The sequence below is a fragment of the Rhinatrema bivittatum genome, chromosome 2 (genome assembly GCF_901001135.1).
Source record: "Rhinatrema bivittatum chromosome 2, aRhiBiv1.1, whole genome shotgun sequence".
Lineage (NCBI taxonomy): Eukaryota > Metazoa > Chordata > Amphibia > Gymnophiona > Rhinatrematidae > Rhinatrema > Rhinatrema bivittatum.
Genome location: NC_042616.1, coordinates 273659487 through 273731575, shown reverse-complemented (window position 1 = coordinate 273731575; position 72089 = coordinate 273659487). Strand labels below are relative to the sequence as shown.

Below are 72089 nucleotides of genomic sequence, written 5' to 3'. Positions count from 1 at the left end.
GGAAAGGGAAGCCCCAGGGCAATTAGAACATTCTTTCTGGACAAGACAACAGTGAGTGAAAACTTCACTCAGGGTGTTGGAGAAGAAGATGCACAGGTCTCAGGATCCCGCTCTGGAGCTGATGGCACTGGCATCTCCTGTGATGCCCTCTGCTCCAAAGTGATCTCCAGGACCTGCGTCCTCCTTTCCAACACCCTCACATCTGCCTTTGTTGCCCATACATCCTGCAGGATCTCCTGCAGGAGAGAAATATACATGCTGCAAATACAGGCAAGAGATCCTGCAGGAAGTACAGGGGGGCTGTAAGTCCAGGGTGAATGTTCTCATTGCCCTGGGGGGTGGAGGGAGGAACAAGGGCATGAAGGGAAGTAGAAGTAGGGTCAACTTCTTGAAGTTCTCGTTGCTCTGTTAGGAAAACAAAATTAAAACACCAGACATAAAATACAAAGAAAAGCACTAAATCAAACTAAGTAAGCATAAGTACTAGAAGCAATGCCATGGCAAGTATCAGAAAGACCCTGCATCAACCTGCCACATTTACTTCAGATGGAATGGATATTGGATTCCTGAATTTAATTTGAATTTTTCATTAAGCTCAGCAACAAATAATTTGGTATTGATTTATTCCATTACCTCTATATAGTTTACTAAGCATCTATAACTTACATATGATAGTAATACTATAGTTAGGAGTCACAACTATAGTACTGCTACTACTGTATGCAAGCTATAGGTTTCATCCACTGCTCATGCTCACACATCCTTCCAGCCGCTAAAAATAACTGAATGACCTCAAAAAACGATAAATGTTTTTGTCTTGCAGTCTCAGATATTATACCTGCCCCACTGGCTGAGACTGTAGCTCCCCAAATGCCAAATGTTGATGGACATTGGATTGGCTGCTGCTAGCAACTAGGTCGAGGAAGCCCTGCCGCATTCCTGCTGCTGGTGTGGGGTTCTATAAAAGTCCAAAATTGAAAATCACAGATGACTGTAACTATTTAAAAAAATATATTGTGTGTATGATGAGCGACACAAATTTCATTTGAACTAAATTACACCACAACTATTGCATTTTTAATTTGTGTCACAAATATCAATAATATTCTAAAAACAACCTACCCGGCAAAGGACGATGAAGGGTTTTGCAGATCTCCTTGAGCCACTTACCCTCATGTAATTTCAAAAACAACCTTAGAATTAAAATAAAATAATAATAATAAAAAACAGAACAAAGAATATAAGATTAGCATTTTGATAGGGGGTCAAAGCAAAGGTCCATCAAGGCTAGCCAAGTTTCCTGATTCGAATGCTACAATGAAAAAACAATAACAAATGATACCGCAAGACAACTATTTCTTTTTTTAAGTATTTAAATTTCCTTTTAAAGAAAGATCTATAATATTTTGATGACCAATGCATCATCATCAATGCAAGTAAATAATAAAAAGCCCTATCAGCTAGCTAATCCTCTTTCCTGTTTTTTTTTAATATGATGTTACTTTAAAGTTACATTTCTAAATCCAAAATATGAATATGCACATACACATTACACAAATATTTTTTCCTCTCATTTTTTTTTAGATCTTCAATCTCACGAGGGTACGAGACCTTACGTCTGATGGGCAATCCAGGCTACAGTGTCCTGTGGGAGATTTGGCTTGCAGCCTGGGGGGTGTACAGGTTGTTTTTCTTTAGGAGGATCAGCCTTGCGAGGAGGTCCATGTCAGTTTCAGTGAAGCGGGGCTTCCTGGACTGTGGTGTCTCACTCTCACTCAATTTCTTGGAAGAAGATTCTCTAATTCCCTGATAAAATGAATTTATTAAAAAAAACAACCCAAAAAAAACCCCAGCAACTGGCGAGGAATCTAATTCAAATGGAGACTGAGGTGTGTGTGTGTGTGGGGGGATTATTGGTGACAGAGTGAGAGACTGGGGTGACAGGTAAGAGAAAGACTTCTCAGGGTGACTGCATGGAGTGTCAGGTGGAAGAGAGACTGGTTGGGGTGGGGATTGACTAGTGAGGCACAGCCTGGTGTGTGGAGGGGTGACTGGTGAGAGGGTGAGAGTCTGGGGTGACTGCATGCTGGAATATGAGATGAAAGAGAAGCTGTGGGGGTGGTGATGGACCAGTGAGTCTGAGAGAAAGCCTGGTGTATGGAGGGGTGACTGGTGAGAGGGTGAGTGGCAAGGGTGAATGAATGGAGTGTCAAGTGGAAGAGAGATTGGTTGGGGTGATAAATGAGTGGTGGTTGGTGGTGGTGTCAGTGGCTGCTGGTGTGGGTGTGGGGAGGGCTGTTGAGGCAACTCCCTGTGTGGGGAACTGACTGGTGACAACCTCTTACCATTTAACACGCCAGTTAATGACTGACTGGTGAGGCAGCCCCCTATGAGGGGGGGGGGGGCTGACTGTTAACACCCTCTTACCAGTCAGCTCCCGACACAGGGGGTTGCCTCACCAGTCACCCCTCCACACACACAAACACACCCCAGTCACTGACAGGTATGTGTGTGGGGAGGTGACTGGTGAGAGGGTGACTGGGGGGAATAACACAGTATACATAACTCTGCAGTGACCCCAGCTTGCCATTCTCTTCAAAAGCAACTGTGGACAGACTTAGCAAAAAACTTGATTAGAAATAGGTAACCAGAACTGTACTCAACCAACCATAAACACTGAACTCACATAAGATTCTGGATACCCCAAGCTAGGAACTGGATGAACACTTACCAGTAAGCCTTTTCACCCAGAGCCCCACAGGAGAACTATTGACACACTCATGCGGCAGCCGAGGGTGGGAAGCTGAGTCCATCTCTCTACACTAAGGAAAACAAAATTATCAAGTAAGTAATTTCTCCATTTCCTAGTGTGTAGACAGATGGACTCAGGACAAGTGGGATGTATCAATGCTACTCCCCAACAGGGTGGGAGGCTGCTGGTGGTCCAGTCAGCACCGCAAGTGCAAAGGCTGCATCCTCCTGGGTCTGCACATCCAGATGACAAAACCTGGAAAAAGTGTGTTGTGTAAGGAGGACCACATCACAGCTTGGCAGATATCGACAGGAGACAACAGACTAACCTCTGTCCATGACACTGCCTTAGCCCTAGTGAAATGAACCCTAACCTAAATAGGCAACGGCTTTCCAGCATCCACATACATGGCCGTGACAACCTCCTTAATCCAATGAGTTATAGTAGCCTGTGAAGCCGTAGCGCCCTGCATACTCATGCCATGGAGAACAAACAGGAGATCCATCTTTTGAAAAGACTCAGAGACCTCCAGATACCACACAAGACACTTAACATCCAAGAAGCGCAAAAGGCGAAACTCCTCCACATCCCTGATGTTATCCAGAGATGGCAAGGAGATGGACGGATTCAAATTAAAGTCCGAGACTACCTTGGGCAGCTGTAACGCCCTCGGAGTCACCCGAAGGAACAGCTCCTGCCAAGACAATAACTGAAGCTCAGAAATCCAACGCGCAGAACATATAGCCACCACGAACACAGTCTTCAAAATTAACAACCATAAGGAAAGGCTATGCAGTGGTCAGAATGTAGGGCTCGCCAAAAAGTCCAGCACCAAATTAATACTCCACATTGGAAATGGAAACCTCAAGGGAGGCCTAAAGTGTTTCACTCCCTTCAAAAAAACAGGTCACATCAGGATGAAACGACAAGGAAACACCATTCTGAAACAAGCAAGAGCCACAAGCTCCACCTTAAAGGAATTAAGGGCCAAGCCTTTATTCAATCCATCCTGCAAAAAATCCAGAATGAGGGATCTTAACTGAATGAGGAAGAACAGCCCGCTCCTCACACCAGGCCTCAAAACCTCTCCAAACACGCACATAAGCCAAGGAAGTGGAGAACTTGTGAGTAAAATGGCAATCAAGGCAGAGGAATAACCACACTAACAGGCAAGCCCTCTCAGGGGCCAAACCGTAGGACAGAATCGAGTCGGATCCTTGTGAAGAACTGGACCCTGCTGAAGCAGATCCATGTGCGGCAGAAGACGAAAGGGGGGTCTAGACCAGGAGACGTTGCAAATCCACATACCACGGAAGCTTGAGCCAGTCCAACGCCACTAGTAGTACTAGCCCCCTGTGGCCTTTGATTTTGCAAATTATCCTGCCCAGCAAGGGCAACAGAGGAAAGGCATAAATCAATCTGTCTTATGGCCAGACCTGTACAAAAGCGTCTATTCCCAGGAACCGCGGATCACTCTTGTGACTGTAGTAGCGAGTAGAGATGTGAATCGTGTGCTCGATCGTCTTAACGATCGATTTCGGCTGGGAGGGGGAGGGAATCGGATCGTCGCAGTTTGGGTTTTTTAAATATCGTGTAAATCGAAAACCGGCACACTAAAACATCCCTAAAACCCACCCCGACCCTTTAAAATAAATCCCCCACCCTCCCGAACCCCCCCAAAATGCCTTAAATTACCTGGGGTCCAGAGGAAGGGTCCCAGTGTGATCTTTTACTCTCGGACCTCCTGTGCGTTGTAGAAATGGCACCGGCGCTACATTTGACCTGTCATATGACAGGGCAAAGGTAGCGCCGGCGCCATTTTGTTTTTTTGTCCCCCGACGGCAGGAGCGTAGGAGATCGCTCCCGGACCCCCCCTGGACCCCCAGGGACTTTTGGCCAGCTTGGGGGGGGCCTCCTGACCCCCACAAGACTTGCCAAAAGTCCAGCGGGGGTCCGGAACGACCTCCTGCAGTCGAATCGTGTTGCCGTACGGCCGGCGCCATTTTGCGCAAAATGGCGCCGGCCGTACGGCAACACGATTCGACTGCAGGAGGTCGTTCCGGACCCCCGCTGGACTTTTGGCAAGTCTTGTGGGGGTCAGGAGGCCCCCCCAAGCTGGCCAAAAGTCCCTGGGGGTCCAGCGGGGGTCCGGGAGCGATCTCCTGCCGCGAATCGTTTTTCCATACGGAAAAATGATTCGCATGCAGGAAGTCGTTCCCGGACCCCCGCTGGACTTTTGGCAAGTCTTGTGGGGGTCAGGAGGCCCCCCCAAGCTGGCCAAAAGTCCCTGGGGTCCAGCGGGGGTCCGGGAGCGATCTCCTACGCTCCTGCCGTCGGGGGACAAAAAAAAAAAATGGCGCCGGCGCTACCTTTGCCCTGTCATATGACAGGGCAAAGGTAGCGCCGGCGCCATTTCTACAACGCACAGGAGGTCCGAGAGTAAAAGATCACACCGGGACCCTTCCTCTGGACCCCAGGTAATTTAAGGCATTTTGGGGGGTTCGGGAGGGTGGGGGATTTATTTTAAAGGGTCGGGGTGGGTTTTAGGGTTGTTTTAGTGTGCCGGTTTTCCCGCCCTCCCCCTTCCCCTCCCCCCAATTTACGATTTTTTGACGATAAATCGGGGGAATTGTTATTGTATCGCGGCTCTAACGATTTTTGACGATTTAAAATATATCGGACGATATTTTAAATCGTCAAAAAACGATTCACATCCCTAGTAGCGAGGAACCTTTGCATTTCAAGAAGTTGCCAGCAGGTCTAGGAACGGAATGCCCCAGCAATCCACAATCAGCTGAAATGCCTCAGCTGACAACACCCACTCTCCTGGGTCCAGACTCTCTCTGCTGAGAAAGTCCGCTCTTACATTGTCTTTTCCTGCAATGTGAGAGGCCAAGATCATCTGCAGATGACCTTCCACCCATTCCATCAGCTGGTCTATTTCCTACGATACTTGCTGGTTCTTGGTTCCTTCCTGGTGACTGATATAGGCCACCGTCGACGCGTTGTCAGATATCACATAAACAGCTTGATTCCACAACCTGTGGCTGAACTTCCAGGCGACTAATGTTCCAGCGGGACTCTTTGGCATTCCAGCGCCCCTGGGCCGTCAACTCCAGACAATGAGCCCCCAACTGTGGAAACTCACATCTGTCCTGAGTACCAACCAGGCCGGAGAAGACAAGGGAACTCCCTTTCTGAGACAGTCCTCCTGCAACCACCACTGGAGGCGGGAGCAGATTTCCATCGGCAAGTGGAGCCGAACCATAATCCTAAGACTGCGGGTTCCAAAGAGATAGTAGAGCGTGCTGCAGAGGATGCATATGCACCCTTGCCCACGGCACCACTTCCAGAGTATCTGCCATCAAACCGAATACCTGTAGTAAGGACCACACCATTGGGCGAATGGTGTTCATCAACTGACACACTTGAGACATCAATTTCTACATCCAAACTTCCGGTAGGAAAACTCTGTCCTGACCCATTTTGAACTGGACCCCCAGATACTCCAATGACTGGGATGGTGGAAGATTGCTCGTCGATAGGGTCACCACCCAACCGAGCTCTTGCAATAAGATTACCTTGTGTGTCACCAGGCAGCTTTCTTCCTGAGATTTGGCTCGAATCAGCTAGTCATCCAAATATGGGTACACCAGGATTCCTTCTTTTCGCAAGGCTGCCTCTACCACCACCATAATCTTGGAAAATATTCTGGGAGCGGTGGTGAGACCAAAAGGCAGCGCCTGAAACTGATAATGGCAACCCAACACCGCAAAGCATAGAAAGCATTGGTGTTCCAATCAGATGGAAACATGAAGGTAAGCCTCTAAAAGATCCAAGGAGGTCAGAAATTCCCACAACTGCACCACCATTATTACAGAGCGTAAGGATTTCATTCAAAAATGAGTCACTTTCAATTGACGGTTGACCTTCTTGAAATACAAGATGACACAAAAGGAGCTCTCCTTCTTGGGCACATCAAAATAAATGGAATATCATCCCATACTTTCTTGAGACGTGGGCACCGGAACCACAGCCCTCAGTCTGAGGAGCCTTTGAAGCATGAACTCCACTGCCTGCTTCTTCTGCGGGGAGTGGCAAGGGGACACCGTGAACATGTCCTGAGGAATACTGTGAAATTCCAGTGCAGACCCTACGCGTATCACCTCCAGGATCCACTGGTCTGACGTGATCTCGATTCACCTCTGATAAAAGAGAGAGAGACATCCCCCTATTTCTTGTTCCGGAAGGTGGGTTGGCAAAGTTTCATTGAGAAGCTCAGGAAGTTCCACCACCCGAGCCTACTCCTCTCTTGGGCTGCTAGGGACAAAAGGACGGAGACCTATCGAAAGGCCGGGTCCACTGAAAGTTCGTCCCTATGTAGGAATGAAAACGCCTAGAACCTCGGAAACAACCCCCCATACTAAATGGGTTGTTTCTGAGATCGTTTCCTGTAACTGTTTCTTATCCTCCGGCAACGAGGCACTGGAGTCTCACCCCACTTATTGACCAGTTTCTCCAACTTGCTCCCAAACAAGAGCGAGCCTTTAAAGGGCATCTTGGTAAGATTGGCTTTGGAAGCTGTATTAGCTGACCAATTTCACAGCCAGAGTTGACGCCTGGCTGCTCTCACAGAAGCCACTCTGGCCGAGGTCCAGACCAAATCACAGCCTGTGTCTGCTAAAAAGGTGGCAGCAGGCTCCTTAATCATTCCGGACTTCCCTCCAGACTCATCAACCTCCCGAGAGAGAAGCAGACAAGATCTCGTCACTAGTGTGCAACAGGAGGCATTCTGTAAATTCATCGCCACTGCCTCAAAGGCTTGCTTAGGAATAGCCTCAATCCTTCTATCATATACATCCTTCAAGGCCGCTCCTCCATGTATGGGGATAGTTATCCACTTAGTCATGGCACATACCAGAGCATCCACTTTGGAAAAACGCAAGCGCTCTCTCAGAACCAGATCCAGGAGATACAGGCCTTCCAATGTCCGACCCCCTATAAAATTTACCTCTGGGGCATCCCATTCCAAATCAATCAATTCCTGGATGGCATCCATCATCGGGAAAAAACAAGAAGCTTTATGTAAGGAAATCAAAATGGGATTCTTCCTCAGCTCTAACAAAGCATATGAACCAGGAACACCCAGCTGTTTCAAGGTCTGGGAAATCAGGGCTGGCAGCTCATCTCTATGAAAGAACTGCAACATGGTTCGATACAGTTCCAGCCCTGGAGGTATTTCCCCATCTTCCAGGGAATCCGGATCAACCTCATCAGTACCATCTGGATGCCTGTCGGGAACACCCAGAGGGAGCTGGCGCAACCCTAGCACTTACACATAGGACCGAAAGAGGGAGGAGCCACCAGCTGAGGGTCCGAAAGAAAAGCTTGTAAGTCTTAAAAAAATTCCACCCAAGAAAAAGCAGCTGGGTCCAGACCAAGCCCAGAAGGAACTGGAGATGGTCCCACAGAACTGCCCTCGCCAGCGAAGGAGCCAGCGAAGGAACCAAAGCGCGGCAAGGCGCACACACGACCTGTGCGCTAAATTAAGCGCATAAAAAAGTTTGTGTGCGTAAAAAGTGCACCCAAAAACCCAGTACACAATGCATGTGCAAAGCCGACACACTGCACACACTGATGGCCTATAGAGGGCCGCAGAACAAGCACAACAGCACGCAAAAACGGCCGCCACAGCCTACTACATAGCGTGCAAGAAAACAGCCTAAGTGTGGGGCCTAGCCCACCTGGGGGCTGCTAAACATGCTAGGCTGCCCAGTTTGCCAAGCCCGCCAGGAACGGGCATGAATTTTGGCACAGCTCGTCGAGAAGAGACCGGAGGAAGTCCTGAAAGCTCTCTGTCTCTGTTCTGGTAAAACTTTTTTTTTTTTTTTTAAACCTTACCTGAGCTCAGCGCTTACCGGCTGAGTACAGAGATGGTCTCCAGCTGTGGAGGGAGGGTATCTACCGTCACCGGTGCAGTTGGCCTCCTGCACCCGCTGCCTTTCATCTGAACTAGCAGCTAAGTCCACGCCGGGAAACCCAGCTACCGGACCAAGGCACACCTCTGAGGGTCCATGGAAATCGCCTCAGGAATTCTCAAATGGGGGAGGGACTATTAGGTATCACCACAGGAGAGCTGGGTTTTCTTTTCTTGAATTTAGAATTTCAAATTTCTCCTTTCAAAAAGCTCAAAGAAATCCCCATAGGGAGATGCTGGAGACGGAGAATACTGGCAGGCTGGGGTCACTGCAAGGTTATGTATTCTGTGACGTCAGCTTGTTTGACCTACATCTGCTGGCAGGGGAGCATAAACCCACTGGTCCTGAGTCCATCTGTCTACACGCTAGGAAATAGCAGTTTATAGACTTACATAAGAACATGCCATACTGGGTCAGGTCAAGGTTCCATCAAGCTCAGAATCCTGTTTCCAACAATGGCCAATCCAAGACATAAGTACCTGTCAAGAACCCAAACATTAAATAAATCTCAAGCTACTATGGCTTATTAATTAATAGCAGTTTATGGATTTTTCCTCTACGAACCAATACAAACCTTTTTTAAACCTAGTTACACTAACTGCTGTAACCACATTCTCTGGCAATAAATTCTAGAGCTTAACTATGCATTGAGTATAAAAGAATTTTCTTCAGTTTGTTTTGCATGAGCTCCTTGCTAACTTCATGGAGTTCCCCCTAGTCCTTCTATTATCTGAGAGAGTACATAACTGGTTTACATTAATTTGTTTGAGTCCTTTCATGATTTTGTAGACTTCTGTCATATCCTCCCTCAGTCATCTCTTCTCCAAACTGAACAACCCTAACTTCCTTAGCCTTTCTTCATAGGGCAGCCGTTCCATGCCCCTTATCATTTTGGTCGCCCTTCGCTGAACTTTCTCCAGTGCAACTATATGTTTTTTGAGATTCGGCAACAAGAACTGCTCTAGGAACTTATCCAAACCTTTCTTAAACTCAGTTACAGTAACAGCCCGATTTTAAATGGCCGGCGCACGTAAAAAACGAGGGTTGTGCGTGCGGCCGGGCCCTTTTAAAATGTGTGTGGTGTGCGCAAGGCCCGGCAACATGCGTAACCCTCATTACACGCACAAGAACCAGGCCAAAGAAAAGGGGCGGTCCATGGGGCGGGATGGGGCGAAACTGCAGGCGGCCAGTACAGAAACAAACAAAAAAAAAAAGGTAGAGCCTTTCAAGGGATCGGGGAGGAGAGGGGAAGAGGGAGGGAAGGTAGGTAGGGGGAGTAAGAAAGTTCCCTCCCAGTCCACTCCTTAATTGGAGCGGACTGGGAGGAAACTGGGGGTGGCCCGATTTGTCGCCACGCGTAAGTTGCCTTTTTCAACCCCCCCTTGCGCGCACATGTTATAAAATAGCGCATCCATATGTGCGCATAGGATAGTGCGTGCGTATGTTTTTAAAATCTACCCCAACTGCGGTCACCACATCCTCTAGCAATTAATTCCAGAGCTTGATTAATTATTTATTTTATTTAAGTGTTTTTATATACCGATAACCGTTTGCACATCGTATCGGTTTACAAAGAACATATAATAATGATGGAGAAAATACATTGAACAATTTGCTTACATGGCAAGGACAGAAAAAGGTACATAACATTATCTGTAGGCGAACATAACTGTTGATATAAGAACATAACTGTTGATATAAGCATATATATTTTGGATACTATACACAATGGTTAAAATTTGTTAATAAGGCATGCTCAGAGAGCAGTATATAACATTAAAAGTAGTGAAAAAGAATTTTCTCTGATTTGTTTTAAATGTGCAACTTGCTAACTTCATGGAGTGCCCTCTAGTCCTTCTATTGTAAATAACCGATTCACATTTAGCCATTAAGAGTCCTTTCATGATTTTGTTGACCTCTATCATATCCCCCCTCTCAGCCGTCTCTTCTCCAAGCTGAATAGCCCTAACCTCTTTAGCCTTTCCTTATAGGGAATCCTAAGACACAGTTGTACTCAGATTCAGTGAGCGTCACACTTAGCAGCTGGCACATGCTACTGGCAGTTCTGCTGCTCAACTCAGTGCATGCAAATTCACACAGCTGTGACGTCTAACATTCCTAAATTGGCATCAAGAATATTTCCCCGCATGTTCGGAATTACTGCACAGTATCATCCCTGGAGTGCGCACTAAATCCCGATACCATACACCCATTTTTAACCTGAAATCTGCCTGCAAATGAAACCAGACGAAAACAAAAAATCGTTAAGCACACCCCTATGACAGACACCTCGCTTATTTTATGTGCCCTAACAAGGAGTTGCACCAATAATCTTCCACTGGGAGCAGTAGTTCCACGCATTTCCTCTAGTTAGAGAAAGGACTATGGATTTAGCATAAATGAAAAACCCTTGTTGTTCCAAAATATATGATTTGCTAAAGTTAATTTTAAGAAATGGTAAAGTTAGTGGGGTTTAAAAAGATTTTAAAATTCATAAAATTCCTTTTATTATAATGGTGCAAAACACCCCTGGAGCTGTAAATTATAACAGCTACTAAAACCTATATACCACAAACTATCCGTATGAAAATACCTAACGTGCAAACGAGAAGTGAAATCAATCTCGAAGCTTTGAAGAATTTCATGGCCATTTTACTCCAAAAAATAAAAATGGCGGCCAAAAAAAAAACCCCTCAAACACCCCAATCTGCACAACACCTGAAGATAGTATAGACACCGTTTTTTGGGTTGGGGTTTTTTTTTTTTTTTTTTCCCCTAGAGTCGGTTTCTTTTTCAATACGCAACGCGCTTCCGGATGTGACGACACGGCGTACGTGACTTCTCGCGGCTCTTGCGTTCAGTGAGGCGTTTTTCAGTTCTTCCCTGTGCCATTTTACCTCCTCCCTTTTCATTTAATAGGTGTTTGGAGCGCGCACGCGCGCGCCACCGCCGCCGCCGCTCTCTCCAGCTTGGCACGCAGGCTCAACGTACAGTTTTTAACATTCTTCTCCCCCCCCTCTTCCTTCAACGGACTCTCCCTGTTTGTAGGCGGCTGCAGGAAATGTACAGGCCAAACTACCGCTCCCCCAATCCCCCTTACCTCGGCAGCGGTGTGGTCGGGGGCCCGGGCGGCTTTCGAAGCCCTCCGTCCCCTTTTGCGGGCGGGGGGCCGCCGGGCTCTATGCCGCCGCCGCCGGGCTGGGGCCTTGGGAGCCCTTCCACGCCGCCGTACGGGCAGAGGCCCCGGTCTTATGGCGGCGGCCAGTCCCCCTGCTCCCAGGCTTTCTACGGTAGCGGCGGCGGCGGCGGCAGCAGCAGCAGGTTCGGGCACCCATCCCCGGGCCAGACGCCTCCGCGCAGGCCCAGCCCGAGGTACAGCACTTCCCCCTACTCCAAGTCCCCCGGAGTCCAGCAGCAGCAGCAACACCACCGCGGGGGCGGCAGCTACTCCCCTGGGCAGCGGCAGCGAAATTACCAGGTATGGGGAAGCCGAGGCCTGAAGCAGCACCGCTACACAAAGGAGCGTGGAGCCGGCCCAGTCCCAACCCATCGTTGTACGCTTATTAGCAACAAGCCATCGTTATCTACCACTGTTGTACATTATTTAACTCTGTTTTGTTAAACGTGTCTTTAGACGGTTTTGGATAACCTTAATTTGGAATCTTATTTAAAAATACGTGGGAAAAATTCCCTATCAATCATAGTAAAAATAATTTTGACTTTCAAAATCACTTAAATAGGGGTGCATGGTATAGGAGTTCTTAAAGTTTTTTTTTTTTTTATTTTCTGATATTTAACTGAAGCCGTTGGTCATATTCATTATTCAGGGACTGATATAAGATATGCTCAGTGGAGCGAATTTACCTGCAAATTGTATATATAGTTTACGCCTGATGCGGCAAGGAGTTTGCACAAAGTAGGTGGTGTAAGATTGTGCCCTCGCATGAAAATCTAACGCTAGTTCAGGTAGTATTACTCCCATCCCCTATGCGTGGAAGTGTGTAGACTTAACCCCTTGGTGAGAGGTGGCATAAAGTTCAGTGGGGGTTGAACCTGGAGTTGGCGCTGGGGTCCTGTACTCAAATTAATGTGAGTACACGGGAGATATGATGGAGACATTAAAATATCTCAAAGCTTCCATGCACAGGAACTGAGCCTTTTTCAGTAGAAAGGAGGCTCAGGAACAAGGGGTCATTCAATGAGGTTGAAAGGGGGGTAGACCAGAAATATTTCTTTACAGAGAGGGCAGTAGATGCATGGAACAGCCTCCCAGGGGAGGTGGTAGAGACAAAAACAGTATCTGACTTTAAGAAAGAATGAGATAAATACAGGGGATATCTAAAGAAGTGATGGTAATTATGCTAAATGAATTAGGCAGATGAACAGCCTAGAATAGGCTATGCCATTGGTTTCTGCCAGCATGGTTCTATGTCTTAAACACAGAAACCATGGTTTATATACAAATCATGTTTTTGTTGCATAAAACATGATTTGGTTGCAGAATACAAGACAAGTACAACTGTGTGTGTTTTTCTACAGATATTTACTATATTTAAAGATATTCTGCATACATGATTTAGAAGCACAGTTGGCATTTTTGCATGGAAAAACAGGGTAGGTGCACAAAGATTCTGCACAAAATAATTTGTGCACTTTTCTGTGCCTAAACATGTTTTTAAGCCATGATCATGTTTAACTCATTTTCAGGTTTGTGTTTCTTTTTTAAACTCCAAATGTATTATCATAGCTTTAGCTTATTATACCAGGAGTTACAATTTTTAGCACGTGCATTAAGAAACAGTACAGCATATTACATCTGCTTATCGGTTTTTGTGCAAATCTTGGAGTTGTGTAATACTCAGTGGCCAGGGTGGAGGAGTCTTGCAGTACTCTTACAGGCCGATGTATGTTCAACTGAATCCACAGTTTCACCACACTTAAACATTTTGTACAAGTAAACCTTACTTCTGATGCAGGAAGGAGTTTTAAGAGCACAATTGTTTCAAACTGGTCTCAGCACCCTTATTTGTGAATTCTATACAAATGAGGGTATTAAGCATTCCTTCCCAATGCAGAGAGGTGTGCTGCCTCAGCATGCATTTTCTTAAGGTTAGAAAGGTTACTCCTGGTCAGAGGTGGAGTAAAGTTTCTAAAGATGGATCCACAGTTGGCACCCCCACCTATGAGGTTAAGTGGCAGAGGCTTGACAATGTGTGTGTTTTGTTTTGTGTGCTTTTTTTTTGTCTAACAATGGCCAGACAGGTGCACTGCACAATTTATGCTCCTAAATTAGGAACACAGCAAAAGATATGTTCTTAAGATACATACAACAAAAAGATATGCTCTCTTCTGTTAAAAAAAAAATTAGCAGAGTTGCAGGCTTGAACCCCCCTTCACCCAAGTTAAAAATACTAGCAGGGCTGTGTCTAGGCTGAATCCCCTCTCACCAATGTACGTTAAAAAAAAAAGTGACCAACCCTCAAAATTTCAAACTCTGTACCTATTTCATAACAAATGCCTGGAGAAGACCTTACCTTCTCCCAGTGCAGCTATCAAGCTGTCTTGAGTTGTAACTCATTTAATATTAATTTATTCACTTCTTCATGAGCACTGATTGGTTCCTCCACTGTCAGATGTCAGTGAAAGGACAGTTCCCCTTTTATGGAATGGGAATTGGTCCCTTTCACTGACAATAGAGGGACAATTGCTGGCTGTGAGTAAATCAGCATTAAATGAATTTCAGCTCAGAGCTAGACAGTAACCCCACTGAGAGGAGGTAAGGTGGCCTTCAGGGTTGGTTCCGAGCAGGGTTTTGAATTTTGAGGAATGGCCATTACTTTATTTTTTAACTTGGTTAGGAGTGAGGGGGCTCAGCCTACAGCCCTAATGCTTTTTGTTTTTATCTTGGGTGGGAAGGGATTCAGCCTGCAACCCAGCTAATTTGCTACATGCAGCTAGCTTTTTTTTCTTTTATTTTTACTTGGGTGGATGGGAGGCAGACCTATCCCACTTAGCTGTCTGCTGAGACAAATGTTAACTCCTGCTTTGACCCAAAAGTAACTTTCCTGTTGCAAAAAGAAGCCAAACTAGGTATTGTTCTCACTAATGTGCAGCTCTGCAATGCAGGGAAATGGCTAATAAACATTATCCTTCAATTTGCAGGAAGATGTGCTAATCCAAAGCACAAGTTTTAGTCCCAATTACAAGGGGAGCCTATCCTTTTCTGAAAGGATGGGCTCCACTATAACCAGCGTGGACCCAGGCTGCTGGCACTAACCTCTTTAAAAAGGAGAGAGTGCAACTGTTTTTAAACTAGATGATTGGGGAAAGCCTACAGTTGCTCAGAAGTGCATGGCTTGGAATGAAGTATCTTTGAAGGATAGTAACAGAACAGGGAAAATAGGGCATCTCAGTAGAGAGACTGCAGTAAATGCTAAAGTGGACCAGGTGTCTTTAAAGTGCAGAAACATTCCAAGTTACCCATGTCAACTAATGAGCAGGTTGTTAATACAAACAAAAAACATACTCAACGCACAATTAAACTCTGGAATTTGTTGCCAGAGAATGTGGTTCGTGCAGTTAGTATAGCTGTGTTTAAAAAAGGATTGGATAAGTTCTTGGAGGAGAAGTCCATTACCTGCTATTAAGTTCACTTAGAGAATAGCCATTGCCATTAGCAATGGTTACATGGAATACACTTAGTTTGTGGGTACTTGCCAGGTTCTTATGGCCTGGATTGGCCACTGTTGGAAACAGGATGCTGGGCTTGATGGACCCTTGGTCTGACCCAGTGTGGCATTTTCTTATGTTCTTATGCAAATACTAGAAGTCTATAAAATAAGATGGGAGAGCTATAGCGCTGGATGAAGAGGTAGATACAATTGGCATCTCAGATACCTGGTGGAAGGAGGATAACCAATAAGACACTGATGCCAGGGTACAAATTATATCTAAATGATAGGATGGATCAAGTTGGTGGAGGGGGTAGCACTATATGTTAAGAGAATTGAATCAAACCGGATAAAAGTTCTGCAGCAAACAAAATACAATGTTGAATTTTTATAGATAGAAATTCCAGGTGAAAAAGGGAATAAAATAGTAATGGGGAGTGTATTACCATCCACCTGGCCAGAATGAACTAACAGACTGCTAAAAGAATTTAGAGAAGCTAACAAAATCAGCGGCACAGTATTGGGTGATTTCAGTTACTCCACTATTGACTGAGTGAATGTTACATCAGGACATTATAGAGAAATAAAGTTCCTAGATGAAATGACTGCTTTATGGAGCAGCTGGTACAAGAACCAACAAGAGGGGAAACTATTTTAGACCTAGTCCTTAGTGGAAAACAGGATTTGGTGCTAGAGGTAACAGTGTTGGAGCCACTTGGCAATACTGATCACATTATTATCAAATTTGACTTAACTGGATGGAAAACAAATCTACTGTGACAGCATTTAACTTTCAGAAAGGCGACTGCTAAAATGAGGAAAATGTTTATGGAAAAACTGAAAGCAACTGCAAAGGTTAAGAGTTAAGCTCAGGCATGGACCTTGTTTAAAAATAGTATCTTGGAAGCTCAGACCAGATATATTCCACATTTTAAAAGGTGGAAGGAAGGCTAAATGACAGCATGGTTAAAAGGTGAGGTAGAGAGGCTATAATATCTAAAAGAACATCTATCAAGAAATGGAAAAGGGATCCAAATGAAAACAGGAAACAGCATAAGCACTGGCAAATAAGATGCAAAGCATTGATAAGGAAGGCAAAGAGAGAATTTGAAAAGTTTGAAGTGGAAGCAAAAACTCATTAAAAAAAAACTTTTTCAGGTACATTCAAGATAAAAAAAAAAAAACCTGTGACTGAGTCAGACCATTAGATGATCAAGGGGTAAAAAGGGCACTTTGGGATGACAAAGCTATAGCTGAGACTAAATTAATTCTTTGCTTCAGTATTCACTGAGGAGGATGTAAGACATACCCATGCCAATAATGATATTCAAATTTAATTCCTAATTACTGAAACAAATCTCAGTGAACCTTAAAGATGTACTAGGACAAATTGACAAACTAAAAAGTAGCAAATCACCTGGCCCACATGGCATACATCTGAGTGCTGAAACTACTGACAAATGAAATTGCAAACCTGCTACTGGAAATTTATAAATAAGACTTGAGGGTTTCCAATGTAATGCCTGTTTCTAAAAAGGGATCAAGGGGTGATCCAGTAAATTACAGACCAGTGAGTCTGATGTTTGTGCCAGGCAAAATGGTAGTAACTATCAGAATAAAATTACTGAGCATATAGATAAGCATAGTTTAATGGGACAAAGCCAACAGGAATTTAGCCAAGGGAAACCTTGCCTCACAAACTTACTAGTTTTTTTGAGGGCATAAATAAACATGTGGATAAAGGTGAGCCGGTTGATATAATGTATCTGGATTTCTAGAAAACATTTTACAAAGTCCCTCATGAGAAGTTATTAGGAAATTAAGAAGTCATGGGAGAGGTGGCAGAGTCCTAATGTGGATTGCCAACTGGTTAAAAGATAGAAAACAGAGTAAGGCTACCTGGTAAATTTTCTCAATGGAAAAGTGAATAGTAGAGTGCCCCAGGGATCTGTTCTGGGATGTCTGCTTTTTAATATATTTGTAAATGACCTGGAAATGGGAACAGCAAGTGAGGTGATCAGATTTGCTGACAACACAAAATTATTCAAAGTTAAATCACAAGATGACAGAAATTGCAAGAGGACATTGCAAAACTGAGTCTGGGCACGCAAATGACAAATGAAATTTAATGTGGACAAGTGCAAAGTGATACACTTAGGGAAGAGTAACCCAAATTAAAGCTACATAATACAAGATTCCACATTAGGAATCGCCACTCAAGAAAAGAGATCTAGGTGTCATCGTTGAACATATGTTGAATTTCTTAGAATGTAGACAGATGGACTCCGGCCTAGTGGGTTATACTCCCCTGCCAGCAGATGGAGACGGATCCTGCCAGTATTCTCCGTCTCCAGCAGATGGTGGATGTGCATCTCCCTATGGGGATTACTTCAGATTTTGGAAGGAGAGTGGGTCCCACTTCAGTTCCTTCTGGGTTTGGACTGGATCTGGCTGCTGTTTCTTGGGTGGAGTTTTTCCAGGGTTTAGAAGTCTTTCAGTTAAGATCCCACTCATTCAGGAATGTGGTGAAAGCTATTAGTGTAGCTGTGTTTGAAAAAATTTGGACAAGTTCCTGGAGGAAAAGTCCATTAACCATTAAGGTAGCATTGTAGAAATCCACTGCTTATCCCTGGGATCCTGCCAGGTACTTGTGACCTGGCTTGGCCACTGTTGGAAACAGGAAACTGGGCTTGATGGACCTTTGTTCTGACCCAGTATGGCAAGTCTTATGTTCTTAACAGGGATTAATTACATAAGAATATAAATTGCCATACTGGGTCAGACCAAGGATCCATCAAACCCAGCATCCTGTTTCCAACATTGGCCAATCCAGGCTTTACAAGTACCTGGCAAGTACCCAAACACTAAATAGATCCCATGCTATTAATGCCAGTAATAGCAGTGGCTATTTTCTAAGACAACTTGATTAATAGCAGTTAATGGACTTCTCCAAGAACTTCTCCAAACCTTTTTTGACCCAGCTACACTACTGCACTAACCACATCCTCTGACAACCAATTCCAAAGCTTAATTTTGCATTGAGTGAAAAAATGTTCTTAGATTACTTTAAAATGTGCTACTTGCTAACTTCATGGAATGCCCCCTTGTCCTTCTATTATCCGAAAGTGTAAATAACCAATTCACATCTACCCATTCTAGACCTCTATCATACCACCTCCCCCACCCCCCATCTCTTCTCCAAGATGAACACCCCAATCTCTTTAGTCTTTTCTGATGGGGGAGCTGTTCCATCCCCTTTATCATTTTGGTCTATAGTGCAACTATATCTTTTTTGAGATGTGGCTACCACAACTGTACTCAGTATTCAAGGTGTAGTCTCCCCATGGTGCGATAGAGGCATTATGACATTTTCTGTTTTATTCACCATTCCCTTCCTTATAATTCCTAACAGTTTGCTTTTTGACTGCCGCAGCACACAGCAGACGATTTCAATGTATTATCCACTATGATGCCTAGATCTTTTTCCTGGGTGGTAGCTCCTAATATGGAACCTAACATCGTGTAACTACAGCAAGGGTTATTTTTCCCTATATGCAACACCTTGCACTTGTCCACATTAAATTTTAGCTGCCATTTAGCTGCCCAATCTACCAGTCTCGCAAGGTCCTCCTGCAATTTATCATAATCCACTTGTGACTTAACTACTCTGAATACTTTTGTATCTTGTAAATTTGATTACCTCACTCATCTTATTCCTTTCCAGATTATTTATAAATACATTGAAAAGCACCAGTCCAAGTACAGATCCCTGAGGCACTCCACTGTTTACCCTTTTCCACTGTGAAAATTGACCATTTAATCCTACTGTTTCCTGTCTTTTAACCAGTTTGTAATCCACAAAAGGATATTGCCTCCTATCCCATTACTTTTTAGTTATTATAGAAGCCTCTCATGAGGAACTTTGTGAAATGTCTTCTGAAAATCCAAATATACTACATCTACCCGGTTCACCTTTATCTACATGTTCATTAACCCCTTAAAAAAAAAAAAAAGCAGATTTGTTAGGCAAGACTTCCCTTGGGTAAATCCATGCTGTGTTTCATTAAACCCTGTCTTTCTGTATGCTCTGTAATTTTGATCAATAAAATAATTTCTACTATTTTCCTGGCACTGAAGTCATGAAAAACATAGGGAGTTAAAGTGATGAAAAGCATAGGGAGTTAAAATCCACACTAGGTTTAGCACAGTTTACTACATCAGTCTCTAAGTCAGGCCTGTTGCTCATGACACTTTTAGTAACACAAGTATTTTTAACTCATTAACTAGCAGCATATGACAGTTGGCAACCCTGGTTGCAGCCATTAACATTAGAGAATAGTAGTTCTATTTATAGGGAAGTGTAGAGTTCTAGTGCCTGTATTGGTCCTGGAGAAAACTGCAGCCTTTAAAAGGATATTATAACCCTCAAAGAACAAACACAAATATTGTAGGGCTTGCTTTCCAGACTTCGCAGGCTGCTTCTTTCTTTTCTTTTTTTTATTAGTCCTTTAAAAGGCATTGAAAACTACAAAGATTCTACTTATTGGGAAATAGTTATGAAGTTTTTTAAATTTCTTATGGAACCACAAAGCATATGTTTAAATCTAGTTTCTATCAACAGCAGTTATTTTGATTTGTAGGTCACTTCCTTTTTACACTTGAAAATGGTTCATGAATCCATTGGTACAGTGCCTAGACTAAAAGTAGTTGCTACTCTCCTTGCTGGTGACTTTGGCATCCTGTAAGTTTCTAATGGGCATTTTATTCATCTGTAGCCCATTATGGAAAAATATCTTAACTAGACTGTTAGTAATCCTAGTGATGGGTTTGTCAAATTTCTTTTGATTTTTGGAATTTTTTTATCTGAACAGTTTGTACGCTATAGTTCATTTGAATAAGGGTACCGAGATAAAATAAGATTTTTCTTTATATCTCCATCATATTTAAAATGAGTAGTGGTCCCAAACTGAAGTGTAAGGAAATCAGTAGGGAGACCATACAATTTCATATCATAAATCAATAAGTTTAAATTGCTACAGCAGAGTTGAGGTGAAACCATTCTTAGTATAAAAACAATGTCTTTGTTTTCTTGAGTGTTAAGTAAATTATGGCATGCAGAGTTCTTGTGGAGAAAATTGGAATCCTTGTAGGTTGTGATGACTTTTATTGGACCAGCCACAAGAATGATGATCTTGAGCTTTTGCGATTATAACAGAGGTCTCATCTGATGAAGGGACCTATGTGATCTCAAAGGCTTATGTGCTGCATTTTTTTCTACAGTTTATTTTTCCCTGCCTAAGTGGATTTATAATCTAAGTTGTACCTGAATCAATGGAGAGTGTCGTGACTTACCCAAGATCACAAGGAGCAGCACAGATTTGAACCCTGGCTTCCCTAGTTCTCAGCCTGCTGCTCCAACCACTGATTAGTATTCCACTTCAAATATCTAAAATACCTGAATTGTAATTCACCTTGAGCTCCAATTTGGAAAAGGAGAGTATCTTAAATATATTTTTTTGTTGGTTATAACAAAAGGTATTGCATCCTGCAGGGGTTGAAAAAAGTAAGTTTTCAAAATAAGCAGATTTCTTGTGAAATTTGTTGAAAGTAGCTGCTAATTTACATAACATGTTAAATGTGAAGGTGTTTTTTCACAGTGCTATATTTTCATTCAAGCTTTTTATGGTTAATACCTTTTTGTAACAGATCATACAATTAAGGAATTGAAGACATGTCTGTCGTGTAATTCAATTGTTCACACACCAGACTACCCTTCTGGAATATGTATAATTTTATTACAGGCAGACATCTTGAATGTGTTAATTGCAAATATGTATATATTGTTTCCTCGAGGACAAGCAGGATAGTAGTCCTCACAAGTGGCTGATATCCAATAGAGTCCTGTCACTAAAACTTATCAAAGTTTCTAAAACTTTGATTATACATCACTGAACACACTTGCACATGCCATTTCATCATGCATCCATCTGGGGGCTTCTCAGTCTTTTTTTTTTCCAGGTTGCATTTTTTTGCCTTACTCCTGCTTCTAGGCTTGCACAATAAGAAACCCTATGGCTAAAGCATTGGAAAGTACAGAAAAACACAGTTAAGGAATTTTAAAACCTAACAGTCAGGCAGATACAGAAAAACGCACGGGAGAGCCAGCGAGCGCCTGCTCTCCCGACACATGCACAGGCCACTCTTCTGGGCACGCGATTCAGAAAGCCCAGGTATGTAAATTAGGGCCCGAGGTAAAAGGAGGCGCCAGGGACACTAGCGCCTCCTTTTAACAGAAGTGGGTTTGACAGCAGATGCTCAATTTTACTGGCGTCTGTTCTTGAACCCGCTGACAGCAACAGGTTCTGAAAACGGATGTCGGCTAAATTGAACATCCATCTTCCAACCCGTGGGCTGTGGGCAGATTATTAATTTTTTTAAATTTTATTTTTTTTTTTTTTTTTATTTTGGGGCTTCCGACTTAATATCGCTATGATATTAAGTCTGAGGGTGTACCAAAAAGCAGTTTTTTCTGTTTTTCTGTACACTTTCCCGGTGCCGGCCAAAATTAACGCCAGCCTTTGGCAGGCGTTAATTTCAGAAAGTAAAATGTGGGGCTTAGCTGCACATTTAACTTTCTGTATCGCGCAGGAATAACTAATAGGCCCATCAACATGCATTTGCATATTGCAGGTCCTATTAGTTTTGGGGGGGGGGTGTTGGCAGTGCATTTGACGTGCTATTTCCCTTTACTGTATAAGGGTAAAAATAGCATGTCAAACGTGCGGCCAAACATGGGCTAACTTTACTGTAACGGCCTGACAGATGACAGAAACAGACAGGACACCCATGAGACATTTAATAGAAATGCCATTAGACCCTAGGAACTATTTGCCCTTATGACATCCTTCCAGGTCAATAATCTTAGACTCAATAAAGAAGGGAGGCAGTTTAGAATTTGTACCATTAGCTCAGAGAATCTGATTCAGAGCAGGAGCTTTTCACTGTTGCTCTTCTCCAGGGCCTAAAAAGTAAAAAAAAAAAAATAATTTAAAAAACATATATATTCGGGTACCGGAAGACCAATTTATCAGCATTGGAGGTATTGATAGTTCTCTGACCTACATAAATGGAGTTAGTGTCATTAGCATCAGGGGAATCATTGGTTCTTGTCAAGGATGATGTCTGACTTTCATGTTAACCAGTCAGTTGTCCTACCATTCTTTCCTAGGCCACATGTCTACCAAGGTGAGCAAGAAATGCACAGTTTAGAGAGAGACTGAAGCCTATAAGAAAGTCTATCCAACTTTTTAAAACATTTCTTTTGATACTAGCAAACTGGGGATAGCCATTTACTCATGATTTACAACATAAAAGATTGGGAAGAAGGGCTGAAAGAAAATAGTGGTATTCCTCCTATGTAAATTTAATTAGTTATCAAACTCCGCTATCAAGCAATCAATCTACCATAATTGCTGCCAAAAAATCTTTTTTTTACTCTAAGCTCTCTGCTTCAGTAAGGCTTTTCTTCCATTCTGTGCCCATGGTGGGGAAAAAAGCTTAGTAAATATGCCATCTAAAGAGTTATTCAGTTCTGTCAAACAAATTATTTCTTTGAGGACATAAGAAATTGCCATGCTGGGTCAGACCAAAGGTCCATCAAGCCCAGTATCCTGTTTCCAACAGAGGCAAAACCAGGCCACAAGAACCTGGCAAGCAGGATGGTAGTCCTCACACACAGGTGACATCAGATGGAGCCTGGCCCTACTGAGCATGTGCAGCTGTAGTTATCACCCTGCCCCCTAGGTAGAGTCCTTCAATCTCTCTTTTTTTTTCTTTTTTGTTTTGCATGGAGATGTGATTGCAGGAGCAGTGTCATAGAATTCAGCTTTGCTCTTTCCTCACAGTTTTTGAATTGATTTTTTTCTAGAGCTGCAGCTGTTTTTCTTTCCTTTACCTTATGGTAGTTATTTTCTTTCCTTTTTTCCTCTTCTTTCCACTGTCTGCCAGCTCCATGGGGCAGGCCTTAGTCGCTGTGCAGCCTGGAAGAGTTTAATACTATCCCTTATTAAATAAATACTGCACCTGCAGTTTAGTATCTGTGTCCTCTCCTTACTCTATCTGTTTTTGCTGGTAGGGCTAACAGAATGCAGTGGGTGATCCATGTCGGCCGCTGAGTCTGGAGACTCACCTGAGTTCTACCTGGATAGGAGTTCCATATCATTTCACCGATCGATCGACATCATTGAAGGTTCCGACAGTGAAGAGATCGAGGACCACACCATTCTATTGGGGGGAGAGGTCATCCTCCCCACATTCAAAGGAACTAGTCTCCACGGGCAGGAGCCCTGGACGATGTAGCCTCCCCTCCTGCTGCCTATGATGGCTGTGCAGTCTACTTGAGAAAGGGTGAGCAGGATCCTGGGCTGCACCTTTAGTGCCATTCCCAGTAACTGTTGCCCTTGCAAAGGAGAAAACCCAAGAAAATAAGATTCTTACCTCTACAGACGAGCCTCGCTCTCCTGTGGTGACACCCTCGGGTCCCTCCCCCAGTTGAGAATTCCCGAGGTGATTTCTGTGGTCCCTCAGGGGTAAGCCTCGGTCCAGCGGCTGACTCGCTGCGGGGACCTAGCCCCCAATTTCGGGGCGCGGCTGAGAGGCAGCGGGTGCAACCTCAAGCGTGGCAGTGAAGGTATTTTGCCCTCTCCCCCCGCAGCCGGAGACCACCTCGAACGAAATCGGGAAACGCCGAAGACCAGGTAAGGTAGAAATCTTCTTTAAAAACTCCGGTCTCCGAAGTTCGAGGAGTCTCACAGGTCACCGGCTGGGACCTGTGCCACTGGGTTGATCCGCTCCAGTAGGGCTAGGCCCCAGTAAGATCCAAGGGTTCTCCCACGTGGAGACCCTCCGAGGTGGTCGCCATCCTGATCGCGTGGTCGCCGTCGCCATTGACTCTGTTCGCCGCTTCGACCCGTGCGCACCAAGGGAGAGCCAGGCGCACAAAACTATTGTGCGCATAAGTTGCGCGCATACCACGCGCTTAACGGGCCAGGCGCATATCTACTATTTATGCGCACACCTGCGTGCACACTTTCACACGCCCATAGTCGAAGCCTGGAGCGCATAACAGACTTGCGCGCCTACACCCATGGCACCACCAGAAAAGGAGCTCAAGGCTCAGGGCCTCTGCCCAGCATGCCACATCCGAGCCGCACAATACGAACAGGCTGACACCCTGTGTATCCAGTGCGAGGAGGCCCTAGGGCCAGTCCTATAAGAGACTGAGTGCTAGCTCCTCAGTAAGTACTCCGGACCTATCAAATTCCATAGGGGACACAGCACTCCCTAGCTTGGACCCAGCGTCTATCTCCTGGGTGGAATTCTTCAAGGGCCTGCACACCTTCGTCCACATGCAAACGGATCATCCGATGACAAGGCCACAGACCTCACCTGAGGATCTTTAGATCCCGGGCCCCTCTAGGCCCAGAGAAGGGACTCCACCACTCAGAAGCCCCACCTACAGGAACATGGACAACTCGGAGCAGGAATCAGAACCCCTGGAGGAGGGGGAACTCCCTCCAGGGACAGAGCCTCACCGGACCATGAGACGCTTCTTCACCAAGGACAGACTTCCAGACCTGGTCACCCACAGCCTGAAGGAACTTGCTATCCCAGGCACAAGGCCTCGGGGGAGCCTTAAGACACAACCCCCAACTAGAGGGACTCCGTCAGACCTCCCCCCATTTCCCGCTGTTACAAGTCCTTCAACGGCTAATTGACCTGGAGTGGATTGCTCCAGAATCCACGTTCAAAGGGACACGGGCTATGGCAGACATGTACCCTCTGGACCCGGCGGCCAAAGACCTTCTGACATGCCCAAAAGTAGATGCTATGGTCTGTGCGGTCTCGAAGCGTACTGCGATCCCTGTGGAGGAAGGAGCAGCACTCAAAGATGCACAAGACAGACGGCTGGAATCCATCCTTAAACAGTCCTTTGATGTCGCCGCTATGTCCCTGCAAATAGCGGCCTGCTGCACCGTCGTGAAACGGGCCTGCCTATTACAGACCAGGAGCAACACCCATGGGGAAGCCATGGAACCCAGCAGTATCATTCCTTGCAGATGCTGCTTCTGATCTGATGCGCACCTCAGCTAGAGGAGTGTCATCAGCTGTGGCAGCCAGGAGGGAACTCTGGCTCTGAAACTGGTCAGCTAACGCGTCTTCCAAAATAAGACTCACAAGGATGCCCTTCATAGGATCCCTCCTGTTCGGCAGCGAACTAGAGAAACTGGCTAACATTTGGGGCGAGTCCCCACTACCGCGGCTCCTGGAGGACAGAATCAAGAAAAACCAGCGACCCTTCCCCCGATCCTCCAGGGGCAGAGGTTCACAGCGCTTCAATCCATACAGAAACACTTATCAATCGCCCCGTCCTACAGGCAGGAACCAGTCCTTTCGGAACAAGCACAACAAAAGGGGAACCAGCTCGGGGCCAGGCCCCAGCCGTACCCCACAATGAGATTCAGTCGACCCGTCCAAAGGAAGAAGCCATAGGGGGCAGACTTGCCCTATTCTACCAAAGATGGGTTGAGAACTTCGGACAAGTGGGTCCTAACCATCATTCGAGAGGGATACTTCCTGGACTTCCTCCGGACAAGTTCGTGGAATCCCCCCGCCACGACCCCTCCAAGAGGGTGACAGTGGAAGCTACACTGTCCAGATTACTGGCCCTCAAGGTACCTCAACAGCAAATAAATATGGGGCGTTATTCCATTTATTTTATCGTCCCCAAGAAAGAGGGAATGTTCAGGCCCATCCTGGACCTCAAGTCGGTCAACCACCACCTGAGGATCCCCTGCTTCCGCATGGAAATCCTACGCTCCGTAATAAGGGCGATACAACCAGGAGAGTTTCTCACATCCCTACACATTCCAAGCCACCAAGAACATCAGCGCTTCCTTCGCTTCAAAATCCTGGACCGTCACTACCCGTTCCAGGCATTACCCTTCGGGTTAGCCACAGCACCCTGGAAGTTCACCAAGATCATACTTGGTGAGGTGGCAACACTGAAGAAGGAAGGAATCCTCGTACACCCTTACCTAGACGATCGGCTGATCAGGGCGAAATCCCCAGAGGAAAGTCACCAGGCAACCAATAGAGTCAAAACTCTATTTGAGAGCCTCGGATGGGTGATCAACACAAACCAAAGCTGTCTGCAGCCCTCACAGTTTCTAGAATACTTAGGAGTCCGATTCAACACCAAAGAAGACAAGGTCATCCTGACACCGACAAGGAGATCAAAACTGATGAACCTGTTGCGAACACTGCTGAGCGAACCTCGCCCCACAGTATGGGATTACCTACAAGTCCTTGCCTCAATGGCATCCACACTGGAAGTAGTGCCATGGGCACGAGCTCACATGAGACCCCTACAGCGCTCACTTCTATCGTGATGGAATCCACTATCCCAGAACTGCACCATATGTCTACAGCTCCCGGGCAGAGTTCGGACCCAACTACGATGGTGGCTACAAGACGGCCACCTGAGCCAGGGAACAAGATCATCTTCACCGACCTGGATCCTACACGCCACGGATGCCAGCCTATGAGGATGGGGAGCACACTGCGAAGAGTTAACCACCGAAGGGCAGTGGAACGCAGAAGAGTCGGAATGGAACATCAATCGCCTAGAAGCCCGGGCAGTCAGACTTGCCTGCCTAAGGTTCGGTCACAGGCTTCGAGACAAAGCGGTCAGAGTAATGTCTGAGAACGCCACAACAGAGGCCTACATCAACCGTCCGGGAGGAACCAGAAGCCAACAGATCTCTATGGAAATAGACCCCCTAATGTCGTGGGCGGAAGCGAATCTCCAGGAGATCTTGGCCGTCCACATCACAGGGAAAGACAACATCACGGCAGATTACCTCAGCAGAGAAAGTCTAGACCCAGGAGAATGGCAGCTGTTGACCACAACCTTCCAACTGATAGTGAACTGGTGGGGGAACGCCAACCATGGACCTTCTGGCAAACCGGTCCAATGCCCAAGTAACTAGCTACTTCAGCCACAGGCGGGAACCTCAGTCCCAGGGGGTCGACACCCTGGTGCAGACCTGGCCACAGGAGATTCTGTTATACGCCTTCCTGCCATGGCCCCTGTTGGGTGCAATCATTCACAAGATAGAACAACACAGGGAACCAGTACTTCTTGTGGCCCTGGACTGGCCAAGAAGATCGTGGTACGCAGACATGCGAAGATTACTGATAGGGACACCCCTGCCACTACCGCCACACAGAGACCTGCTCCAACAAGGGCCGATCCTCCACGAGGATCCAGCTCGATTCTCTCTTACGGTCTGGCCATTGAGAGGGCTTGCCTGAGGAAGAGCAGATACTCAGGGGCAGTAATTGACACCCTGCTCCGGGCACGCAAGTTCTCCACATATCTAACATACATAAGAATTTGGAGAGTATTTGAAGCCTGGTGCGAGGACCACAACATCATACCTCGCTCAGTCAAAATTCCGGCGGTCTTGGAATTCCTACAGGACGGCCTGCAGAAAGGATTGTCCCTCAACTCCATCAAAGTACAAGTGGCCGCATTGTCATGCTACAGAACCAAAAACGAGAGCGACAGCATAACCTCACCCGGATGTTTCCCACTTCCTGAAAGGAGTCAAACATATCCGGCCAGTACCCCTTTGGAACCTCAACCTGGTCCTGGATTTCTTAGCAGGAGCCTCTTTCAGACCTCTCCGTGGCCTGTCTCTCCGACTATTAACATTGAAGACAGCCTTCCTGCTGGCAGTCTGCCGTGAGCCGTTTCTCAGGCTCACCCCTGGGATCATCCAGCTACACACTGTTCCCTCGTTCCTCCCCAAAGTGGTGTCTCACACCTCAATCAAACCATCTCACTACAATCACCAGATGAGCATAGGAATTCGGAGGAGGCTCGAAGTCTACGCCACCTCAACATAGGAAGACTCCTATCCAGATACCTGGAAATGTCAGAACCCATACGAAAAACGGACCACCTATTCGTCCTCCACAGCGGGAAGAGACTAGGGGAAGCGGCCTCGCGAGCAACCATAGCCCGCTGGATCAAAGAAGTCATCAAGGCGGCCTACATAGAAGCAGGCAAGTCGCTGCCTCTACAAGTCTAGGCCCATTCTACTAGAGCCCAGGCAGTGTCCTGGGTGGAAACTAAGATGCTGTCACCTGCCGAGATCTGCAGGGCAGCGACATGGTCCTCTATCCACACCTTCTCCAGGTTCTACTGCCTGGATGTTCAGGCTTGGGAGGACACGACATTTGCAAGGGCAGTACCAAGTGGGTCACGGGCAGTCTCCCACCCAGTTCCGGAGTAGCTTTTATACATCCCATTGGTCTTGAGTCCACTGCTACACGCTAGGAAATGGAGAAATTACTTACCTGATAATTTAGTTTTCCTTAGTGTAGACAGATGGACTCAGAATCCCACCCACGGCTGCTGTTACTTATGGTATTCCTGGGAGACATCCCTGGGAGCGAGTGATTCAAGGGTAAGCCATGCTTCCTTCATCTAGGACATCCACCCTACTGGGTGTTTACTTTTCTCGGTTGAGGGCACTGGCGGCCTCCAGCTATAGCCAACTCAACCAGTTCAAATTAATCAAGTTAAGCAAATTATAAAGTTACTAAAGTGTTTCAAGTTATAAAGTTATTCAATTTATTTAAGTTAGTCACACATATATCCACAATGCTTTTTGAGGAGAATACTGAAGAGCTGCACTTCCTGCAGGGGTATATGTACTAGGGCTGTCAGATTGAAATCTGATCCGTCTCCAACTGCTATCAGGAGTACACTATACCCATTGGTCCTGAGTCCATCTGTCTACACTAAGGAAAACGAAATTATCAGGTAAGTAATTTCTCCAATTGTGCACTTTGGGCCTCAATGTGGTGGAGTAGTGGCACTGACCTCTAGTGTCAGTGACCAGGACTGCCATCTAGCACCATGCCCCACTCTATGCCATCAAGGTGTTGGTATGTGGATGCCCTCTGAAGCTGTCTTAAGTGCACCAGGATTGCCATCTAGCTGGCAAGGCAGCCCTCTACGCCATTTGTTGCTGCTCTCGATATCAAGCACCATCGAGGTACTGGGATTGCGATTGAGTGCCCTGGTCGCTCTTGAGGCCATCGACCGCTGGGGCTCCCGAGAGCCCTTGATTGCCACTGAAGCCGGGGTCAACATGTACTCAAGGCATCCTGGAGCATGAGGCATCCAGGCGCAGTGGTCCGGTGACCTCAAGGCTTCTTTCCTAGCGTGTAGCAGATGGACTCAGGACCAGTGGGTATAGTGTGCTCCTGATAGCAGTTGGAGACTGAGTCAGATTTCAATCTAATGTCAGCACTACATATACACAGGCAGGAAGCTCTGCTCTTCAGTATTTCTCAGTCTCCATAGCAGTTTGGGACCCTACACATGCTCGCTCAGCGTTAAAGAATCCAAACCAAAAGAAGAAAGGAAAATTCCAAAACAAAGAAGAAATAATCTTACCTCTACAGACGAGCCCCGCTCTCCTGCGGTGATACCTAAGGGTCTCTCCTCCAGTTAAGAATTCGAGGTGATTTCCGTGATCCCCCAGAGGTAGGCCTTGGTCCTGTAGCCGGTTCCCGGCGTGGACTTAGCCCCCAGGAACGGGAGTGGCTGAGAGGCAGCAGGTGCACTACTGAGCACAGCAGTGAAGGCAATTTTCCCTCTCCCCCCACAGCAGGAGACCGCCCGGCCCGAGACAGGGAAGCGCCAAGAAGAAGGTAAGGTAGAAATCTCCTGAAGTCTCCGGTCTCCAAGGCTCGGATAGCTGCTCAGATCGCCAGCCAGTATCTGTTCTATCGGGTTGATCAGCCCCGTCCGGGCTAGACCCCGATCCGGTACGAGGGTCCTCCCATATGGAGACCCTCCGGGGAGTCCGCCCTCTTGCCCACGTGGTTGTCGGCGCCATCCCCATCCCCCTTGATCGCCATATCCGCATAACTGAGCAGTGCGCACAGCGGTGAGCCGGGCACATAACCTACTTGTGCGCACAGCAGCACACTCAGACGCTGGGCGCACAAATTGAGCCTGTTCACATAGCGGCGCACATAGCGACCACGCATATTGTCGCAGCTTGCACGAGTTTCTTAGATGCGCCCGGAGCGCATATCCAAGCCTCCTGGCGCGCTCATATAAACCCACAGACCGGGTTTGAACGCCCCAAATGCACAAATCATGGCACCACCGGCCAAGAAAGCCAAAGCACAAGCCCTCTGCCCAGCCTGCCACATAAGAGCTATGCAGCATGAAGAAGCTACTGCCCTATGCGTACAGTGCGAGATGGCTCTGGGAGAACCAGGGCAAGGTCTCCTCCAGACTGGGCCCTCGGGGAACGCCACTGAGTTCAGTATAGACCCAGGAACCTTTTCCTGGGTGGAATTCTTTAAAGGTCTGCAAACCTTTGTCCAGACGCAATTGGCACCACCAGTGACATAACCATAGCCTCCACCAGAGGACCCAAAGGTCCCAGGCCCTTTTCGGCCTCCCAGGGACGTGCCTCCCCTGGACAAAGCCTACTCTTAAGGAACAAGGACACCTCTGAGGAAGACCAAGACTCCCTGGAGAAAGGGGAAATCCCTCCAGGAACGGAACCATACCAAACTGTAATGCGTTTCTTCTCCAAAGATGAGCTGTCACACCTTGTGTCCCTGAGCCTGAAGGAGCTGGCCATCCCAGGCACAAGCGCCACAGCGGAGCCAAAGACGAACCCTCTTCTGGTTGGGCTCCGTCAGGCCTCACACCATTTCCCATTGCTGCAAGCCATACAACAACAACTGATTGACCTGGAATGGAATGCTCCGGAGGCCAGTTTCAAGGGAGGATGGGCCCTAGAAGCCCTATATCCACTGGAACCCTCAGCCAAAGAACTCCTGGTGTTTCCCAAAGTGGACACCATGGTCTGCGCTTCACAAAGCGCACCACTATTCCAGTCGAAGGAGGAGTGGCACTCAAGGATGCCCAAGACAGACGTCAGGAATCCATCCGTAAAGTCATTTGATGCAGCAGCTATGTCACTACAGATTGCTGCCTGCTGTGCCATGGTGACACACACATGCTTGTCACTGGCCAGGAACACCACCACACCAGTCAAAACATTACATACAACCAGCAATATCCTTCCTCACGGATGCGATTTCTGACCTGGTGCACACCTCAGCCAGGGGCATCTCATCCATTGTGGCAGCCAGAAGGCAACTGGCTCCAAAGCTGGTCAGCCGACGCAACTTCCAAGACAAAACTCATGAGAATGCCTTTTAAAGAAACCCTCCTGTTCGGAAGAGAACTGGAGAAGTTGGCCGATAAATGGGGCGAATCTCCAGTACCTCAGTTACCGGAGGACAAGAACAAAAGAAGCCAACGCCCCTTTCCACGAACATCCAAGGGCAGAGAATCAGTTAGACTGTATAAGAATACATACCAAGCACCTCGCCCTGCAGGCAGTGGCCAGTCCTTTCGAAACAAACACATCAAGAGGGGAGCCGGCTCAGGTCCAGGCCCCAGCTGCACCCCACAATGAGAATCAGCAGACCCATCCACAGGAAGAAGCCATAGGGAGCAGGCTTGCCCTATTCTACCAAAGATGTGTCGAGATAATGTTGGACAAGTGGGTCCTAACCATCATTCGAGGGGGATACTTTCTGGACTTCCACAGCATCCCTCCAGACAAATTTGTGAAATCTCCTTGCCACTCCCCCTCCAAGAGGAGTGCAGTGGAAACCACACTGTCCAAATTGCTCATCTTAAAGGCTATAACACTGGTGCCCATGCACCAACAAAATTCTGGGTACTATTCCATCTATTTTATTGTCCCCAAGAGAGGGAACGTACCAGCCCATCCTGGACCTCAAGTCTGTCAACCGCTACCTGAGGGTACCACACCCGTGTGGAAACCCTTCTCTCGGTCATAAGGGCAGTACAGCCAGGAGAATTTCTGACCTCCCTGGATCTGTCAGAAGCCTATCTGCACATCCCGGTCCATTACGATCATCAGTGCTTCTTAAGCTTCATGATCCTCGACCATCACTACCAGTCCAGAGCGCTACCCTTCGGGCTAGCTACAGCCCCGCGGATGTTCACCAAAATCATGGTTGTAGTGGCAGCGACACTGAGGAAAGAAGGAATCCTCGAACACCCATATCTGGACGATTGGATGATCAGGGCAAAATCTCCAGAGGAAAGTCGTCAGACGACCACCAGAGTCAAGAATCTACTGGAGAACCTCGGATGGGTCGTCAACGCAACCAGGAGCTGTCTGCAGCCCTCCCAATCTCTGGAATACTTGGGAGTCCAGTTCGACACCCAACAGGACAAAGTCATTCTTCCCCCTACAAGGAGAAGGAAATTGATTGACCAGTTGAGAAAACTTGAAGTAATCAAGGCGGCCTATGTAGAGGCAGGCAAGCCTCCACCTCTACAAGTCAAGGCTCTTTCCGCAAGGGTCCAGGCAGTTTCCTGGGCAGAAACAAAGATGCTGTCACCCTCTGAGATCTGTTGGGCGGCGACATGGTCCTCCATTCACACCTTCTCGAGGTTCTACCGCGTGGATGTTGAGGCCTGGGAGGACACAGCATTCGCCAGGGCAGTACTAAGTGGGCCACGGGCAGCCTCCCACCTGGTTCGGAAGTAGCTTTTGTACATCCCATTGGTCCTGAGTCCATCTGCTACACGCTAGGAAATGGAGAAATTACTTACCTGATAATTTTGTTTTCCTTAGTGTAGACAGATGGACTCAGAATCCCACCCATGGCTGCCTCAACATACGGAAACCTCGGGTGACAATCCCTGAGAGCAAGACAAGCATGGGTAAGCCAGATTTACCCCTAGTTAAGACACCCATATTTTACGGGTGTCGGCGTTTCTCGGTTGATGACACTGGCGGTCTCCAGCTACAATTCACGTCAACTAGTTCAAGTTAATTAAGTTACACAAGTTATCCAAACACACATATCCACTATTGCTTTTCGAGGAGAATACTGAAGAGCAGAGCTTCCTGCATGGGTATATTTAGTGCTGACGACAGATTGAAATCTGACTCAGTCTCCAGCTGCTATCAGGAGCACACTATGCCCATTGGTCCTGAGTCCATCTGTCTACACTAAGGAAAACAAAATTATCAGGCAAGTAATTTCTCCATCTTTTCCCACCTCACAGGCACAATGGAGAGATGGTGCTTTCAGCATTGTGCGGTTTCCTGCTTTGTCCTACTCAGACAAGCTATAGCTTGGCAATCGCCAACATGTGAGGACTACCATCCTTGTTCTTGGAGAAAGAGTTGTTTACTTGTAACAGGTGTTCTCCAAGGATGGCAGGATGTTAGTCCTCATGAAACTCACCCGCCTCCCCTGGGAGTTGGTTTCTCCATGTATGAGCTATATGATGGATTGAGAGATTCTGCCTAGGGGTAAGGTGATAACTACTAGTATACATCTTCAGTAGGGCATGATGAAAGGTCTAGCATCTTTGAAATTAAAGTTCCAGACCAGGCTCCAACTGATGTCACCCATGTATGAGAACTAACAGCCTGCTGTCTTCTGAGAACACCTAGGTAAGCAACTCTGCATTCCCCATCCTCTGTCCCCCAGCCACTTCCTGTCCTACAGTAGGTTTAAATATAGCAAACATTTGCCGTTTATTTTGCAGATTTGCCTCAATTCATGCCACATTTCGAAGTGTATTGAACCTACTGACATGATTTTGCTCTCAGATGGAATGAGATGGGATCATTTCGAAGTCATGTCAGAACCCAAAATCATCTAAATTATCAATGGCTTAAATTCCTCTGTGTCCACTACATCCATGTTCTACTGCCCTGATAAACTATAAAAATTGAAACTGCAGGATTTATTACTAGGTTTGTCAATTCTTCCCTTTCCACTGGCATTTTTCCTATATCTTGAAAAAAGTATCTGATTAAAAAACCTAAAAAAACCCCACCCTTCAGTGGACCCAATGCTTCTCTCCAACTACTGACCCATAGTGTTCCTACTATACTACAACAACTCTGATTCACATTCTAGTCTGGATCAGTACCAATTTGGATTTTGTAAGTTTCATAATACTGAAATGTTGCTTCTAATTTCAATACCTTTTGCCTTGGATTTAACAATGGAACAGTATCTTCCCTCATTCTGTAGGCTACATCTTCTACCTTTGACACTATCGCCCATTCTATTCTTATCACATTTTGCCTTGCTAAGCCTCACTGGTATTGCAGTGTCCTGGCTCACAGCTTTTCTTAACTGTTCCCAACAAGTTTGCTTGCTCTTCTGGTGTACAAACCTCAGCAGCTCCGGCAGCTTTATTTAATATGTACTGGGCCCTGCTTTGCCGCCTGCTTGCTAGCTTTGGGATACATTATAAATTGTATGCTAGTGACAGAATTTTTCTTTCTGCTTAAATCATCATGAGTGTCAAGTGAACATTCATCTCCTTATGTTTATCCACTATTCAAGACTGTTTGAGGCACAATAAATTATCTAAATGTCAAAACTGAAATTGTGATTTCTGCCTGCTAAAAAGGCCAGCCCATCCCTTTTTCCACCATAGTCCATAATCTTATGGTTCCCATCGATCCCTCCTTGTTGATGCATGCACAAATAAAATCTCTTAACGCAGACTTTTTTTTTTAAATTTTGCTTATGCCACTTAAAACTTTTATTCTATCTACTAGATTTCTGGGCAGTTCTCCAGTCCCTTCTTTTCTCAGGTCTTGATTACTGTAAATTGGTTTACCTGCTTATGTTACACACCCCTTACAAATAATGCACAATTCTACGGCCTGCCTTCTAACTCGTATCTCCATCCGAGATCACATTACCCCAGTACTGCAATCTCCTCTTTGGTTTCCTATTACGTAGTGGGTACACTATAAAGTTGCTGTCACCATTCACCGCTTACTGAATAATATTTTTTTTATCATTGATAACTGCCACATTAAAACTTCACATACCATCACAGATGATTGAATCAAGGGCTAATAGATATCACATTTCCAAGACTTGTCCATATGAATGAAATGAGGGAATGTGCTTTCTCTACTGCTGGACCTATTCTTTGGCAATCTCTACCAGCAGAGTTGATAACCATCACTAATCCAAAATGTTTTAGGAAAGCACTTAAGAAGCACTTCCTTCGAAAAACATACAACTCACTTGGCTGAATTCCATGCCATTGGACCTCTGTGCTTGGACAATAACTTAGGAGATTTCAATTATCCCAATATTGACTGGTTAAATGTAATATCAGGACATGCTAGAGACAAAGGTCCTGGATGGAATAAACTGCTTCATGGAACAATAGGTTCAGGAACCAATGAGCGAGGGAGCTATTTTAGATTTAATTCTTAGTGGAACACAGGATTTGGTGAGAGATATCTGTGGTGGGGCCACTTGGCAATAATGATCATAACATGATCAAATTTGAACTAATGATGGGAAGGGAGACAAAATGTAAAGCTACAGCTATAACCCTAAATTTTCATAAAGGAAACTTTGATAAAATGAGGAAAATAGAAAAAAAACAAGGGTGCAGCTGCAAAGGTTAAAAGTGTACAACAGGCGTGGACATTATTTAAAAATACAATCTTAGAAGCACAGTCCAGATGTATTCCACGCATTAAGAAAGGTGGAAGGAAGGCAAAATGATTATCGGCATGGTTAAAAGGTGAGGTGAAAGAGGCTATTTTAGCCAAAAATCATCCTTCAAAAATTTGAAGAAGTATCCATCTGTAGAAAATAGGAAAAAGCATAAGCATTGTCAAGTTAAGTGTAAAACATTGATAAGGCAGGCTAAGAGAGAATTTGAAATGAAGTTGGCTGTAGAGGCAAAAACTCAAAAACTTTTAAAAATATATCCGAAGTAAGAAACCTGTGAAGCAGTCAGTTGGACCATCATATGCCCCAGGGATTAAAAGGGCTCTTAGGAAAGATAAGACCATTGCAGGAAGAGTAAATTAATTCTTTGCTTCTTTGTTTACTACTGAGGATGTTGGGGAGATACCGGTTCCGGAGATGGTTTTCAAGGGTGATGAGTCAGATGAACTGAACCAAATTACTGAGAACCTGGAAGATGTAGTCCAGATTGACAAACTAAAGAATAACAAATCACCTGATCCAGATGGTGTGCACCCCAGGGTTCTGAAGGAACTCAAAAATGAAATTCAAATCTGTTAGGTTACAAATTTTAACTATCATTAAAATGATTGATTGTACCTGAAGACTGGACGGTATTCAATGTAACCCCAATATTTAAAAAGGGCTCAGGGGCAATCTGGGAAACTGTAGACCAGTGAGCCTGACTTCAGGGCCGGGAAAAGTAGTGGAAACTATTCTAAAGATCAAAATCGCAGAGCGTATAGAAAGATATCCTTTAATAAGGTGGTTTTTCATCCTTTTTCCCATCGTGACACACCTGACAGACCATGCTCACATGTGTGACACACTGCTCATTACAATTCACGGTGCAAATAAAAAAAAAAAAGGCTCAGTATTATTTTTAAGAATGACAAGGGAAAGTTAAGTACTTTGAACAGAAATTGCATAAATAAATAAATCCCATATCAAAACAGCACCAATTTCCAGCACTCACAGTAAATACCTTACCTAAGAAAAGGCAACACTGAAAATATTACACCAGGCCTTAAAACTCTAATACTTCTGTTAGGAAAACGGAACAAGCCAGGCTGCTATAAAGCCCTTCATAAACTACATGTTAGCAGAATACCTCACCACAGTCTTATGTGCAGACCCTCAACTAACAGGCTGATTCAGTAAGGAACGCGGGAAATCTGGCGCTCCGTGTTGAGTGCCCACTCTCCCAACATGCGCCCAGGAGAGGTAACAGTATAAGGGGTAATAGATGCACGTCAAAACACGGTTTGGCCACGTGTTTAAACTGTGCACAGCTGAGCGCACTTTACAGAATCGGCCCGAAAGAATAAAGAGACCATAAAGCATAAATAGAAACATGCAGACAAATTGAACTGGAATCCGTAATAAGCCAGACTCTGTATGCAGTGCAACAAAGGAAAAAGAAACATCACTAGTCCTCATAAAATAAATCAAGAAATATAAAATCAATAGCAGTAAAACCATACTAACAAAGAACAGATTTCAAAATAGCTGATGAATGGAATAGCCAATAATTAAAAACTCATATCAAAAATTTCTAGATAGTAGTAGACAGACCTAATGAAAAATAAGGATAAAAAAAATGCCTTGCTCTACATACCTGGGAATGTTTGATATTCAGGTGCCCTGAGATTGTTTTGAATGCACAGGAGGAGGGATGGTTTGCTTGCAACTTTCTCCACAAGCTCTCAATCACGCACATACACACACTTTTTCTCTCATATAGGCTCTTAATCACACATTTACACACATGCAGTCTGTCTCTTCACACTTAGACACACAAACAGGAAAAATGTGCGCCTCTAGCACCATGACCCCTCATTTAAATATTCAATTGTGCACCCAGGAGAGGTAGTTGGGTGCACATTAGGAAAGTGGGCAGTCAACACTGAGTGCTCGTTTTCCACGCTGATTTATTGGTTCGGCCTGAAAGGTGTGCTAAATCCAATTTGTATTAATCTGCAGACAAAATTGCCTTAATAGGAAAACAGTTAAACAAACTGAGCAGGCAGTCATTCATTTATAAGGAGATTACAGTCCATTTACCATTACAACATTGTTCCTCTGATAGGGGCTGTGTTTCGCAGAAGGCTGCATTGGGAGGGACAGTATAGACTATGCGGGTCTTAAATATGAAATATGCAATAAATATATCAGAGCAGATAAAATAGGCAAACCCCAAAACAAACCTTTCAAGAGTGCATAAGCAGTTTTGCACTCAGACTGCCAGCAAGAGGAACTCCAGCAGACAATTTAAATAGCCAAAAACATGCCAAAATGAGGGCCAGTCAGAAACCAGAGTACATGTTAACATCAGCTGAAAGATGTCTCAAAATAACCAGTCAAAGAGAGAGGCTCAAAGGGTTACAGGAAAATGGACCCCTCCATTTGTTCAACCTGCTGGGGGAGGGACAAGAGTTCAAAAATCCAGCATTATGTCAAGTCAACTGAGTGGAGAAGTCACCGCGCCCTCCCCCCATGAGGAATTGGATGCAATACCTCAAGTAGCAAAAAACCTGGTCTGAAATCAAATGCTGTTTCTATAACCAGTGGGAAAAGAGGGGAACCTTGCTCTTGGATTGGTGTAACAAACAATGTTTGAAAATCCTTGTTTTGATTTTTCTTAACTTCTTAACATAAATCAAGGGATATGGACAAGTAATAACATAGATCACACCACTGGAATCCTAATCTGAATGATGCCATTAACAGGGTTTTTAAAAAATCCAGTGAGGGGGAACGCAGTGCAGATCCTACATGGGACATGGTCATGGGAAGCTGGAAGACTATCTCCACACACATCGGAGCTGATAAGCATATCCCAAAGGTTCCTGCCTCAGCGAAAGGCAAACAGTGGTTGTTCCCTAAAAATTGATTGTGGGGCTAAGACTGGCCAGCATCTTCTGATGCTGGCAAAAACTTTACTAATCCTACTAGAGTAAGGTAGCATGCATGTAAATCTATCAGACACTGGGCTGAGTAAGAATACTAAGTCACAGTTTACATACAGTAAACGCTTGTATGCTTTTTTAGGAATGTGTCCTGCTTTCATAGTCTGAGCCTGCATGATAAAAATCTGATGTGATGTATAAATCTCCTTAGATTATAGAAATTGATCAGTGGGTATGTTATCCTTAAGAGCGTGGGGGTGATCACTCTCGTAACATAACAAGGCGATCCTAATCAGTTATTGTGGAAGATAGAATTGTTGAATGAGTCATTGCAACCTGTAACCAAAGTATCTAGAAAGACACGGGAGAAACATAGGTTGAGGTCATGAGTATTGAGCCAATCGATAGGAAAACAGGAGCTCAATATGGAGTACCCACTTTCTGTGCACGTTTTACTGTATCGGCCCAAGTGTTAGTGAAGGGGATTACAGGCAAAGGTGAAAGCAGTAGCTGATAGATGAGTGAGGTAGATGGGGAACTTGTGGAGAGGGACATTTGAAGGACAAACGAATGAAGGTTAGTTTAGTGATGCAGCTTTGGTTGTATTCAATATTTCAAATGTTTTATAACTGTCTCAAGCGATGACTACTCATACTTTAGAAGTGTTTAAAAAAAAAAGGTATCGGTGCTTTAATTACATAGTAGTTGAGCAAGGGGAAAAGTTTAATAGAGATCCTGACCTGGAGCAGTATGTGTCCTTTCAGTGGCACTACAGGAGTCAATAGGCATGGAGATGTCATTTTTTTTTAGGTGTGGGCAGGGGAAGGAGGAGGGTTTTCTACTTGCGGTTGCACCAGTAGTTCATGCAATTGAAGCTTGAACAAACATTACATGTTTGAAAGTTGAAGTTCCATTTTGATACTTGTTGGAAAAGGAACACTTCAATCATGATTAGTCAAGCCTTATTTCTTTTCTTCATTTCAGTTTATCAAAGTTCTGCTATTTTTGTGTAGGTGTTCTTATGTAAGGACCCTAATATCTACCCTACTTGGCAGAAAAATAAAATAGGCAGGCTAAATTGAGATCTGTTGGATATGTCTAAATGGTCCTTGCATTAGATGTTTCAAAATGGATCATTTTCGAGGTGGAGAATAGGAGTGGTCTGTCTACAACAGTTCTGAATGGGAAACAACTGGCCTTCTCCAGGAGGAAAACATGTTTTTTGATTGCATGCCTTCTATATATTTGTCCACCTAGACCAATTGTGGCCAAGACATTAGCAAAGCTCAGGAGAGAAACAAGTTTAATTTTCATTGTTTCTTATTGCTATCACAAATTCCAGTGATTTAAGTGTCCTACTAAATCTGATATCTTGGAACCAGGGCACACTTCTCCAACCTCCAAACAAAACCCTCTTTCATAGCACATCCACTAGAGCAGTGGTTCTCAACCTTTTTCCCCATCGTAACACACTTGACAGACTGTGCTTACATGTGTGACACACTGCTCATTATAATTCACAATGGAAATAATAAATAAAGGCCCGGTATTATTTTTATTAAGAATGACACAAGGGAAAGAGATGTACTCTGTTTGAACAGAAATTGCATAAATAGTAAACATCCCACAGCAACAGCACCAATTTCTAGCACTCAAATAGTAACTACCTTAACAAGGCAAAACTGAAAATATTACTCCAGGTGTTAAAACTCCAATACTCCTCCTATTAGGAAAATGGACCAAGCCAGGCTGCTATAGAGCCCCACACCAACTATATGCCAGCAGAATACCTCACCTCAGTCACATGTGCAGACCCTCACCTAACAAAGAAGAGACCATAAAGCATAAATAGAAACATGTAGACAAAAACTGAACTGGAAACCACAGCAAGCCAGAGAGACCGTATGCAGTGTAACAAAGGAAAAAGAAACATCACCAGTCCTCTTAAAACAAATCAAGAAATATAAAATCAACAGCAGTAAAACCATAATAATAAACAGATTTCAAAACAGCTGATTAATGGAATATCCAATAATTAAAAACTCATATCAAAAATTTATAGATACCAATAAAATATTTCAAAATAGGCACCAGAAGGTTCCAGAATACCCTGGAAGTAGAGCCTCCTCTAACCCTACCCCTTTCCAAATAACTTACACCCCCCAACCAAAGTTCCAAATTGAAGACCTTAACAGTTAAGCTATTTCTAGCTTGTCGATAAACTCTGTAAATACAGTTCTCAAATATTAAGAAAGCGTTTGTGACCAGCAGTAACTCATCCTAGATGCCAGGCTTTCCATTAATGCCATGTCATGTAGTGAGTTCCTCCATTGCCAATAAGAGGGAGCAGTCTTATCCCTCTAGTGCAGTAAAATGGATTTCTTTCCCAAAACAAAAGCCTTCCTTGCGAATAGCGCCTCTCCTTTAGCATGAAAACAGTTTTTAGGCATAGATTCAAATAGAAGTTCTGGTGTACATAACCAAAGATTTTCTCCAGGTAATTTACTCTTGACCAAAATATTTGGTTATTGAGACATGACCAAAACAAGAAAGAGACCCCAAAGCTGAATGACATTTCAGGTACTGATCTGTATGTGTAAACTTAGCTTTATAAGCCAAGGATGGAGTGACACAAGCTCTTAAAAATTTATATTGCATTTCCCTCAAATACATATGAGGATGCCTCTTTAAAGCATTTAAAACAAGTCAAAACACTTTCTGAAATGGAAATGAGCCCCTCCCTCATCCAGCTAAGCAAAAGAGACACTCACAGAATCCATCTTGTCAATTTTTACCGATGCCTTTTATAATTTGGAAAGGGATAACTTCAGTATCTCATCAATATGAAAAAAATCTATCAGCAAGTGTTTTCAGTAGATTGTTACTATGTAATGTTTCAACTCTAAATAAGAGAATCAGTCCATCTCCCTCAGTGCATACTAATGAGACAAATTGGGAAAAGAGCATATTGCGCCATCTTCATCTAAGATAGTGGTTTCCAACCCTGTCCTGGGGACCTCCCAGCCAGTCAGGTTTTCAGGATATCCACACTGAATATGCATGAGAGAGAATTTGCATGCACTGCCTCCATTACATGCAACCCAATTGGCTCGGAGGACCCCAGGACAGGGTTGGGAACCACTTATCTAAGACATGCTGCAATTGACAAATTTTTGTCCCAAACACAGAAATTAACTCTTTGGGAACCTGGGATAAAACTAGCATTTCCTCTAATGGGTAAGTTATGAGATATCTCATGAGAAAAGTTCCACAACTTTGCTAGTTTTTTCATACCCACCTAATCAGTGAAATTAACATAGCACCAGCTATGCCCCTTGGTAATAAAGAAGTTGGTGCATGCAACAAATATCACACATCCAGTGGAGCCACTAGGTCCTTTTCTCCTCCTTGTAAACACATAAGTAGACCCACCATATAGCCAATCTCTAACAATTGTTAAATTTATATCATTCCAAGTTAATAAGTCACACTTGTGACCCTGTAAATAAGCTCAAAAAATGTTTTGACTTGCACCATAAAAATTGCCTGACTCACATTTTCTAAATATTTTTCCCCTCTGTCTGTCATATTTTAAACACACAGACCTTGGGTGAAAAATAAGAGAACTTTGGAGCAAGCTACATTTTTGCACTGGGTCTTAAAAATATTTTTGCTTTTAACTTTTTTTTTCCTCTTTAGCCCTTATTTTCTTTTTGTCTTGTCTATTTGATTTTTTTTTTTTGCTTTGCTTTTTTGTTTGAGGGGGCAGACAGGTGTTTGTCAGTTTTGTGTGTGTGTGTATATTTAATTTTTTTTCTTCTTATTCCCAGAATATTCTCTTCTGGTAGGGAGAGGCCATAGCAGTGGTGGCTCTCTTCTAGCCTGGAACAGCCCCAGAAACTCCCCCTGGGCTTCAGCTATCAGTAGCTTCCAATTATTAGGCACTTGGGAATTTTCCACTCCTATATCTATAGCTATACGCTATAGCTATGTATATTTTCAAGGGAGGCTACTCCATCATTATCAGTACCTAGTTTAATTATATTGTAATTTCTTGCTGTATTGGTACGTGCTAGTACCCCTAGTTTGATTTAAAAAAAAGTTACGTGTACGTATTACATTTTGTTTTGCATGTAGTGTAGCACAGATTTAGATCAAAATCACAATATGAAAAAGCAAAAGTTTTCTTACACAGAATGTGTATCATTTAATATAATTTTCACTTATTAAAGGTAACAAATTTCAGGAATATCTTAGGAAACATTTAGTTTAAACTTGAGGGGCAAAATATTGAATGTTTCTTTACCTGATGATTTTCTTCCAAAGGGTTCACCCAGGACCTCTACACCATATGGTACAACGCATGGCAGAGAGAAAAGATTGTCTAATGCTGTGGAAAACTATTACAGACCTTCAATGCTTGAGGACCCATGGGCTAGCCTAGAGCCAGTTTCTGTTACAGACATAAACCAACAATACAGCAATGAGCAAACAACATATACTGGTAAAAAAGGGAGGTATTTCAGTTAATATTTCTTAAATACTAAATAAAACTTCATCTGTTGGGTAAACCCTGGGACAGCATATTTACATACACACAGCAGATGAACACCAAGATTATAGCCTCTTTTATTTGAGAGAATTTCCCAATTGTTTTATCAATTTTTTTTTTATCCGCATCTGGTATTTCCATCATTGCAAGAAGCCTCGAAGGGTGGCAGGATAATTGATAATGGTGATGATCTGGAAGTGCCTGCCAGCTCAAGAACAAGTTCTCTGATCACCAGCATTTGAGTTGACTGTTAATACAGGTTTCAGTATATTTACCACTACCTATGCATAAAATAGGCTAACTTTATAGCCTAATTTTTACTGTCTTTTTATTTGTTCAGTGTTTTTAGAATGAAGTATAGCTGGGAATAAAATACAATTTTGTAAATCATTGTTTTTCTGATGTATAAAATGGCTTTCTTCATAGGGATTTTTCTGTGAAAAGATGTACCTTTTGATAGACATACTACTGGTGAATTTAGCGTACTGTGTAAATATGCTTGTTCTATTGTGGTAATGTTTGGTTTAGTACACAAGTATTTCTGTTCATTGTAATATACATTGCATCATTTGTACATTTCATATTACTGCATTTGTATATAAAAATCAAATAAGAAAACGTGTGCCAATTAACTCTAACCCAACTTTAGATTTACATGTCTGCATGCAATAATGTATTTTTACTGTAAACCTTTTGTTGCATCTTATTCAAGGGTCAGAAAATGTCATTTCTGCTAAAAATTATACTGTACTTTAGAGCTTCAATATGTTTTTTTCCTTTCATATTTTAGAGCAATATGCTAATAGTATGATTAAAATAATGGGAAAAACCAATACTTTCACACAGGTCAAAATGGATAAGTCTACCCTTTCTCTTCAACAGCCTGTTATGGAAACAGTTTATAAATATTTTATTACAAGTGTTTGACACTTATTTCCTTGTTAGTGAAACTAAATTAATAATTTACTACATGAGTGAAGTTAAATTCCCCCATCCAAGCATTCTCTGGCATAAGGATAATCTAGGTCCACTGATATTGTTTCTCAAGTACATCATCTATGAACCAAGATTGAAAATCACCAAAAGCAGCCAGTTCAGTATGTTTACAAAACTGTTTTCTTAATCTAACTGAAAATATTTTCATAACTCTACATTTTTTTTCTAGCAAATGCCTGGAATCTTTAGCATAAAAGCTAGGGGGCATGTATGGTTTAAAGGAACAATCATAATAGTTAATGGGTTGTTTTTTTTTGTGTGGACATAAAGGTGGCCTATATATAAAATAAGGTGATGGTCAGTCCATTTCCCAATAGAGGGGGGATGATATTGAGGAAAACCACCTTCAATGTGTGGCACTAATTCATCGCAGAGAAATAAACAAAATAATAGGACATGCATGGTAACAGAATTAGTTTCTTACCCTTATGAGTGGTTCCTCTACTTTGGCAGTCCTGTGTGGGAAAGGTTTTTGTTGTAATTAAATGGAGGACGGTGCCTGACAGCCCAATCTGATACTTTTAATAAACATTTTTTTAATGTTACATAATCATTAAGAGGCAAAAAAAGGCTGACTTGTGGCCAATTAAGACGGGGGAAGTCAGAAATTGTCATGTTAAATCATGGTGAGGATCTAGTTTAGGTTTCATGTTTTTCTGTCATTTGATATTTGACTAATTAATATAATTAACATGGAAAGAGAATAATTTGGTAAAATGTGAATTCAGAAATCTGTCTCTCTAAATGATATAAACCACCTACTGTTTGGCCTTAATTTATTTTAAGCCTTTGCTTTCCTTTCATTTGTTTTAGTGCCTGAAAGCTATAGATCATAGTATACCACATTACAGTTGCTGATACTGGTTTATATTTCCTGATGAACTGTGACAACTGTTTAAAGTCCCAATCTACCCCCTCCAAAAAGAAGTTTATACCTTTATAACTCTCTGGTCATAAAAAGGAATATCCAGACTTCATTAAAATTTAAGTGAGGTAGCTACAAAAGAGATAATAGGTGGAGAATATAGGAGCCAGAGCCAAACAAGAGAAGGGTGACCAAAATGATAAAGGGGATGGAACAGCTCCCCTATGAGGAAAAACTAAAAAGGTTAGGGCTGTTCAGCTTGGAGAAGAGGGAGCTGAGGGGCAATATGATAGAGGTGTTAAATGACATGTGGTCTAGAATGGGTAAATGTAAATTAGTTATTTACTCTTTCAGATATCATCAGGGAGCGTCTCCTAGTCCTATTAACATGTAGCACATTTAAAAGTAATCTGAGAAAATTTGTTCACTCAACACACAACTCTGAAATTTGTTGCCAGACAATTTGATTAGTATAATTAATGTAGCTGGTTTTAAAAAAGGTTTGGATAAGTTCTTGAAGAAGTCCATTACCTAATCAAGTTGACTTAGAAACTAGCTACTGCTATTACTAGCATCAGTAGCATGGGATATACTTAGTTTTTGGGTACTTGCCTAGGTACTTGTAGCCGGAATTAGCCACTGTTGGAAACAGGATCCTGGGCTTGATGGACCCTTCATCTGACCCAGTATGGCAATTTCTTAAACATTCTATTATCATATTCTGTGTCAGTCAGTATGCAAGAGCTATTCCTCCCCCAAATAAAAACACTATTAAATGGGTTTTATTTGCCTCCTAAGGACTTTGCCCTGTATACATATGACTTGGATGGAAGAATAAATCTTGACAGCATCACTTATAGCTGTGTAATTTCCATTCTTTTTGGACAAGCAAAACAAGTATCAGCCACCCAAGTGGATGATATCGACCAGCCCTGAGCCAAAGAGCTCTCTTAGAGCTCAAACAGAGAAGACTTCGGAGCATGTGCAGATGGGCTCATGCAACTGTAGCCATGTCATTTTCTTCAGTCAATTTCCTTCCACTAGCATGAAAGGACCAGCTTTTTTGCTCATTGTATTATAAAGTCCTATCTAGTTTTCTTTTGTTCACAAGTCCCCAAAAAAAGAAATATATTTTAGTTAAGACTAAGTTTGTATTAGTATTGTGCCTTTAAACACAGCAGACAACAAACTTGTCTTCCAAAAGATATCACTCTTGCTCCTCAAAGATGATTAGGACAGTGGTCCCCATCCCTGTCTTGGGGGCCCACCAGCCAGTCAGGTTTTCAGGATATCTACAATGAATGCATATGAGAAAATTTGCATGCACTGCTTTCATAACATGAACATTTTCTCTCATGCATATCCATTGTGGATTTCCTGAAAACCCAACTGGCTGGTGGGCCCCCAGGACAGGGTTGGGAACCACTGCTCTAGGATCAGCATGATAAATGGGTCCAGTGGTTGTGTTCTTTCACAATGGTCCCAGCTGTGTGGCCTGTGTATGTGTCAACTGTCATAAAAGTTATACTTTGCAAGAAGCAGAAGCTATCTAGATAAAGTCACAATTATCATGATCAGTTCCATGACTCTGAAAAGTCTCTGTGCAGAAAGGGCAAGGACAAAGTCTAGTACCTCAATGTCAAAAGCCCACATGTGCTGCACCAGTGATCTGTTTATGAGCACAAAGATGATCCCCTTTGGTGCAATCTCTCCTAGGTGTTAAAAACCTAAGCACCATCCACAAGCAAAGGCATGATACCACCCCACCCCTGCATAGAGATCAGTGTGGTGTGGAGAATGTTTTCAAAACAGGACAGAATCTCTCCAATCCTGATTTTGGATCATGAATCAGAGTTCCTCTACTGTTCTTCCTCCAATTGACCAACATTCCATAGTTAGAAAGATGTGATGGAACTTGTAAAACAGTTTACTAATATACCACCTCCACTTCCTCTCTTGGAGTAGGTGTTTCCCATTGTCATTGATGCCTAAGGTGGAAAGCTAGTGTATTATTCCATCATCAAGCTAGAGAAAAAAATACCCTCCTAGGACAAGCAGGATCATAGTCCTCACAGGTGGGTGACATCAGATGGAGCTCGGCCCAGAAAACTTCTGTCAAAGTTTCTAGAACTTTGACTAGGCACACTGAGCATACCACTATCCAGACGTGGTCCCTCTTCAGTCTCTTCTGAGGAGCTAGTGCCTCAGAGTTGTGGAGCTTGTGTTCTTTTTTTTCCTTCAGAAAACCTTATATTTCAGTTTTCTTCTCGTTTCTCCAACATTGGGTCCCTCTATTTCTCCCGGTCCCAGTTAGAAGCATCGCAGTAAGTAAATCGCATTCTTTTGCGGTCAAGTACCAACAGTGCCATCCCCCAGCAGCCATCGTCTGCTCATCAGTTATGTTTCTCTGTGGCTTCCTCTGGGTTGTGCCACTGCCCTCTAACCATGTCCACAGACCCCCACGAGGTCTGTGTCTTGTGCTTGGGAGCGTCGCACAATGTGCGTGGCTGTTTTTTGTGCTCAAATGACCCCCAAGGATTGTCGAGCATGCCTGGATAAAATGGACAAGTTATTTGGCACCAGGAAGTCTGATCCCTGGGCCTCAGTGTTGGGGGCATAGACACTTCACAACAAGGAAGACCCTGAGGTATTGGATCCATCTTGTCCTCTCCTTCACCAATTCACCAGCTAGAGTTAGGTGCTGGGGATATTGCCATATCAATTTCTTCCCTCTAGGTCTGGATCATCGCCATTGTTCTTTGCACTGGGTAAAGACTGGGCCAAACAGCAGGGGAAACCCAGGAAGCACCAGTATGTCACCTTCCTCATGGTTCCAAGCGCAAGCAGGTGCCAGCTTCGTCCTTGGCGCCCCCGAAGCAACCCTGTACCGAAGAGGCGTCTATGCCGAAGGCCTGAGGCAAACCCCACCATTTTTGGGGCCAGGTACCAGTTCCCCTTGGGGCAACCTGGCTACGCAACCTCCTAAAGCCATACTGTCATCGACAGTATTCGAGGAAGAGTTGGAGTGCAGGGTGTGCCTAGTAGTGGGATGAGCCCTCCAGGGTATTGAGCTGCCAGCACCCTTGGTGCCGCCACCACCACTGGAGTCGGCAACGACCATGCTAGCATTGTTGCTGGAGCACTTCGGATCTGCTCCTCAGTGCTGTGCTGAAGCCCCAGGAACCCTTGCTGCTGCAAGCTGCACCAGTGAGGCCACGGTTGGAAGCCATCCCCATTGCAGATTCCTCCAATGAGGAAGGGCCATCGGCCCCAGTGGTCTGTCCTCCCTGACTGGTCCTGTGGCCATCGAGCTTCAAATTACCAGGGCCCTTGACACTGTCGATGCCCCTGGTACCTACAGTGCCCCCGGGGCCTGTGATGCAGTCTGTGCCTGCAGGGCTATCTGTGCCCATGGCACCCTGGCCTAGGACCAGGCTCCAGGCTCCCTCTCGGAGGAGCGAGACTGACACCCCTTACGACCCGTGGGAAGATGAGCCTTCTGTCTCTTCCTCTGATGAACTGTTTTCGGAATTCTCTCCTCCAGAGGAGACACGCCGCTCCCCTCCAGAGGACCTGACATTTGCAGGTTTTGTGAGGGTGATGGCGGAGTCGGTCCCCTTCCAGTTCATCACTGAGGAAGACTCCAGGCACAAGATGCCGGAGATCCTTCAGTTTGTAGATGCTCCTAAGGAAGTAGTTGCCATTCCAGTCCATGATATCTTCAAAGATTTGGTTGGCAGGCTCTGGGAACATCCCATTTTAGTCCCTCCAGTAAACAGGAAGACAGATGCAGTTTACCTGGTTCAACCATCTACAGATTTCGATAGGCGCCACCTTCCACACTAGTCTATGGTGGTGGAATCCACTCAAAGTAAAAAGGTCTCCCCCCCCCCCCCCAATGCCCTCCGCTCCCCCAGGCCACAAGCATAAGGCCCTGGATGTCCTGGACTGTAAGGTCTTCCAGGGATCTATATTGGCAACCCGCATTGCTTGTTACCAACTCTATATGGGCCAATATTCCAGGAAGTGCTGGAAGCAGGTGCAGGAGTTGGTGGACCGCCTCCCTCAACAACTTCAAGAGGGCTTCCTGAAAGTTGTGCAGCAGGGATTGGAATGTGATAAGCATAAAGTTAGGTCTGCATATGATGTCTTTGAGACAGCGGCAAGAGGGGCCACGGCGGGCATTGGGGCTTGTATGGCACGGCTAAGGGCATCTGATCTCCGGTTCATAGAACAAGACTGTTTGCGGACCTGCCTTGTACTGGAGAGAATCTTGACAGTGACAAAATCAAAGAGGCAGTAGCGCAACTCAAAGACCATCGTGAGGCCTTGCAGCATCTCTCGGCTAGCACCTCAGACCCCCAGGCCTCAGGCAGAAAGTCCTTGACGACCATTTTCCCGACTGAGGAAGTACTATCCTCTGGCAGGGAGGGTGCAGCCTCAAAGGGCTGGACCAATATCCGGTCCTAGGCAACGCGTGTTCCCAGAACTCAACCACCAATGCAACAGACCCCTGCCATGGGTTTTTGACTGGCTGCGAGGGAGTTTAAGCCAGTTAACAATACAGCCAGCGGGGGGCCCTCTGGTTGGAGGTCACATCCTTCCTGGACTGTTGGAGAGCCATCACTTCGGATCGATGGGCCCTCTCAGTCATTGGCCGGGGTACAGGTTGCGCTTCCAGGAGATCCCGCCAGACTCTCCACCATGCCCCTCTTGGAGTTCTTCCAGGGATCAGGAAATACTTCTCAAAGAGTTCTCCCTCACAGTGGCCAGAGTGGTCTAATCCATTCCTCCCAGTCAACGGGGAAGCAGCTTCTATTCAAGGTATTTCCTCATACCAAAGAGAACAGGAGGCCTTCACCCGATTTTAGTCTTGAGGGCTTTGAACAAATTCCTCATGTGAGAAAAGTTCAGGATGATCTCACTAGGTGCCCTTATTCCCCTCCTACGCGGAGGAGACAGGCTTTGCTCCCTCGATCTACAGGATGCTTATGCTCACATAGGGTTTGCCCACCAGCGGTATCTCCAGTTTGTAGTTGGCGAGCATCATTTTCAGTACTGGGTGCTGCACTTCGGGGACTAGCGTCCGCGCCCCCCAATTTCACAAAATGCCTTGCAGTGGTGGCTGCGCATCTGCAAAGGCAGCGAGTGCAAGTGTTTCCCTATCTGGATGACTGGCTCATCAAGAGCCCTTCCAGGCAAACTACCATGCGGATCTTACAGACCTTGGGGTTTTTAATCAATTATTCCAAGTCCCAACTGGTACTGTCCCCGCACCTAAGCTTTATAGGTGCTAGGTTCAACACAGCTGAAGCCTGAGCGTTTTTGCCCAGGGATCGAGCTATCAGCTTGGCTTCTCTGGCGGGAACAATATTGTGGAGTCGCCAGGACTTGACACACACCATGTTATGATTGCTGGGACACATGGCAGCCAAGGTCCATGTAACACTCTTTGCTCGCCTTCATATGTGCAGGGTGCAGTGGACCCTACCCTACGGTCTCAGTAGTGCCAGGCCACTCAAGCCCTTTGGGCATGCATTCAGGTCATCACACCGCTCCGAAACTGTTGTGGTGGGTGTCCCTTCCCAATCTGGCGATGGGGGTTCCTTTCCAGGCTTCCCCCAATCAAGTTGTGCTCACCATGGATGCCTCCCACTTGGGTGGGGGGGGGCATGTGTGGGGGACTTGCACAAGCAGGGTTATTGGTCGGCTCAGGAGCCGAGGTGCCAGATCAATTTCCTGGAGCTATGGGTGATCTCCTATGTCTTGTGGGCATTTCGGGATTAACTGGACAGCAAGGTCGTGCTAGTCTAGACCGACAATCGGGTAGCCATGAGGTACCTCAACAAGCAGGAAGGGACAGGATCGTTCCTCCTTTTCAGGAGGCAGTCCAGATTTGGTTGTGGGTTCTATCCCAGAACATCCTTCTCCGAGCTCAATATGTGCTGAGACGAGAATGTGCTGTTGGACGACCTAAGTCGTTCCTTCCGACCACACAAGTGATCCTTGAAGCAGGAGGTAGCAGACCAGATCTTCTACCTTTGGGGAACTCCAGACGGGACCTCTTTGTTGAGTGAGGGGGTGGGGGGGCAGGATGGCATCTGACTCTTGCCCAACACTGGGGCAGGGGCTTTGTGTATGCCTATCCTCCACTCCCTCTGATCTCCAAGATGCTCCAGGGGACCATTAGTCTCAACGTGCCTTATTGGCCACGGCAGATCTGGTTCCCACTTCTGTAGGATCTTTCCCTGCCAGACCTGATCCATCTGGGAACATCCCCAGAATTCAAAGTGCAGGATCAGGGAAGGCTGCACCATCCCAACCGCCAAGGCTTGTCCTTCACAGCTTGGATGTTGAAAGGGTGACCTTAAAGCCTCTAAATCTCTGAGGGTGTGTCTCGGGTCCTACTGGAGTCCAAGAAACCTTCCACTAGGAAGCCTTACAGCCTAAAGTGGAAGAGATTTTTGGTGTGGTGCAACAGCCAGGAGTTGAATCCGTTCTTGTGTTCTACCTCCAAGCTGTTAGATTACCTGTTGCACCTTTTGGATGCTGGCTTAAAGACCTCCTCCATGACAGCGCATCTCAGTGTGATTGGAGCCTACCACCAAGGAGTGGATGGATCACTTATCTCAGTGCAGCCTATAGTGGGTTGTTTCATACGGGGCCTGCTCCAGCTGAAACCTCCCCTCAGTCCCTCTGTGATTTCCTAGGACCTCAACATGGTCTTGGGCCACCTGATGACGTCTCCCTTTGAGCCCTTGCACTCTTGTGACCTGAAGTACCAGACTTGGAAGGTCACTTTCTTGGTAGTGGTCACCTGGTGTCATATCCATCCTACCAAAGTTCTTCCACGAGCGGGCGGGTTCGCCTCACACACCCTAAGTTCCTACCGAAGGTGGTGACTGGTGGTGCTAACATTCTTTCCTAGGCCTTACTCACACTGGCAGGAGCCAAATCTGCACAGCCTAGATTCCAAAAGGGCCTGAATGTTCTACCTGGAATGAATAGCAGGCCACAGACTATCCACGCAACTCGTCATTTCCTTTGATATAAATAGATTGGGAGTTGCTGTATACAAGCAGACCTTATCTAACTGGCTTGCAGACTGTATCTCTTTCTGCTAAGCACATGTGGGATTACAGCTGAGGGGAGGCCATGTCAAGGCTCATTCCATTCGAGCCATGGTGACTTCAGTGGCCAACTTATGGACAGTCTCCGTAATGAAATTTGCTTCACATTATTGCTCGGACAGAGAAGGTTGACATGACGGCCATTTTGGTCTGTCAGTCAGTCTTACACAACCTTTTCAGTAATTGAACCCAACTCTTCCAACCTGATGCCCCCTTGTTCAGGCTGGCTCCTTCTGTTGCCACCAGCACTAGTTTGCTGTGCCCGTTGGCATCTAGTTAAGTGCTGTGTGTTCCTTGTTCATATGAGAGCAGCCTATAGCTAGGTATTCACCCAGATGTGAGGACTACTATCCTGCTTATCCTAGAAGAAAGCAGAGTTGCTCACCTTTAACAGGTGTTCTCCTAGGACAGCAGGATGTTAGTCCTCAGGAAACCTGCCCGCCACCCCCAGAGTTGGGTTTCTAATAGTTTGTTTTATTTTTATGTTAATTCTATGTTATAAGACTAAAGAGGGACCCTGCATGGACGCATGGATAGTGGCATGCTGGGCGTGCTTAGTGTGCCTAGTCAAAGTTCTAGAAACTTAGAAGTTTTCCGTGCCGGGCTCCATCAGATGTCACCCACATCTGAGAACTAACATCCTGTTATCGTAGAACACCTGTTACAGGTGAGCACTTCTTTTGCCATCAGTAAGCAGGCTATGACATATGGGTGACATCCAGCAGCACAGAACAGACTTTTCTCTCCTAGCTCGTAGAGCTTTAAGCTCTACTGAGATTGTGCAAGCATTGCTTCATGAGCCACCTCAGTCATTTCTTGTTCAAGCACAGCACTGATGTGTACTCACTCTTAGATTTCTTCATAATTTTACTCTTTTGCTTTAGTATAACTTTGTCGCCTTTATTGCTTCCGCAACACTCAGAACAGAACTTTACAGTGTTATTAAAAAATGCCTCAAGATGTCCAGCATGAAGAAGTCCATTGTGAGCGGTTTTAAGCACTGCCGTTGTGGTAAGGTAATATCCTTCACAGATGGACATGAATTATGCTATCATTGCCTTGGTCTGGACCATGACCAGGCAAACTGTTAATACCTGTGGATGGATGAGCCTGTTGCTAAGGTTCCTTGATGGGTAAGAGCATGAACCAGTGCTCCCTCTTGTAGATAGGGGTTCAACCACCAGTGTAATTCCTGTTTCATTTCCCTGCATACTTGAACTGTAGCTGCCAAGAGTTGTTCAGTGAAACTACATGAATGACTGCACCATATGACCTAAAATTATGAGAATCACGCTGGCTGTGTTTGTGAATGAGCAATACCATAGTGTTCACCTGTCTTTTTTCAATAATTTATTTATCAGCATTTCAATATTCACAAGCAACAACTTGTAAAGAAATAACAGTGCAATTCAGAAAACTTATACATTGGCAAATACTTATTAAATCTCTCCATTATTACAAAAGTGCTTTCAAAAATAAGAGAAATAGGAGGGCTCTGTTATATGAGCGTTACAATACAAAGAAAATTTAAAAAAAAAAGAAGTTCCTATCGTGTAGCAGATGGACTCAGGACCAATGGGTATTAGTGTACTCCTGATAGCAGATGGGAGATGGAGTCAGATTTCAATTCTGACGTCAGCCTACATATACCAGTGCAGGAAGCTTAGCTCTTCAGTATTTCTCAGTCTCCTAAGCAGATAGGAACACATCCACACATTAGAATAGTGTTAGCAATTCTAAAACAAAGAAGAAAGAAAATTTACCTCAAGAAGATGAGCCCCGCTCTCCTGCGGTGATTCCTAAGGGTCCCTCCCCCAGTCGAGAATTCCTGATATGATTTCCGAGACCCCTCAGAGGTAAGCCTTGGTCCGGTAGCTGGCTCCTGGTGTGGACTTAGCCCTTAGGGTGGCTTAGAGGCAGCAGGTGTTGAATCGAGCGCAGCGGTGAAAGTAATTCCTGAAGCCGGAGACTGCCCGGCATGAGACCGGGAAACGCCGAGACCAGGTAAGGTAGAAAACTTTTTCTAAGTCTCCGAGGCTCGAATTGCCACAGAGATCGTCCTTTCTGGCGTCTGTAAAATCAGGTTGAGCAGCCACGTCCGGGCTAGACCCCGGTCCGGTGCAAGGGCCCACACATGTGGAGACCCTTCTGGGGGGGGGGGGGGGGGGGGTTCGCCCTTTTGTCCGCATGGTCATCAGCGCCATTTCCTCCCCTTGATCGCCGTATTGTCCGCACAACTGAGCCGTGCGCGCAATGGTGCTGGGCGCATAGCGGCCCGCATAAATGGCCCAAGCGCATTAATAGGTCCGTGCGCACAGCGGTACACACATCTTGCCCAGGAACACAAAGTGGTAGCCTGTGTGCGCACCCTGCACGCACATCGGCGACGCAACCGGAACGCACAACAGCCTCCTGGCGCAAGCACCTACGCGCACAGATGGGTTTGAGCCACTCCACGCGCACAAATCATGGCACCACTGGCCAAGAAACAAGCCCACAAATCATGGCACCACTGGCCAAGAAACAAGCCCTCTGCCCAGCCTGCCACCTGAGAGCTGCGCAACCTGAAGTAGCCTCTGCCCAATGCCTGCAGTGCAAAGAAGCTTAAGGGGAACCTAACAAGGCCCCCCACAGCCAGTAGAGGGATCCGGATCCACCAATGATAGTACCCCGGACCTCTGTATATCTGATTCGGGGGCACCTTGGGGGCCTCCACTGGATTCAATCTGGACCTAGAGACCATTTCCTGGATGGAATTCTTCAAAGGGTTGCAAACCTTTGGCCAGGCACAATCGGTACCGCCTGCGACATAGACCCAGTATCTACCAGAAGCATAAGACCTTCCAAGTGCCTCTCGCACTTACCCAGATGCTCCCCATCCCTGCAAAAGCCTCCCCTTAGGGAAAACACACCTCGGGGGAAGAGTCACTCCCTGGAGGATGGGGAAATCCCTCCAGGGATGAAACCATACCGAACCATGATGCGATTCTTCAAAGACGAGTTACCAGCTCTCTTGTCTCTGACCCTGAAGACACTGGTCATTCCAGCCGCGAGTACCACAGTGGAGCCAAAGATGAACCCAGTTTTGGTCTCCGTCAGGCCTCATGCTATTTCCCAATGCTGTAGGCCGTACAACAACTGATTGACCTGGAATGGAATGCCCCGGAGGTCAGCTTCAAAGGAGGAGGGGCCCTAGAAGCCCTATACTCCCTGGAACCCATGGCCAAAGAACTCCTATGGTTACCAAAAGTGGATGCCATGGTCTGCGCTCTCTCAAAGCGCACTACCATCCCATTCGAAGGAGGAGCTGCACTCAAGTATGCCCAGGACAGACGTCAGGAATCCATCTTTAAACGGTCATTTGATGTCACAGCAATGACCCTGCAGATCGCTTCCTGCTGCGCCGTTGTGACACATGCCTGCTTGCTTCTCTCCAGGGACGCAACCATTTCCGCCGAAACATTAGAACCGGCGATATCTTTCCTCACGGATGCGACCTCTGACCTGGTACGCACCTCAGCCAGGGGCGTCTCCTCCATAGTGGCAGCCAGAAGGCTACTATGGCTCTGAAATTGGTCAGCTGACGCGACCTCCAAGACGAACCTCACGAGAATGCCTTTTAAAGGATCCCTCCTGTTCAGAAGCGAACTGGAGAAGTTAGCCAACAAATGGGGCGAATCCCCAGTACCTCGGTTACTGGAGGACAGGAACAAAAGAAACCAGTGCTCCTCTCCCCGAAGAACCAAGGGCAGAGGAACTCAGCGTTTTAGACTGTACAAAAACACATACCAAGCACCTCGCCCCACAGGCAGGGATCAGTCCTTTCGTAACAGACACAACAAGAGGGGAGCTGGCTCAGTTACAGGCCCCAGCTGCATCCCACAATGAGAATCAACAGACCCATCCACAGGAAGAAGTCATAAGGGGCAGACTTACCCTCTTCTACCAAAGATGGGTTAAGATAACGTCGGATAAGTGGGTCCTAACCATCATTGGAGAGGGATACTATCTGGACTTCCACAGCATCCCTCCAGACAAATTTGTGAGATCACCATGACATTCCCTATCCAAGAGGACGGCAGTGGAAACCAAACAGACAAAACTACTGAGCCTAAACAAAATACTGGTCACTATTCCATCTATTTTATCGTCCCCAAGAAGGAGGGAACATTCAGGCCCATCCTGGACTTCAAGACCGTCAATCGTTACCCGAGGGTACCGCACTTCTGCATGGAAACCCTATGCTCAGTCATAAGGGCAGTACAACTGGGAGAATTTCTGACTTCACTGGATCTATCCGAAGCCTATCTCCACATCCTGGTCCACTACGACCATCAGCGCTTCCTACACTTCGCAATACTGGACCATCACTACCAGTTCCAAGTGCTACCCTTCGGGCTAGCTACCACCCCTCGAACCTTCACCAAAATCATGGTGGTAGTGGCGGAAACACTGAGGAAAGAAGGAATCCTCGTCCATCCTTACCTGGACGATTGGCTGATCAGGGCAAAATCTCCAGAGGAAAGTCACCAGGTGACCACCAGAGTCAAGAATCTATTGCAGAATCTCGGGTGGGTCGTCAACACAGCCAAGAGCTGCTTACAGCCCTCCCAGTTGCTAGAGTACCTTGGAGTCCAGTTCGACACCAAGCAAGACAAGGCTGTCCTCCCCCTCCAAGGAGAAGGAAAATGATGGGTCAACTGCGAAAACTGCTGAACTATGCTCGCCCCAAGGTATGGGACTACCTCCAAGTCCTCGGTCTCATGACATCAACCCTGGAAGTCGTTCCATGGGCAAGGGCCCACATGCACCCACTACAACATTCCCTATTGTTATGATGGGATCCGACGTCCCAGAAATACTCCATGCACCTCTCGCTACCAGCAGAAGTTCAAATGCAGCTCCAATGGTGGCTACAGGAGGACCACCTGAGCAAAGGAATAAGGCTATCCTCACCGACCTGGATCTTGCTCACCATGGATGCGAGCCTGCGAGAGTGGGGAGCCCACTGTCAGGAACTGACGGCACAGTGACAATGGGACAAGGCAGAGTTGGGATGGAACAAACCGACTGAAAGCCCAAGCAGTCAGACTAGCCTGCCTACGATTCGGCCACAGACTCCAGGGAGAATCTGTCAGTCATGTCGGACAATGCCACAACAGTTGCATACATCAACCGCCAGGGAGGAACCAAAAGCCAACAGGTGTCCCCTGGAAATAGACTCCCTCATGGCATGGACGGAAGCAAAGCTGCAAGGAATCTCAGCCACCCACATCGCTGGAAAAGACAACATCTCTGCGGACTACGTCAGTAGGGAGAGACTAGACCCAGAGGAATGGACGCTGTCAACCACAGCCTTCCAGTTGATGATAAACCGCTTGGGGACCCCAGCCATGGATCTACTGGCAACCATATCCAACGCTCAGGTTCCCAAGTTCCTCAGCCGCAGACGAGAACTGCAATCCCGGGGAATCTACACCCTCGTCCAGACCTGGCTAAAGGAAGACCTGCTGTATTTATTTATTTATTTATTTAATTTTATATACCGGCAACCGTTTGCACATCGTGCCGGTTTACAAGTAACTTACAACAAAAGATATATAGGCGTAGCCTTTACAGAGAACAGTGTATAACATAAACGCAGTAACAGAATAAATAACTAAATAACTAAGGGAGGGATGGAGGGGGGTAGTCGAGACAAATGGGGGGGCAGGGGGAGGCCCCATGGCCACTAGTGGGCGGGATCATCTGCAAGATAGAACACCACAAGGGACTAGTACTTCTAGTGGCCCCGGACTGTGGCCATGGTACGCAGACATGCGAAGACTTCTTGCAGGGAACCCTCTGTGCCTACCTCCACACAGGGACCTTCTTCGGCAAGGACCGATCCTCCACAAAGACCCGACGCGATTCTCTCTTACGGTCTGGCCATTGAGAGGACTCGTCTGAAGAAGAGCGGATACTCTAAGGCAGTGATTGACACCTTGCTCCGAGCACGCAAGTTCTCCACGTCTCTAGCTTACATATGAATATGGAGAGTATTCGAAGCCTGATGTGAGGGCTGCGAGATCCTTCCGCGGACAGTCAAAATCCACATGATACTGGAATTTCTGCAGGACGGCTTGAAGAAGGGGTTGTCTCTCAACTCCCTCAAGGTTCAGGTGGCCACGCTGGCCTGTTTTAGAGCCAAAGTGGACGGCATCAGTCTATCAACCCATCCAGATGTTTCCCACTTCCTGAAAGGGGTAAAACAAATCCGACCACCATTAACGTGGCCGGTGCCCCTATGGAATCTCAATCTAGTTCTAGACTTCCTAGCGGGAGCTTTCTTCAGACCTACACGTGGTCTGTCACTACGGTTCCTGACCTTGAAGACTGCATTCCTAGTGGCAATATGCTCAGCCCGTCGCATCTCCGAACTTCAAGTGCTATCCTGCCAGGAACCATTCCTCAGGTCCACACCGGGATCTGTACAGCTACGCACTGTCCCCTCCTTTCTCCCGAAGGTGGTTTCTCAATTTCATCTAAACCAAACCATCTCGCTGCCATCTCCAGACGAACATAAGGATGTGGAAGACTCACGCTTTCTTCACCATCTAAATGTCGGCAGGCTCCTAGACCGATACCTGGAAAGGTCGGAATCTGCATGAAAGACGGACCACCTATTAGTCCTTCACAATGGGAAGAACCAGGGAGAAGCAGCCTCGTGGGCAACCATAGCCCGCTGGATCAAAGAAGTAATCAAGGCGGCCTACGTAGAGGCAGGGAAACCTCCACCTCTACAAGTCAAGGCCCATTCTACAAGGGCCCAGGCAGTGTCCTGGGCAGAAACCAAGAAGCTGTCGCCCATCGAGATCTATCGGGCGGCAACATGGTCCTCCATACATCCCTCCTCCAGGTTCTACCACCTGGATGTCCAGGCCTGGGAGGACACAACCTTTGCAATGGCAGTACTAAGTGGACCACGGGCAGCCTCCCACCCAGTTTGGGAGTAGCTTTTGTACATCCCATTCGTCCTGAGTCCATCTGCTACACGATAGGAAATGGAGAAATTACTTACCTGATAATTTTGTTTTCCTTAGTGTAGACAGATGGACTCAGCATCCCACCCACGGCTGTCCTGGAATCGAGAAAACTCGGGTGGAAAACCCTGAGAACAAGACAAGCACGGGTAAGCCAGGTATTCCCCTAGTTCAAGACACCCATACTTGCCAGGTGTTGGCGTTATTAGGTTGAGTGCACTGGCGGTCTCCAGTTTGGAAATTAGTTGAACCAGTCCTAGTTAATCAAGTTAGCCAAGTTAATCAAGTTATTATAGCACACATATATATCCACAATTGCTTTTTGAGGAGAATACTGAAGAGTTAAGCTTCCTGCACGGGTATATGTAGGCTGACGTCAGCGTTGAAATCTGACTCAGTCTCCCATCTGCTATCAGGAGTACATTATACCCATTGGTCCTGAGTCCATCTGTCTACACTAAGGAAAATGAAAGTATCAGGTAAGTAACTTCTCCAGTGGTCACTAAATGAGATTTCCAACAAACATTACTCATTTCCAAGCCAAACTAAGAGTATATTAGGTATGTGAATCCAGGAACACGCTTAGTTGAGAAGGATCGAAAAAGATATAATTCTGATTTTGATATTTAATACAGAATTTACTTGGGTGGTGCAGTAAAAAACTGTGCCCCCAATTGCATCACATCAGAATGCATGGTTAGAAAATTTTTCCTTCTAGATTGAGTTGCTTTAGTAAGATCAGGATAGAGCCAAACCTTTTGGCCATAGAATAAAGCATGCCTATTACGAAAAAACTGCCTGAAAATATTATTCCGATCAACCAAGAATGCAAATGAAATTAGAAGGTGTCTTCTAGTAACCATGGTCTCTTGAGACATCTCAAGTACTTCAGAGATGTCAATTGTCCATCCGCATCTTCACTGATATCCGTTACATGAGGTAGGTAATATGCTTTGGTAACTACTGGTCTAGCGGAGTTAGGAAGCTTCAGAATCTGAGAAATATATATTTTAAGGAGCTCCATTGGAGAAATTTTAATCATAGTAAAGTTCAATATTTTCACGTAAATAAGCAGCTGAATTAGCCATGCTGTCTGAGTACGTCTTCAGTGCCACTAGGTGGCGAAGCTGTCTAACAGGCCGATACAGTAAGGAGCGGTAGGAAGAGCTGCGTTAGTGCCGGGCGCACCCGCGTTTGCCGCACGCACAGCCCGGCTCACCTATCGCTTGATACTGTATGTAAATAGCTTGCAAATGAAAGCTGCGTCCAAGAAGCTATACAGTATCCTGGGTGTGCTGGCCTAACGCTTCACGGACACGCTGGTATCTGTCATTTGAAATGACAGGTACCAGGAAGTGGACGGTTCTCCTACGCTCGGGATTGCCAGTCCTCTCTCCCCTCCTCCTGAAGCAAGGCGCAGGGAGGTGGGGAGAGAGGACTGGTGAAACGACATGTAAAGTGTAAAGCAACGAAGCGACTTGCTTTTCTTGCAGCCCTCCGGAGACGGACCGTGGCTCCCCTGCCTCCCGGGGGGCAGCCGGTAGCGAAAGCGGCCCCGCCGGCGAAGACGGATGCCTGCACGGGCGAAAGCGGCCCCTGTGCATGCAATTTGGCCGCTCAAGACGTGACGTCACATACCGTGATGCCAAACGTCATGATGTCACGCCTGGAACAGCTGAATTGCACACACAGGGGCCGCTTTCGCCCGTGCAGCCATCCATCTTTGCTGGCAGCTGCCTCCGGGAGGCAGGGGAGCCGCGGTCCGTCTCCGGATGATCCATGATTGCTGGAGACTATTTTTTTTTCCGCTTTCGTTGCTTCGGGAGGAGGGGAGAGAGGACTGGGGCTGCCCCGGAGACCAGCACCCATGGACGCGGCCAGGGCAGGTGAGCGGGGGCTGGGGGAAAGTTTGCCGCCTACCCTTACCCCTGCCTCTAATGCAGGGGTAAGGGTAGGCGGTAAGTTAGCAGGTTAAACGCGCCGCAAAACTGCAGGTTAAAAAAGCGATAGTCGGGGCGCCCATTACTGTATGAGAGGGAATAGCTAATCGATCGTTTACATCTAATATGTATGCCGCGGGCGGAAGGGGTTACCCGGTGATTTAAAGAGGCCGTAAGAATGGGTTAAAGGGGATAGTGTATCGCGAGTTGGACTAACGCGGCTGAAAAGTGAGTAGAAAGCGGGTTAGAAGCAGGGTAACCGCGGCCGCACTTTACTGTATTGACCTGTAAGTCTCTCAAAATCTTTCAGCTAGGTGCTCCCTCCTGTATCCCGACAGGATTACCTCAGTCTCCTCAGTCAATTTTTTTCTGCAAGACCATTAGGGCAGGCGGAGCTCTTTCTCCAGAGAAAGTTATATTCTGTGAGGAAAAAGTTAAAACTTAAAAGGATTACCACAGGCAAAACCACTTTAAAATCCACAAAAGAAAAGCCTCGTCCAGGCTTAAAATTCTGTTCCTGTGGCAAGTTAATGTTGGCTACAGATAGCCACATCTGCCACTTCTGCCTCGGGACCCACGACCAGTCAACTTGTGAGGACTGCAGGAAAATGACCCCCTCAGAACCGGAGGCAGAGAGAACATCATGAGTTGAGATCCAGGACTTCGGGTTCTTATGCCTCTTCAGAAGTCTCTGTCAGATCAATTCCAGCTCCAACATTGAAGAAAAAGCCCCTCCTGAAGTAGAGGGCTTCCTCTGTCAAACCCCCCAGGTTAGACTAGTGACCGATGTGCGCTAGGCAAAAATCGGCTCCAAGCACGGGGGATGTGTCGGCATTGCAGCCGCATGCTTCATCAACACGTGCTTCAAGATTGACGCCGGACTCGACACGAAGCACTGACGCATCGACACAGGAAAATATGTTACCGGTCCAGACGCCTTTACTTGACGCATTCGACTCTGCATCAACACATCAGACGCAAAAACACCCTAAGAAGCATCACTCTGGTCACAAAAGATGCAGAGAAGCTTCGCCAACACGAGATGAGTAATACTCAACCCACATCTCCACTTTCTATGTCAGACGAGTCCCCATCATCACCAGGGGCACTGTCTCATATTTCCATTAACTCCAAGGGTTCTGATGATCCTCCTTCACCAACCAAGGAGCCTCTTCCACCCGCTGTTCCACCAGATGCAAGACACATAACAAGATCAGTCTATATCAGGGTTAGCAAACCAAGCTATTTCTCAGATTACTACTCTTCTGACTCAATTTCTACAGACAATAGAGCAATCTCATTTACCACCGAAACTGCTTCCTTCTATACCACAAGCAGATCTGGTACAACCATCTAAGATTTCTCTAATGCCATGGGATGTCCCAATCTCCCCAGTGTCTCCCTTGGAGGATCCCTCTTCAGATTCATCCACTGGTTACCCGTCTGACCCAGATGAGATACCTCCAGAGCCTTCATCACCACCAGAGGACCTTACCTATTCTCAGTTCATAGACAAGATGGGTCAATTGCTCAACATACAGATCAAGAAGATACCAGATCCTCTTCAAGAAATGCTTGGTATCCTAAAGATCTTGGACATGCCATCTGAGCCAGTGGCCCTTCCACAAAACACTGCATTGACAGCTTTACTGGAGAAATCTTGGGCTATTCCCTTGACAATTCCTCCAACATCTCATAAAGTTAACCTGAAATACAGAATAAAAGATTCTCTTTTCTATACCACTGTTCAACTTCCACACCAGTCAGTGGTAGTTGAGTCGGCGATACAAAAGGCTCGCAAATCCAGAATTCACTCCAACACACCGCTGACTAAAAATAATAAGATTGGATGACTTCGCAAAGAAGGCATATTCATCTGTGATACTCAATGCCCGCATTCAAAACCACCAGTTTTACATAACACAGTATCTTTGAGAGTCTGCAAGCATTGCAACCACATCTTCAGCAATCCTCTGCAGACTGTTCCTTACCTCTTCAATACTATAACCTTGAGGAAGGTTTGCGTCATTTACTGAGATCCATCTACGAAGGTTTTGATGTTTTGTCTAAAACTTCAGCAAATGCCTTAGCAGCCAGACGCCTCGCGTGGTTGCAATCTAGTGCCATAAGGGATAATGTCCACGACAAATTGGCTAATTTACCATGTCATCCAGAAAATTTGTTCGGAGATCAGTTCACTGATACTGTAACAAAACTCAAGGAGCAAAAAACATCAGTTCTTTCCTTAACATTGCCGCAACGTCCAAATACATCACAATGTCAATATTCTGCCTCGACTTATCGTAGGTCTTCCTAAGTCTTTTAGACATTACATCTATTATAAGGCTCAGTACAATCAGCCATCAAGGTAACAGCCTTATCAACAGCAGCCTGCATGCCAGTGTACTAGAAATCCTAAGCAGCCACGGCAACAATCCGATCCTCAACCAGCAAAAGCGCAGTCGAGTTTTTAAAGATGATAATGCCACCTTCATCACCAGTCGGAGGAAGGTTGTCCAACTATCTTCCAGCCTGGAATCATGTTACGTCGGATCAATGGGTTTTATCAATAATACAGAAGGGCTATGCCCTCAATTTCTTATTCCTCCTAACCCTCCCACACTGGGTTCCTCAGAATTCATAATTCAGAGGGAACATATCCTACAAGAAATCCAACTTCTACAAAATCAGTACATCCAGAAGCTACCTCCCCAGGAATTTCATCAGGGCTTCTATTCGCAATATTTCCTAATTCCCAAGAAAATGCCCGATTCTGGACCTATGTTACCCATCAGCTCACCAGTATTCTCAGTCTCCAGCAGATGGTAGTCATGCCAGCTACTCAATAGTCTCAATCTCACCCACTTTATATACGCGGACGATGTACAAATCATAATCCCCATCTCAGACCCCATCTCTACTCTAAATTTCTGGAACAACTGCTTACACGCCATCAACCTTCTGCTCTCGAGTCTCAATTTGGTCCTAAATACTTCCAAAACGGAACTACTGGTTATCTCCCCTTGTGACAACAACCCCCTCGCAAATAATGCTAGCATCCCATTAGCAAACCAGGTCAGAGATCTTGGGGCCACCCTTGACTCTAGAATGAATTTCAAAAAATTCATTAATGCCACAACCAAAGAATGCTTCTTCAAGCTACAGGTCCTGAAGCAACTTAGACCGCTCTTACACTTCAAGGATTTCCGTTCGGTGCTTCAAGCCATACTGTTTTCAAAGATCGACTATTGTAATGCTCTATTACTTGGTCTGCCCGCTTCGTCCACCAAACCTCTTCAGATGCTGCAAAACGCAGCGGCTAGGATCCTTACAAACACTCGTCGCAAGGACCATATCACACCAATACTAAAAATTCTACACTGGCTGCCCATCCAATATAGAATACTTTTCAAGGCTCTCACCATCATCCACAAATCAGTCTACCAGCAATCCACTCTCCAACTCACCTTCCCACTTGAATTACATACTTCCGCAAGACCGATCAGAACTGCCTACAAAGGTTCGCTCAAGGCCCATCCAATATAGAATACTTTTCAAAGCTCTCACCATCATCCACAAATCAGTCTACCAGCAATCCACTCTCCAACTCACCTTCCCACTTGAATTACATACTTCCGCAAGACCGATCAGAACTGCCTACAAAGGTTCGCTCAAGGCCCCCCCCCAACAAATCATCGGTCCACAACACTATTCACAAGCGAGCTCTTTCAACAGCAGGTCCACTACATTGGAATTCACTTCCACAAGACTTACGCCAAGAACAATGCCATTCAACTTTCAGAAAGAAATTGAAAACCTGGCTTTTCGCAGAAGCCTACCGCTGAAGGATCTCCTCAACCATCACTGACTCTCACTCCCCCACCCCTCCCCAATCCCTTCCCCCCACCCAACCTCACCCTTTCCTTCTCCCTCTGGACATACCAGGCTAATAACTGCCTAGGATAAACCTATGTTTTTGTATCTTACAGTTTTTGTTGATTTATATATTTATCTCTCTCTAATTGTTTCTTAGTTTAAACTCTGTACTGTCTTCCATTGCCCAGGTTTTATGCTCCCTGTTTAATGTAACTTTACTTTCTACCTTGATGTTAATTGGTTTCCCCTCAGTTACATTGTAAACCGGTACGATAAGACCTAGTCTTGAGCATCGGTATAGGAAAAGAAATTAAAAAAAAAAAAAATAAAAATAAATAAATTTCCCTAGTGGGGATTCTTGTAGTTTAAAAAAAAAGGTTAAAAAAAAAAGTATGGACAGTTTCTGGAGAAGATGAGTAACTGGTTAGTACTGCTTGCCTCCTGAGGTGATACCATTGTGTCCCTCCCTCAGTTGACTGCCTTGAGTCTGGTAGACTTTTTCTGGTGTGGACTTTTTTTTTTTTTTTTTTTTTTTTTTAAAGGCAGAGAAAGGCTCAGCGGTGAAGGCTTTTGCCCTCTCTCTCTCCATAGCCAGAGACCCATTTCTACTTTCAGCCAGAGAGGGCTGAGCTCAGGTGAAAAAAAAAAATAAAAAGGATGAAGTTGTAGTGAAGCTAGGGAGGTTCTCCTTTCCCTATTTCGTTCTTACTGGGTCTTCCTTCTCAGCATTGGTGTTCGGTGTCTTCCCGCTCATGACTATGGGGAGTTTAGTGAGGTGTGAAGACAGTGCAGGCTCGGCGGGTTGAGCAGCCCTTTGGCTAGGCTCCGCTTCTAGGCTGAATATCTCTGGCCATACGGTGGCTCCTTCGCGTGTTTCTTTCATACAACATCGTGCACATGTGCGCCTAGAACCACAATTTCTGTTTGTGCGCGTACTTATGCGGTCTGTCATGCCCACTTTGACTAATATTTGAGTGTGTATTGTGCGTGTTTTGTGCGCATAGCTGTATGCGTATTTGGTCGCATAGCTAACTAGCTGAGTGTGTATTCAGGTCATATCTTACTGAGTGCGACAAGCTAGGACAACATGGCACCAGTGCCAAAGTCTAAGCGCTTAGAAATTTGTGCTGCTTGCTATATAAGGGTGATACAGCCAGGGCTTTCTGCAAGCCTTTGTCAGTGCTGTCTGGATGCTTGAGGTAATTTGCCTCCCACTGATTTTGCTGAAGCTGGTCCATCCCCTTAGAGGGGAGTGGGACTGGACGTAACACAATTAGGGTGTCCCCTTCTTCGGTTGATCGAATGGTAGAGACATCTTCAGGAGGTGCTCGCTCAGAGGATGTCAGGTTTGGTATGGATCCATCCTCATTTCTCTGGATAGAATGTTTCCAGGGACTGCAGATCTTTCTTCAGGGGCACTCTTCAGAGTCTGTAATGTCCCCTAAATCAGGGATGCATACGCAGGGTCCCCTCTTGTCTGCTATCGTGTGCAAATGCTGTGGTGCAGCAGTCCCTGATGTTCGGGAGGATGTGGATCAAGATGATATTTATGATGATTTGGGTCTTTCCGCTCTTGAGATAGGGGAAATTCCCCCAGATTTAGAGCCACATAGAACTCTGCTCCATTTCTTTCATAAGATGAGTTGCCGGGTCTGTTACCTCAGACTCTGAACACACGGAGTGGCAGGGGGTGATTCTAAGAGTGCACAGAAGGATGACCCCATATTGGCTACCTTATGCAAAGCATAGTGTTTCTTTTCACTCCTGGATGTGATTCAAAAGTTGACTGACCTTGAATGGAATGCACTAGAGGCAGGTTTTAAAGGGGGATGCACCTTGGCGTGTTTGTATCCCTTTGGATCCGAAGGCAAGAGAGTAGTTGTGTTTCCCAAACGTGGATGCCCTGGTGTGCTCTGTTACTAAGCAAACCACCATTCCGGTGGAAGGAGGGGCAGCTCTAAAGGATGCTCAGGATAGAAGGATTGAAGCTATCATCAAGCAGGCCACAGTGATGAATTTGCAGAATCAGAAGCTGCCTTAACTGATGTGGGCTGTGACCTTGTTCACACTACCACCAGAGACGTTGGTTCCATGATAGCAGCTAGATGTCAGCTGTGGCTACGAAATTGATTGGCAGACACTATTTCTAAGTCCAATCTCACTAAGTTGCCCTTTAAGAGTTGTTTTATTTTGCAGTGAATTGAAGATGGCAAATAGATGGTGTGAAGTCCAGGTCCCTCGTTTGTTGGAATACAAGAAGCCAGCTTCATGTTCTTTCCGGGCAAGTGGCCGCTCTCAAACTACAGGCAATATTTTCCTTATTTTTTTTTTTGGGGGGGGGGGGGGGAGAGGGAGGCTTCCTCTCAGTGGACTCATTCCATCAGTAGATCTCAGTCCTTTCACCATAGAAGGCCTCAGTAGGATGCTGGCTCCGGGAGTGGATCCTCTCACTGAAGGTTTGTGGACTCACCTGCTGGGGCAGGAGATAGGCAGGTGCCTATCTTGCTTTTATCAGAGGTAGATTCAGATCACATCAGACCAATGGGTCCTCGAAATTATTTGGGATGGATATGCTCTAGAATTCCTTTGTGTTCTTCCAGATGCCTTTATAATTTCTCTATGCAACTCCCCTCAGAAGAGGTGGCAGCAGAGGCTATTGGACTTGAAGGCTCTAATTCCTGTTCCTGGATCACAAGAAAATACAGGCTGCTATTCTATTTTGTTTTATACAAGGAGGGGCCTTTTCAACCTGAATCTCAAAGGAGTCAATTGTCATTTGAGGGTGACATTAACAAATGGAGACTGTGCGCTCTGTAATAACTGCAGTACAATCATAGGAATACCTCACATCTCTGGATCTAATGAAGGCGTATCTGCATATTCCCCATACGGTTCTTGATGTGTTGTTGTTCTGGGACGTCATTACCAGTTTCATGTTCTGCACTGAGCGGGCCACTGCGCCCAGGACCTTTTCCAGAGTCATGTTAGTGGTAGCGACAGCCTTGTGCAAGGATGGCATCCTAGTTCATCCATATCGGGACTGGTTGATTCGAGCCAAGTGCATGGAGGAAAGCCACTGGGGCTTCTGTTGTGCCTGGTTGCAGACTGGCTGCGACCTTTGCTGCTCACCTCATTTTGCCCAGTAGCTCAGATTCTGGCTACCTCCCTGGCGTTTCCGGGATGGCGAGGGCAATCCCTGTTGCTATCTTGAATCTGGTGTGACCTAGGGCACGTGCACACCTACCTCCTTATACTCATCATGGCGGGAACCTCAGGGGCATCCCCTCCACAAGACGTCACTGCCTATGTGTATTTAAACCTACTGGACTTTCCTGCCTTTGTGGATGCAGAGATTCCCCTGCCGAAGCAGATTAGACTTCATTCCATGAGGGCTCAGGCAATATTGTGCTCAGAGATTAGATTGTCTCCTGTTGAGATTTGCTAAGCAGTGATGTTTTTACACATTTCCAAGCATTACTGCTTGGCTGTTTGGGCTCTGGATATCACGTTTGCAAGGGCAGTATTGACTGGGCCACGGGCAGCCTCTTGCCTTGTTCAGGAGTAGCTTTGGTACATCCCACTTCTGGGGATTGGCCTCTCTGAGTGCAGAGAAAGGAGAAATTACTACTTATCTCATAATTTCCTTTCCTCTAATGAAGGCAGGCCAATACGACACACACTCAGCTGCCACTTTTTGCCTTTGGTTTGCCCTTTAGGTGCGGACAATGCAGTGTTGTTTCTGCTATTGGTGGATTGGTAGTGACTTACCCAACCCTCAGTTTAGTAACATTTCATTATTTTGTATAAGCTCAGTGTTCCCTGGTTGGAAGCATGAGTGGTTGATTGTTAATCACTTTCAGGTATAATCAGTTTATCCACAGTTTGGCTTTTTCAGACAATACTGGCAGGCTGAAGTAGGGGCAGAGCTATATCAGCTTTTACTCTGTCTCTATCTGCTGGTAGAGGTGCACAACCCACTTGTGGGGATTGGTCAGCTTTTAGAGGAAAGGAAATTTAGGTGAGTAGTAATTTATCCTTATTTTGAATCGAAATAGTTCATCTTAGGCATGTTTTTGACTTCTAGGGACAGGGAAATACACCTTCAGTTTCTGAACGAAATCTGCTTTGAAGTGAGTGAAATATAAATCAAAATCTACCTTATAAATGGGCTCTGACCGACGGCCCGCAAATGCGTAGTAGAGAGCAGCTCTACCGCGCATGTGCGGGCGAGCACGTTGGTCAGAGCCGAGCGTGCACGAAAAAAAAAATGGCGCTGGGGCCGCAGGAGCGGCGGCAAGAAGCAGGAGCGGGAGGAGCAGTAGCGGCGCAGCGACGAAAAAAATGGCGCTGGGGCTGCAGGAGCGGCGGCGAGGAGCAGTAGTGGCGCCATGCGCGGGAGGGACCCGACCCCCCCCCCCCCCCCGGAGATCTTCCGTCTGCCGGTTGTGGATGATCTGAAAGGGGAGGGGATTGAGAGAGGGGGAGTGACTGAGGAGAGGGAGGAGAGAGTGAGGGGGGAGGAGAGAGTGAGGGGAAGGGGGGAGGGAGAATGAGGGAGTGGGAAGGAAATGGACCGAAAACATTTTTTTTAAATGTAGCCAGTTGTTACAGGCTTAATGGCTAGTAAGTATATAAGGTAAAAATGCCCTCAGCAGTTTGTTATGCTGTTACTCAGAAAGATGTGTGCACATATATTGGACACATGGTAACAGATATAGAAAGGGGTTGAATTAGCAGAAGTTTGAAACTTGTCAGCAAATGTCAAATCTTCAAGGCTTCTATGAATTAAAATTAATGTCCTGTCTGCCATCTATGAGTAGACAGAAAATTATTTTCAATTCACAGAAGCCTTGAATATTTGACACTGTAGAAGTTGCAGACTTCCAAACACTTCCAAGACTTTAAATTAGTGTACGATTCATTACATATACAGATGCAAGAATCTTTGTTTAAAAAATTTTTTCTAAATGGACATTACTCCATTCAAGAATTATATCAAAATAATGGCTGGTGAGATTAGAGATAGATATTCTGTTTTCTCTGTTTACTCCAACTTCACCTGTCCCCTTCAGGTGGACAGGTGAAGTTGGAGGGGCAGGGAAACAAGAGAAGAAAAGGGGCTGGATTAGCGAGTGCCTCATTTATCTGCTACAGGCTTAACATCACATCCCTCAGTTTCCTACAGGCTGTTTATGAGATGAGCAGCTGGGGGAGGAATAGACAGAGACGAGACAAGCTAGTTATGCTGTTTCTCCCAGTGGCCACAGGAGACTAGTAGCTAGAAAGAGGAGTCATGGGATGAGGGTGAAATGAGGTAGACTCCGCAGTAATCCTAGGAAATCTCTCTTTACTGCAGCACGGACAAGGCCAGATGCGTGCCATTCAGAATTTACCAGTTAAATGTACTTTGTTTCTTTAGTTCCACATGGGTTCATGGTACACGTAAGCTCTATAATACAATGTTACAGGTTGTTTGGGGGGGGGGGGGGGGGTTATGGTACCTGAACGCATAATCCACTGACCTCTTGCCCTGTTTTTTTTTTTGAGAGGTGCTGTTTAATATATATGGGGGAAGACCTGGAGGGTAGGAGGGAGGGGACCTATGGGTAAATGGGGAAAAGGGCTGGGTTGTGGGGATATAAGGGAGTATTATCTGCTATAGTAGTTGGAGATGCTTTACTACATGAGGGCAGTAATTACATGTACATTGATGTTTCGAGATCATTGGCTGGAAGTCTAGGCTGGGAGGCCTTCCAGCAGACTATAAATATAAGAGCAAAGAAGTGCAGACTGGCTGTAGGTATAGGATAGGTCACCTACGTTTTTGTTCTTGGAATGTGGGAGGGCTGGGCAACCCAGTAAAACAGCAGAAAATTCTGAGTGCTTTACAAAGAACCAAAGCAGAGATAGTTGCTATTCAAAAACATCTCACTGAGGGCGAAAGCAAAAAATTAAAGCGGGGATGGATAGGGCAATGTTTTTTCGTATCCGCAGCAGGGCACAAGGCCGGGACGGCGATATTATTACATAAAAACATACGCTTTGAACTTATACAACAGCTATCAGACTCAGAGGAAAGAATCCTTATAGTCATAGGCAAGCTGCAAGGGCGGGAGATTACCATTTGCTCTGTGTATGTGCCGAACAACTACATGCATTCCTTTTTCAAAGACTTGATAAGTAAACTTCTATCAGTTATGAAAGGGCCTCTTATACTGCTGGATGATTTTAACTGTGTCCACAAAATGAATCTAGATAGATCTCAACCCACTTTATCTGGACGTGACAGACAGCCTAAGGGAGTGGCATATCTGTCAGGAGCTTCATGTGATGGACATTTGGCATTCATTACACCCCACAGAGCGCAATTACACACACGTCTCGAGGGCACATGCGACCATGTCAAGGATCGATTACATTTTAGTTTCTGATTTCCTGTTCCCAAAAATTAGACAGGCACAAATTGGGACTATCGCAATCTCAGACCATGCACCTATATGGTTAGACCTGCAGGACTGTAACAGACTGGAAGTAGGATATGGATGTTTCCGGGACATTTGGCAGAAGACAAGGAGTTCCAAAATTTTCAACAGAATAGGTGGAAAGAGTATGAAGGCAATAATAAGATACATCAAACTGAACCAGGGCTTTACTGGGAGGCAAGTAAAGCAGTCATGAGGGGGGAAATTAACCTCATACTTGATTGTGCAATCAAAAGC

The 72089-nt window shown here is 45.6% G+C and overlaps 1 protein-coding gene across 1 annotated transcript; it reads left to right on the top strand.

The window, feature by feature from the left end:
• Positions 1-11609: 11609 nt before the first annotated feature.
• Positions 11610-45316, top strand: MPLKIP (M-phase specific PLK1 interacting protein). The gene is made up of 2 exons (XM_029589532.1): positions 11610-12208; positions 43316-45316. The coding sequence occupies exons 1-2, from the start codon at positions 11792-11794 to the stop codon at positions 43517-43519; spliced, it is 621 nt and encodes a 206-aa protein (XP_029445392.1). The 5' UTR covers positions 11610-11791; the 3' UTR covers positions 43520-45316.
• The last annotated feature ends 26773 nt before the right edge of the window (positions 45317-72089 follow it).

What these genes read in the sequence shown, in the direction of transcription:
- MPLKIP (XM_029589532.1), top strand. Translation starts at nt 11,792, where the DNA reads ATGTACAGGCCAAACTACCGCTCCCCCAATCCCCCTTACCTCGGCAGC. An exon ending in AGCGGCAGCGAAATTACCAG is followed by an intron (nt 12,209 to 43,315) that starts GTATGGGGAAGC and finishes TTTCTTCCAAAG; the next exon opens with GGTTCACCCAGGACCTCTAC.